Raw genomic sequence first — 72089 nt, forward strand, 5'->3', positions numbered from 1 at the left:
CTTTTTAAATGTTGGACAAACGAGGTAAATCATTATGGTTAAACAGTAGTGCACATAAAACTATATTACCCTTATGTCATCTATTACGGTTATAATATATTTTTAATGCAAGTAACCGAGAAAAAGTTTTGTTGTCAACGAAAACACATTCAAACCACAACAGAATTTCATGTCAGTTTAAAAATACAAACTCAACATCTTTATCGAAAATTATTTAATAATTTAGACTCATACTAAATGAAAACCTTTATCTCACTTTATGCCCTAGTTACATAAAAACAATAAAAAACATTATTAATGGACTTTATTGAGATCTCAATATGTACTGAGTAATATGTAGATTTTGATAATAGAAGGAAAATAGCACTATTTATTTTTATAATTAGTTAATAGTTTATTATTATTCTTTTTATTATACAAAATATCAATTAACTCAAATAATAACGGGATGTTACTCTAGAGTAATTATTTATAATACCTACCAACAGTTACTCTGGGCGCTAGAAATAAACTTTTCTTTTAATTGTAATCATCGGACAAGATACTGGAATGTATGGTCATTTTGACTCAAAAAACTTTATTTTTAAACATTGTTAATAACTCCTGGAATAAAGTCAATAATTAATTATTTATCAACATCATTGTTAATGATGGTTATGTAATATTTAGAGTATGAGGATGTAAAGTTATGGATAATTGTAACAAAATATACTTGGTCTTTTGTTACTTTGCGTAAATATATTTATTTTTAAAGTATTGCTTAGCGCCTTCAAATACATTGACCAGTTTATCCTTACATATCTGTGGATAGTGTTTTGTAACAGAAGGCACAAATACGTTAAAGTATCATGCTATAGCACAACTAGTCGTAGAATTAACGTTTTCTGGATTTATTGGCTATGTTAAACCCATAATTTACGTATAAAGTTTGAATATCATATCATATTTTTCAAAGTGCGATTCTTTGTGATTCCATATTTGTTACGCCAGTACTGTTTATTTGATTTTGTTTAGAGCATTTTTAGTACACAAATTTATATTCCTCCTATAATTATGAATGATAAGAAATTTGCGTAATAAACGTTCCATTCTTATTTACTTGAAGTATTTATTACTGAGAAGAAGGACTTTCGTGCAACTAACTTTCATAATTTTGTGTTAATAATGTTTTTTTTTACAAAATCGTTCCTGATGATTATTGATAAACTGAAATATTTTATTTTATTTAGTTTGTGGTTACTGATTTTTCGTAAAGAAAATTTTAATGCCTATGGAAACTGATAATAGTTATCTAATTAAACTTTTAGCGAATGACGATCACTACTCTGTCTTTTTCAGAATGGTACATTGTCTAATGGACTCTAAAACTCCATGTTAAAAGTGTTAAAGTGCTTTCAAGATTTATAAATTCTGTAGAGTATGAATAGAGTTTTATGTTAGCATATTAATAACTACGTGAATAATTTCAATTTTGAAAGGACATTATTTGATTTTTATTTATTCATTATGGATCTGGTATACCTTTGCTTCATATTTAGGAGTGAAACATTGAAATTTCGACATAAATATACGTAAAAAAACAAAATTGAAATTAATGTTTACAGCTCCTTATTTATCGATTTTTTTTTACATTTTTACACTTTGTGTGTAGTGATGGAGCGTATAATTAAGTAATCACGTCTTATAATTTCTAGGGGCTTAAAATTACGCTTTTCAAAAACATAAAATATATAATAAAATGTATTCGTTCTGCATAATATATTTCTTTATTTTAATGTGACCTTTTAAATATTCAGCTGAAATATATAGCAACATTTTATCCACCAGAAGGTTTACATTAATGTACAAGAATCATATAACACTGTCGTTACGAGGTAAAGATTATTATGACTACTAAAATATTCGAGATATATTTATATATATTCTATAATTAAATCCGCATACTAATTATTTGACCCAAATACTGTTTAAACTAAGTATGTGACTTATATATGTTGATACCCAGCTTTAGCGGCGGTGATAGCTGAAGATGACGCTGAGGAGGCAGATGGGTGTGGAGGGCCCTGTCCAAAGCACAACAAACCATGGTGTGCCTATAGCCGAACACACGGGTACAAGACATTCAAGAATACATGATATCTGAGAAAAGAACTCTTGTGTAAGAATAGAGGCAAGTAAACGTCACAGACCAATACCCCGAAATTAATTTTTTAAATCCAATTTTCCTTTATGGAACTCATTACCGATATACGAGTCTAAAATATGCAAAAAAGGGATTTTCGTATTTTTATACAGAACGTGCGTGGTATTTTTTAGTTAGTCCCTCGCTGCCCGTTCATGTGATAATAGAAATGTCCTATAGACTTTGGTTTCCTGTATTGATTTATAAAGGAAAATATTCAAAGTTAATGAGAACAATGCAATGCAACCGTGAAGGCAAAAGAAATTGATTTTAATCATATAAAATTTTATCATCTCATATAACACATAGGATAAAGTTTATTTGTAAACCATTAAATAAAATTAATTGTAAAGATTTTCGTTACGTTCGTTACGAAACGTTCGGGCAATGCGATACTACGCTGAATTGGATTATTATAATTGTAAATATATTATTTCTTTACCCCAAAAGTATGTGTGAAATGGTTTTCTATATTGGGAATATATTTATTACTATGACACAACTTATATTGAATCTAGCTATCTGAACAAATAACTCCAATTTAAATTGTTCCAGTTTACTGATGAGCAAAGCAAAATTATTATTTTAGTAATTTTCTGATATTTGCAATAAAATTAAAAACTTGATTAAAACGATTGAGGAAATAAAAATGTAATTCGTTAATATTAGGGACTCCAATGTTATAATGTAGTTTTATATTGAAAGCTAAATATTGTAACCGAATTACACTTATATTACTACATCAATAATATGCCGTAATATTTCATTCGTTTTTATTGTTATTATATATATATTATTATAATCTTGTATATTACCTCAGGGAGCGCTATAAATGATTCTTTGCATTGAATGTTTATTGCTACTTTTATTCTTAACACCCGGTTAACATATAATAGCTCAACAATAGTTATACTGTGTAATTTAGCCTAACAAGTGTCAAAAACATATTTTTCTCTTCAGAGAAATTCATCATCACTGCATAGAAATAATTTTACATAATCATGAAAAAAATTGTATATTCCGTAAATTTAACACTCACTAAAAAATATAGGTAATAACATTTTCGCACCGAAAATAGTTTTGACTTAAGAATTTACCCTAAAACTTATCACAACCTTTTTAATATCACTAAGTAATAAAATTACGTAAATAAGTAAAATTTTCAATATTGTATAAAGTAGTAAATTTTACTATTAATTTTATCAATTTAAGGAAAATAAAATCGAAAGCTATAACTTAATTTTCTAACTACAATATATCACTGATTTTTGATGTTCAAGTATATTTATGTGTTCTTTAGAGAGGTACGTGAACGCATACAGAGGCTAATATGTTAAAATAACACCTTGACCGGTGATTATTTACTTAGAAGAGCGACCCACATTCGTAATATCTCGCCGACACATTTATTTTTTGCAAAATGTGTTAGATCCCAAGATGGATCTAAAAGACAAAATACCATCAAATTTAAAATTATAATTAGGAATAAGAAACCGGAACGTCTGGAAGATTCCAGAGTAGTATAAGAGCTTCCATGATTGACATATCGTTATCATTATGTAGATGCAAAAAAATAATGCGGCTATTACCGCAACTATAAAAACCCGAAGACTACAAAAATAAAAGTAACAAGTACCACTATATCAAGCAAATGTTAACAAATTCCTTGAAATCCAAATTGAAATTTATTAGCTTAAGCTTTAACGATGCTTCATAGAGCTGGAAACATTTAATTTCTGTCTTTGTATCTGTCTGCTGTCTGATATCTCGAAAGCGACCTAACATACACAATTGAAAATTCGTATGTATCATATTTTATATATTACCAACATTTAGTTAAATAACTGTGCATGTCACTGAATTGGATTTGGCTGAGCGTTAGCGAATATTTAAAAACTTTCGTCTTATGGATAACCTCGATGGCATTAAGAAAATAGCAGAATACATCTGTAGACAACTAAGTACAATAATTAGAAATTCCTACATTAGATTTTTCTTCATAGAGTAAAAATAAAACTTGGTAATAAGATTCTACTTTACCGCAAACTTACTTTTTAGTGCCTTCTCTACCTTACCGGAAATGTTATTATGTGAACACTGCAGTGAAACTCAATTTGATGACTAAGAATTTATTTTAAATTATTTTGTTACAAGATATTTCAAAAATATTTTACCTGTTCACTTTTAATTTTGTCTGAAACTAAATTTCTAAAGAGTAAAGAATGATTTCTAGCCTTCTTCGATTGATTTTCATTGAAGGCTATGACTCAGAAGGCTGATAAAGTCACTATTATGTCTGGCGAAGGAGATGTAAAAACTTCTCTAGAATATTGCACCTTTCTATCTATCCGAAGGACCAACCGACAATAAAAAGAGCTATATATGTATTAGTTAGGATCTAACCTCACCGAAACCTGTTACGCGACACGCGGAGTGTTAAGGAACCCTGTAGTCCATATACCGTACATGTTAAAAGTATTAACTTTAGGTACAATTTAAAAGAAAACTATCTCAGTTACAGCATTGAAACTTTGTATGCCTTTTTTTAATGCTTTTTAAAGTATAGATAACCTATTTTAAACTTAATTAAAAAAAAAAATATTAGTAATGAATTTTTTTTTAATATTCCAAAAAACACAATTTTTTTTTACAAAAAATATTTTTTTTAAAGGACTTAAAAGCAAATTATCTTAAATAAAATAGGTTAAGTCCTTTTGATAATGCCTTAAATAAAATACACAAAAAAAAATCATGCAGATAGCTTTAAAAGGTTTAGTAGAAAAGTGTACCTTCGTGTCAGAATGTGTGATTTTTTCAGGAGAGCTCAAGAACTGTACGGTACCCCTTGCAGCCACGCTAAAACATTCCAGGATCATACTTTTTACTTTCTTCTTCCTCCTTGTCTTCTCTCTTTTTCTCTTTAGGTTTCTTATCTGCTTTCTTTTCTTCTTAGTAACATCCCAAAAGCTGCTTTGTTGGCATCTAAAACTCGGTTCTTGTCGATTTGCTTCAGGCTACAACGCAGTTGCTTCCGGCATCACCACACAGCTTTTGCAAACACTTCCAATTTGCCAAGAGCACTACTGTTGAATGTTATAATTGAATCCAACACTCCAATTTTTAATGTATTGAGCCCAACAAAAGTATTTTTTGGAATTCTGGTCCAGATTACGTTGTTGAAGGACTCGTTAGGGTTCTGTGTTCGGCCGTGCAGGCATTTTCTGAGTAGGTTAGTGTCCGACAGGTCTTGGTAAATTGATTTTATTTCTAATAAAATAGCCTCAGTACTGAATGCTTATGATGGTTATACCTCACCTGTCACTAAAGACTTTTGGTACTTGCACCAAGATTGTTCACCTTTTGGGCATAGTTCATGGCGAGGTTTCACGTCGGTTGAAAGTAAATGGAAGTAGGATGCCCAAACAGCCTTCCTCATTTTTTCAACGTCATCCACATTTTTCTCGTATAGCTTTGCCATAGTAGGTCTGTACACTGTCTATCAATGCATCTGTCAGCCTACCACGTCCAGAGAGAGGTTTTCCGTCAGGTAACTTATGGCCACGCAACTTAGCCATCAATCTGCGCAGGCCGACTTCCCATTCTCCTTCTGGACGTGTCCCTACACATTCCAACTTCTTAATTTCAACCTCCATCACCATAACGCTTAGCTTGTTGTACTGACAAAAAAGCTGAGCTGTCACCATCTCCTAAATAACTTGTGTATCTTACACCAAGGTTTTGTTCCGAGCGCCTGAATACCTGAATAGCAGCCTCCAAACAGCCGCTCGGCCCGTCATAATTCTTTGAGCACTGTTCTCTGTGTGTAGGGCTGTTTTTAGTTATTTTATTGCATGAACAATATTTTTGTCAGTGAAACAACATCCAAAACTTTCCCTGTATCCATACTCGTGACAGAAAACAAGCCATTCAAAGATGTATGGCCACGTTTCTGCCACGTTCCGTCAAAAAACAGCCGCTATGTCGGTATTACCCTCGTTTTCTACAACTGCTTCATGGGCTACTTGTTTCATTGAAGCAATAGAAACCTCTTCAACAGCACTATGAATAAGTTTGTTATAGGCTTGAAACCTACTTGGTGGCTTTGGAAGATCCAACACACTGAACAAAATACTTCTGCCGCAGCCTTACCTTTACCAATGAACGGAAACCATATACACAACGCACATTTATGTCAAAAAAGTCCTGCTCAGTCTTCTTGCTGGTATAAAAATTTATTTTCTAGTCCACAGTTTATTGCAACTAAGTACAAACTGTACAGCCAGGCCTTTACGGTTAGCAGGAACTTCACTAATTTCTAAAGAAGCACTTCCACAGTTAGCGCACTTTGTGGATGCCAGTAAAATTTGGTTCAAAAGTTCTAAATTAATTATGTAGTTTCCCTTAGTGTTATTTACAGGAAGGTACTCAATATCATCAGCACACAAAGAGATGTATTTACACTTTATTTTAGAAGCAGAGGTATTGGACTCTGGCTCTGGATTAGGCCTAAAACTATCAGGAATGTTCTCCTCTGAAGTAGGGTTTAGAAGAGTTTAGTACATCACTATTATTCTTACTAGTAGTAAACTGATTACCTTTGAATCTATTCTTACCAAACTTCTTGGCCCTAGGCATTTTGTAAGAAACTAAATAATAATACTCACAACAAAATAATTACAAACAATATAATAATAATCAGAAAGTCAACACACAAAACTCACAGTGCAAAACGAAAACAAAGCTCATTTACATAAGTAAACAAACACAACAACTCATGAAAATAAAAACATATGCTTTTAAATTAAAAGCAGATTAGCCAACCTGACAAAACTAATTGTGTAAAATAACCTCTGTGTCACTAGTATTATGTATAAAAGTGCAAAAGTCAAACTCGTTGCGATGCAACTGAAATCAGACATTCGTTACTGTGTTGTTTCTTGTTAATTATTTTAGTTTAATTATTAATAAGTGCCAAACATACATGTGTTATATATCATTTTGTTCAGAATTAAATGAAGAATAAAAAACAATTAAAAACAAAAAAAAATTTTATATTTTTTTACTACAAAGGTTCCCTTAGGTGATGGAATTCTTACACGCAAACCGAACTGTTGAAATATTTTCTGAAGAGAAGATATCATGCTTATATTGTATTTAGGCTGTGAGGATCAATTAACTTGATCTCATATCCTGAACAAAATCCACTCCAAATTTTCCCCGAGAAAGAAATTTTATCCTGCCAATTGGAAATGTTCTCCCTAGAGTAAATATTTTACTTAAATCTGGGCACCACTATGTTCAGATCTGTTTGGAAGCGGTACATCAATAACCGCAAATGTATTGTGTACCGCATATATTGTGGTTTAAGGGTATATCGATAGGCATAGTCTACTCGAAAGACTAAGTTGATGGAGCTCCCTGTGTTTTAAAAGGTGTTGCTAGCCCTTAAATGAGGTAGTGCTGTCAAAAGTCCGCTTTGACTGAAGGGACTGTGACAAATAGTCTAAGTTTACCTATCATCATATAGTCTCTTTGGATCTAGGTCTCAATACTATTGACTACAAATATTGCAGTACTTATTTTCAATTTATACGTTCTAGCCGAATTCTCATAATATCTAATTCCATGGAATGACATATATTATCATTGACATTGATGTTGCTAATATATTATAAATGAATTGTCATTTATAACAACATTTTACAAACTTTAAAGTTGTAGGCTATTTCATTCTCGAGATAATAATATTTTGCTATCCTTACCAGTCAACGCTCAGGCAATACAGGTATATCGTTACATTTTAGGTTTTACTAAATCATTTCTGAGTTCTAAAAATGGAAAGACGACCGTTATAATCCTTTTATGTTTTGAACTATAATCTCTTAACAAATAAAATAATTATTTGTGTTACATTATTCTATATCAAATTGTCACAAGAAATTTTAGCCTATTCGTTCTATTTACTAAGTTCCGTTTTAGGGTAGCGTCAGGATCCTAGTAAATTCCGGCCTCTGGAAGATGTTGGCTTCGGGAGATTGTTTTATACTTATTCAACTTACAATATCTAATTAAATCGATAGCTTATTTTTTGTTTATTTAAAAGATAACATCGGAAAAACATCTTTCTATTTGATGTACGTAGCCTATATTTTTATACAGCCATTCATCCTTTTGATAAATAAATATACATATGCTATATCCCACGTGCTGATATGAATTTGTTATTGATATATATATATATGGCCATATGATTTATTATTACAAATAACCATTATTAATAAATTCCTGTCTAAAATAAAACATGTTTTAAGTGAAAGAAATACGGGAGGTTTTACGACATCGCAAAACAGTTGCGGGATTAATGGAAACGAGTGACAAATAAACAAACAGTTAACACGAACAAAACTCCAGTCCCAGGGTATGCTTTAGGAAACAGTTGTGTTAAAACAACGTTAACGTTAGACGTTATTTTTATTGTTATAGAGGTTTTCTCTAGTCTGGTTTGTTACACCATTCTAAGAAATTTTTTCATTGCAACTCATTAGCCGTAGTCTTTGCTATTTAGGAACACTAGAATTATAAAAATAATATAAAAATATGTAATTCAGTAGAAATATACGGTATGTACGAGTATTAATCCATATTTTGTTAAAATTTACAGTTTATATAGAGTTTTTAAATGTATTTCCAACAGTACACATTTCATACATGAAGTCTCAAAGTTAAAAATAAATTATTAAAGCTTAATAATATAAACCCTGTTTATTTTGGTTTCAGTTGGAATAAACCAACGTTTACAAATCATCAATACAGCTAACTAAGACTTTATAAGATGCATTGTAGATGCTCTTGTCTTCTTGAACATACTTCCAATAATTTCGTATAAGGTTTCCAAATGTCTGGAATAAAACAAATTTGACTTAAGCACAATTTTAGTGCACAATTTATTGCTCTGTTTGAATAGGTTTAGTAAAGTTAACTTATTGTTGAATTTAAACTCTCAAAGTTTTTAAAACATTCATTCCAAAATTTTTATGTTGTTGGTAATTCGAAATTACGAACGAACTGGAGATCAAATTGGATAATACACACAATTTATTGTTTACGTTTAAAATATTAAGAGTTTGTACCGAATGGACGAAACTCATGTGTCCGGAGATCTCTGAGGTCGTAGAAATGGATACTCGGTATTGTATGCGTAGTTATAAGTTCAATTGTGGCTAATAAAATCTAAAAGCACCAATTTTATATGCTAATATAAAAATAATGTCTATCCACGTTGCTACCAAAAAATAGTAATAATTAACTACAATCATATCTTGGTGGGTGAACATGGTGGTTTAAATGTTCTCCGGGATTTTACCTACGAACCTAATCACTTAAGAAAACTTTGAAATGACTTCCCTTCACACGTCAATGATGTCGATTAACACAGTGGCTTGGCTCGACATTCCAGCTTTAGTTGCAAAACGGGAGTTTTAATCTCGGTAGTCTTCAAAAAAGAATCATTCTAGGACTCAAGAAGTGGCACAAGAACTTGAACTCGAAGTTGTACTCAAAGATGAACTTAAGCTGGCATAAAACCAAATCGCTACAGTATTATCTATTTAGCAAGACAACTTATAATCATGTCAACGTGGTCTAGTCAGAAGGACATCACCACATTTATATATGTATTAATCAGGCAACTAAAGAATCATCATAGGTTTATGATAGGGTATCATAGGTTTATGATAGTTTATCATAGGTTTATCATACTTTACTATTTAAAAATGTACTTTATATTGAATTAAAAATAGAAGTTTTGAATGAATGGGCTAATGTATAATTAGGTTTATTAGGTTATTATTCCCCACTGAATTTTGTTCCAAGAACATCGGAGAAAAGTAATACCAACCAGTAATATGTAACAGGATTGCAAAAATACATATAGAGATAAAGGGTTTGAATAGAAACCCCTAGCAAGTGACTTTGACACAGTAACTGGACTGAATATGTATCACATACTAACTGGTAACTAAAGAGATGACATGGCAAAACCAGCTATTAGTATTCCCAGGACTTCCTAATGGGTTTCGGTCAGACCCCAGTGTAATGCCATGTTAATCATGGTTGTTGCGATTATTGTAATAACTTGTTTTATAATTTCTTGTAATAAGTTCTCAAAATAACTAGTGAGTAAATATTTTAAGTAAATTTCAAAGTAACTTCAAATGTAACATAAACTGTAGGAGTCTGAGAAAACATTCAAATTTTAATTGGCCAAATTTGATAGATAAACATTAGTTTGCACCTTTCTACTTCTTTTTATATTACGTTTAAAACGAAATTTAACTTGCTAGAGGTTCCTGTTTAAAAACTTTTACTTACCCCAATAATACCCAATTTGGGTTGGCAGAATCAAAAACTTCCATAACAAAACTCCTTAGTTATTCATATAAACATCCTCCCAAGTAAATCACTCCATCTCTATTCATACGAAAGTTAATAGGAAGAGGGGCTCTTAAGTCTTCTAGTGTGTTTTATATAATGCAACTAAATATCGGTACCAGTTTTATATGTGTATTGTCGATTTTAAACAACTGCATTCTCTGATTTTAAAATTACTGATAGTAGGGAGTCCGGCCAAGACGTCAAAAAAAACAGACACAAGATATAATGTAATTGAGTTAATGTTCAGAGTACATTATTATTTTGTGAATTATGCAGCTTTTTGTATTAAATTCAAACTTATATACTATTCACAATGTATTTTATTTAAAATATGGATGTCTCATGTGAATGTATGCTTTAACACTAAAGTATAACAGTATTGTTAGCAGTAAAACGTAAAAGTACATATAAGTAAATATATAATGTCTTCCTCTTAATTTAGAGTTTCTGAGAACGTTCAATGGTAATTGAACACGTATGACAACCATTGAGCTTTAGTAGTGGTATTAATCCCACGTAGAAGACCGAAGCAAATCTTGTTTATCTTGGATGGAAAGTGACTAGGAGTGGAGACTTGTGGTGCATCACAACTTTCAGCTCATACTTGATGTCTGACAAATTAGTATGTGACGTAACCTGCAGACGGCGCAGGATATGGACCAGGATTGTCTTCATCATGATCATTGCGTACGACTTTCCTGGGGATACACGAATGTCTGTTATAGAGCAATATTACAGGTACAAACAGTGGGACACCTGCAATGACTCGTTAGTGCATTCGTCGAAGTTTTAAACAGTATATTACAGCATTAAAGAAATATGTTTATTACACTTATAGGTGCTACATTCCAACAAAATTAAGTTACTCTTACTATGTAAGAGTAAGTTAACAACTAAAAAGAATTTATAACAACACAAGTTTCCTAGACCAAAAACATGCACATCAATACAATATTTACTAAGTATATTGTATATATTACACCCACGAAGAAACGGCTTTGCTATTGTATCTCAATATTAGGCCTACACCGATCTAACCAAAATTTTGAACAAAAATAAATAGGAACAATTCAATTTTATGTTTTACAGAGGTAATTCGGCCTTATTTCTATCAACTGAGTAGTTTTTATCCGCACTAAATAATATATTTAATAAAGTTAAAACAGTGACATTAAAAAGGATTGACTTTAAATTTTATTTTCAATACGTATTTATTATTTTAATTTTATTTCATGCAGTAATGATTCCCATTAGGAAATGCTTCCTTATTTCTTTCTTACTACCACGGATAGCGTTAAATAATGAATGAGAAACTCATTCAAAATTTTTGAAAGATCGTATTGGTGAAATCATAAACCATTGAAAGAAACACTATTGAATTTGGAATATATCACCACCCCATATACCAGGTGAGTTTTTTTAAGTGATCCAATAGCTAACTTTTTAATCACACGACTTAGCACCACACTTTAAGTTTGGATACACTTTTAAATTTTTTATGGAACACCCTGTATTTTATGTTGTTTTTAGATTCTACTCTACAAAATAAGACATTTTTGCTTTTTGAGAGTTTTTCAATATCTCTAATGGTTCAGGAGCTACGTGGACTGGAAGTTTTCATCATCAGTGGCATGGACTTATAAAGCACGTTTAATCAATGTTAGTTTTATGTGTTGTTAGTGTTTTGTTATGTGTGTAGTTTGTATGTGTTTTGATATTAGACATATTTTACGCTGACCATTAATCATTTTGCTTTGATATTCATTTAACTTTTCGACTAAATGTTTAGTCAAAAAAGATTTGAGATAAAAATTTCAGAAGCAGCGACTTAGATAAATCACAGTTAAACAAACACATTTAAAGAATACATATTTTATTGAACACATTTAAAGATTATTTTTAGAATTATTATTGTAATAGCAATACCAAAACAAAGGACCTTTTCTAATAGCTTAGTAACTTTACGAGTTCAAATCAAATGTTCGAAGTGCCGCCCTTCTGTCTCAATTCACTTTCTGAGTCGTTGCACATACACTCTTTGTACCCTGATTAAAATGTCTTGGCCAATTGAGCTGCACTCGTTGCGTATCCTTTCACGCATGTCTTTGGGAGTTTTAGGGGGCGTGCGGTACACCTTATCCTTTATGGCTCCCCACAGAAAAAATCCAAAGCAGAAAGGTCAGGTGATCGAGGAAGGCCACACTACCTAATGGTTCGGATTTTTTCGGACTGATGATGAAAACTTCCAGTCCACGTAGCTCCTGAACCATTAGAGATATTTAAAAACTCTCAAGTGCAAACATGTCTTATTTTGTAGAGTAGAATCTAAAAACAACATAAAATACAGGGTTTTCTATAAAATATTTTAAAGTTGGCCATCATATTGGAAAATGGCGGCCTTCTTCAAAACATTTGAAAGTGTATTCCTGAGTGAATTTGGAACTTGCTGAAAATGCGCAAGTTCCAAATTTAAAGTGTGGTGCTAAATTGTGTAATTAAAAAGTTAGCTATTGGATCACTTTAAAAAACTCACCCGGTAACTTATATATAATCTATGAACCTTTTTATTTTCAGATTTTATACTTAACTCTTATTGCCTCTATAAAGATTAATAAGAACATTGCTGTATTCAGCTAACTAGAAATACCACTTTCCATGACATTTTGCTACTCGTACATTCTACCTTATAAATATAATTCATTTAGTAAATGACTAGTTCAAGTTTGTGTTAGAAGTCCTAAATGTTATAATGCCAAAACAATTTCTTACTAAATTTAATTAAAGGCCGCGGATTTTGCTGAATTTTAATAAACCTTTGTAAAATCATCCTATATAGCTAATAAATACATAGAATACTCTCTGAGCAGCTTTCGTGTTAAATTACTGAACTTTCAATGTCTATAAACATTCTACACAACAATTACAGATATATTAGTGATCCTAGGGCTTCACCATAATTGACATGATTATTTAACTAGTGAATTTCTACGACACTAGAATACCTGGCTCTATTAACATCACCTTATATTAACAATATAATACATTTAAAATTAAACAGTAAAATAATTAATAAAAGCATACCTATACAGTTCCGAGGACCAGCGCTGAACGGCAGGAAAGAGTAGTTGTGTCGTTCCTTTTGCTTCTCTGGGGAGAACCGTTCAGGCAGAAACTGTCTCGGATTTGGGAAGTGTTCTTTATCGTAACCCATTGTTTGGAGCGCTATTACTATGCGACTTCCGGCCGGCAGTGTGCATCCAGCTATAAAGTGTAATACTGGTTATTGAATGCATTCTTAATTTGTATCGTATTGTTATGGGTTTGCTTAAGTGAAACACACGGAGAGTATTGAATCAATAAAATATTTATAAGCTTAAAACTAGGCAGTCCTTAAATATAATGTAGTTTACAAAACTGTCACTTTTTATACTGTTAAAATACTATACAATACAATATTATATTGTCTATATATTTACACACGAGTGGATTTAAAAATGACACAGTTAATAACTATGAATACAATTCCGGTTGTCACGAGTATTACCACTAGTTGTAACTTAACAAGTAAACCTCTGGCTCATCTCCTTCGCTGCGTTGCAACAACTCCTTATACGGTTTAAGGTTATTGGTTCTTCCTTATAATAATATAAATTAGAATTTAATAGACTAAGGAGAAAGGTCACTGTGGCCACCCACTGCTCATGTATGGAGTGTAGGCGAAAATGGGCTCTCTCTCTCTCTCTCTCTCTCCCTCCCTCTCTCTCCAACGATGCTATTCTCCTATAATTCCTTATGTTACTGTCAGGGTCTAAATTTGGTGAGTTATTGAATGATAAATTGTACACATTTCTCATTTAAACTACTCTTATTGTGATTTACGCATTTTTTCGTATACTAAGTTTCATTTGTGCTTCTTATGTCAAATTCTTAACCTACATGTCAATCAATACTTAGAAAGCTATCTCCATTCTTCAGTGTTGATTTTGAAATGGATTTTTCTCAAATTTAGCTACCATAATCAACTTATCTCCTCTCGCTAATGTCGAATACTGTCTAAATACAAACAATACAAAAAGGGAGTAGAGTAATTTTACTTCGATCCTGCTGTAGTGGAAGTGTTTAACTACATTTAAAAACATTACAGTGAACATTACTAAATGAAAATAGACAAAATTAAATGTTTTAACACTCTTACTCACGCAATTTTGTATCCTTTGTTGCCTTTCTCATAATTGCTGAGATGCTTCCATGGAGTCTGATGCTCTCTAGGATGACCTGGTTCAGGTACGTCATGGCGTTAACGTCAGCAACAGTGACGTCACGGTCAAGGTCACCCATAACTCTCTGTATCTCCTCAAAGATATTGTCCTAAACACAAAAAAACAGGCCTGTGGAATCACAATTGGTGACTGGTACTCCGATATATTTGCAATATATAAGAAGCAAACTATATAACAATATGGCGTTAACCCTTATGGCCCATAGATTCTCCTGCTCATATAAATTATACCACTAAAGTTAGCAGTAATTGTATTACTATTAAGGTTTCCTATTGTTACTTCACGTTGCCTATTGATAAATTGCGTATAGAGAGGAAACGAATAGAAAAGACAATGTTGTCTCACCTGTATGTACCACGCCAACTTGAAGACTTCTCGTACGCAATAATGACCCTGGTACATGCCTATATGGTCGGTAGGTATAATTAAAGAATAGTTTATTGTGTCACCCACAACCATATACAATTTTACCAGTTACATTATTAGTTTTTGAAAGATGACGGCTGCTCAATATGTCAAAAAGAGGATAGTTACAGCTGAGCTACTAAAATAAAGGGGCAGGTCTGAATAGGAGTTTATCATTCTCATTTCGCTTATCATTGCTTTTGTTCGTTCACATTTACCGATATCTGATAGGATTTCAATATGGCGGCCATAAAAGTATTTGTTACGTTTACGATACACAGCAGATACACGTGTAAACGCATTATAAAACTTTGCATGATTATTTAATATGAATGAAACTATGTTTTAAGCCATATACAATCCATTCCATTTCATTCAACGCGTTATGTTAATTTATCATTAATTTTTATCATTTAACACTATGGAACAATATTGAACTATATATATACTGGAGGAATTTCACGATTAAAGCATAATTTGTATTATTCAAAAGTTTTTTTGTAATTATTAATTTTTAGATTTGTATAGTGCTTGGTACCAAATATTCTTTCAAATTCATGTACAAATACTGTATCAAGTGTGTGGAATTGACTATTACCCTAAAAACTAAACTGTGTTTTCAATTTTCTATTTTAAAGTGACATCCACACACTAGTCCACTTCCCTGCTAATGTGCTGGAAGGTATTTTTTATCAATTTTTTATATTCGTGTATCAAGACACCCTACACAATGATAAGATAAAAACAACTGAGAAATTGCTTATTAATCCCCTGATCAATATAAACCTCTCGTAATCATTCCCTAAATAGCTTCACTCTCTGGTTAGTTTATCCCACTGGTTAGCTAACCCAAACAAGCGCCAAACACCCATTAGTATGATCTGTGGTTAAGTCCCCATTAAACCATTATCAAGTAGTGGCAATATTAGAGGTAATGCCGTCCCGGTCTACGTTCTCAATATGGTTTTATATATTACATAAATTAAGAAAGAGCACATTGTGTTAGCTATGCATACAGATTTAAGATTTATGTCACATTATAATAAGATTTCCAGTGAATAATTTTCCGTTTTATACTAAAATATAACCGTGTATTTTCTATGAAAAACGGGACAATTTTCTAAGTAACATTTATGTTTTCTGTCCCATAGCACATGGAACCATTGTCTCCACAATAATAATTGTACTCTTGAAATACAGGTATTTCGGTCCACAACTAAGCTCCATTTTCGGCCAACAAAAACCATGACACCCGCTGCGTATGGCTAAGAGCTAATAAGGTAATTAGTAAGATAATTTGTTTATGTAACAGGATACGAGCCATACACCAAACATTTAGCATGTTTTTGCTGTTTTTAACAAATATTGATGCGGAGAGACTAGGCTTACAAGATTTTGTACTTCTATAAATCTGTATAAAAGACAAAATAACAAAATAGGGTATTGTTACCTGGACTTCTGGATGGTGCCCTAATGTCACCAGCAGAAAACACAAGGACTCATGAGCAGTGTCGGTTCCCTAGAACACACAATAAAAAGCAGTTCAATATTTTATGGGAAATTTGTATGCGTTTATTAAAAATCTCTATAGCCATTCCTTAGAGACAAAAATATGTTGGGGTAACGACCCCTAACCAATATGAACTGTAGTTCCAGTAATTTTTATAATTTTATTAATTCAAACTTACTTATAATTTATACAGAAATTATTGTTTATTGGTTTTATAAATATTTCATGGTTCTCTTATCGAGCTCTAAATATTTGAGAAACGACATAATAACTATTAAGTATAAATGTGTGTCAAAGTAAAGGATTAGGGCAGCAAGAAGGCAGTCTGATCAGGCTATAGACTCGGTGACACGTGATTCTTCGAAATGCGTTTAGTAATTTGTATTTTACTAATATTAGGTAATTCTAAATGTATTCAATAATTCATGATATATTGTGTTTGATATAAAAGTAGTGAGTACACTGTAATTATTGTTTTCGAGTATTGTATTCAGTAATTAATTGTAAAATATACTAGAATTTATGTAAGATTTTTAACAGTATAATTTATTAAATTGCTGCTCATTATGTTTTAGTTCACAAGAAAGGTTTGTTGCTTTAACCTTGCTCTATAAATGTTCATTAAATTCTTGTTTTATTACGTTAGAAGATGATTATAAAATAATAGAAAACTCAAACAGCCAATGTCTTGCATTAATTTTCTAGAACAATCACTTTTAACTGCAGTTGCTAGAATATTGCTTTTCAGAGCCACCAATTGTATTACAGTATTTATATATAATAGTATTCTCAATATTCCTCATCACGCAACCATAATTCAGCAAAAAATTAAAATCTATACTCTACTAGTTACTATAAACGAATTGAAATCTTCATTGCTATAAATTTTTTATACATTTAACCCATTCCGTAGTAACACTTCTTTTTAAATGCATTAACGGCAGTAAAATTGAAATATACGTTCTTTTCTTTTCAGGCCTAAATTTTTGGGTACTGCTACGGCGAAATAACTGATGATTTGGAAATTATCTAATCATTTTTTATGTTTTCAGATTGAGTTACTCTAATTAACAAAGACATAATTTGAAGTATTCAAATTTAGTATACAATTATTATAAAATATTCACTACTAGTAAACACAACTAGACCAAACTAAACAGCTTTAAAATAAAGAGAGGTTCTTTTAAAATAAAACGAATAGCCAAAGTGATTATTTGAAAAAAATTTAATAGGAATTCGATTTAAGTTTGGATTTCCAAAATCCCGTTTTGCTATTGAAGATTGAAAATATTGTTGCATTGCTTTTTTAGTTGTGTGGGAGTTTGAAGACTTGCTAGATACTATTTAAATAGTATACGGGTAGAGTTGATTCGACGTAAACGCTGATTTTAGCTCTAGTTCACCTTCATTTTCTTAGTGCAGCATCTGATATCTAGTGCTGTCATAGACTTGAATCCTGGAACTGGAGTTGAATTTCACATTCACATTGAATCAACCTTTCATACCATAGATAAGTTAAGTGTAGATAACTCGGTTACTCTACCTGGAGATCTCGTCTAAAACCTTGTAGTGCTCTCAATTGTGCACCTGATACCAATGAGAATAACCCTTCACCTAGTGTTATATTTTTATGCTAGATGGCCCTGGTATTGACACGATGTAAAAAGTTTATTTTGAGATTTTTCATCGACAACATTCTTGGATTTCTTCAGGCGAACAAGCCTGTGACAGCGTCATAATCCATACGCTGCGGTAAGAGGAAGGTTAAATAGAAATCGTTGATAATGACAAAGCTCTGACATAATAATATCCTTATGTGTTTGTGTTGGAGAAGGTGATTAGTGTCTCTATTTCAATGGTTTATCGTAAAGGCCGCCTAGAGTGAAACAGGGAATATCGCAAGGCTGCATATTGGAGTCTACTTGTCTAAGAAAATCTTCACATGGCAGCCTAGTATTAACAGAATATATAGGTTAATAACTTCCTTGTAACCGTGGTCTAAAGAAATACCATACTTCTACTAAAAGTAAGTATGTATATTTTGTGCCATCTTAAATATTATTAATTTATTTTTATAAGACTTGCATTTACCCATTACCCAAAATCCACACGAGATACAAAAACATTGTTTATAACAAACTGTTGAAGAATTGTTATATTCCAAAACGTTCAAATTTTTGTCCCTGACCTCATATATAACAGAGGAAGTTGTGATATTTATTTCAAAATTTAAAATGACCGCAGTAACGAAACGAATTAGTTTACACATCTGTTTAACGAATTCGTATAAGATCGATTTTCGTAGTAATATTTAACTTGTTTAGGCTTTTTGCTTAAAGCCGCGCTATATAGAATAAGCATGTAACCCAGGGATGCTCAGAATATCAAGAAAGACTTAATATAACACTTTAAATATCTATCCAAAATTTAATTAAAACTAAAAAAATTTTAGCTTTTCATGGTAATAATATTATCAGCTCAATATGTTTACCTTTTTCAGTAAAATTTAAATACAAAGCTAATTTATTTTAAAGAATTTTTAAAGCATTGTTTTATTTTAACGCTTGTTATGGTTTTGTTTACATTGCTGGTTGAATGTTTTCTTCAATAATGGTACGAAGACTATAAATTTAATTTAAAAGTTTCATAGTTACTAACATTCTAACATTACTACGATAAACAAACCACTTTTATTTTAACACAACGAAGAAGGCCTTGTTGTCGGAAAACCTTGACCATAAAAAACAAACTGTAAGAACTAGTCAGAAGAGCCCTTAGTTATCAATCGGTAAATAAACTTTTAATATGTACATTTCTCGTAACTAACAAAACATTTATATATTTTTTAACGTCATTTATATATATATATTACTCTTAGATATTTCGTTTGTATGCAACTCTCACGGATCAATGTTAAAATATTTATGTATATTAATTAAAGTGTAAATTAGTTCTTTAATTATCTTGGTGGTCAGAGGGTTATGAATAACGAAGGCTACTCCTCCATACCCATCTTCTATTTCTAGTCGCAATATTTTGAAATCGTTATCTCTGAGTGTATCTTGTGGATTAAGCCATGTTTCTTATAGGATTGCAATATGAGTCTTGTCTTTTGTCATATAATGAATAAGTTTTGGCCACTTTTACGTGATAAATCTTAAGCTCAATTCAATCATATTTAATTGAGTATTTTCTTCTCTGTTCATTGCCGAAGTTTTATGGATTATGACTAAGGCACACCTCAGTTTGGAGACTATTTGTTCGTTTCCAGTTTTATTGAATGTGTTTTATGAAATGTCTGGATTGTATTTCGATATTTGTGAGACCCCAAAGATCTTGAAGAAGTTGTTTTTAGTAAGTCATCTTCATTTTACTTATAATATCTTCTCGCCTTAAATTTTGGTTTGCAGGTTGGTAGATTGTATTGTTGGAGATCATAATAATAACGTGTAGTTAATTTTCATATATATATATATATATATATATATATATATATATATATGTATTTATATATATGTATATATATATATATATATATACATATATATATGTATATATATATAATACATATAATGTATATATGTATATATATGTATTTATATATATATGTATGTACGTATATATATATATATATATATATATATATATAACAATTCGGTATAACTTCCTTTAATGTTTCGGCATTTACCGTTTTCGAAAAGGTATAATAAAAAATAACACAGCAGACAAACAAAATTAGCATAAGTGAATTAAGCTGTATACCAACACTGGCGTAAATTAAAATGGCCTTTACTACACACTATTGGTCATATTTTCTTGATCTTGGCAATAAGGAAAACTCAACATTGGGACCTAAATATAGTTTACTCGAACCAGAAGCGTTCATATTCATTAAACATTTTATTCCTAAATTCATTTATACATACACGGGCGAAGACTTCATACATACACTTGCGTGTGAAGCTGCGGGTAACTAACTGCTATAACTTATACTGCTATAAATAATAACACTTTTATATTTTATATTAGTATTTTTAGGTTTCAGTTATTGGTTTTGTCATTACAAAAATCTATAATCTAATTCTTTTTATTCTTTAATTTCATTGAATACCCTTTCTAAGCAATCATTATCACCAACGTCTTTATTTCATTCAGATGGATCCTTCACAACATAAATAACACTCGATGTACACTAATTTAAATAAACTGCATTGCCTATTGTGAAGGCGCAAAATAAAGTGCTTGAAGTAGTAGTCAGGTAATTTATGGGAATTGATAAATGTACCCACCTCGTAGTTTTAGTTAAATATTTAGCTCATAATTTTTAAGATTTATAAAAATATAAAAAAAATTATTGAGAATGGATAAACTGCCATTAAGTATTTCGTCTATATCTCTCCATGAAATATCCTTGACGTTATACCCTAATAAAAAACAAACAAAATATTTATAGCATATTTTAATACTTTAAAAGTTCCTATATTTGGTAACCCTATTACAAAAGTTTATAAGTAAGTAATATACGATTGGGTTATGGATATCAAGTTATCATTCTAAAGTAGATCTCACGTCAAAAATAATTCAACCCCAATTTACAAAAAAAAAAAAAAAAAAAACTGTTTGAAACAAATGATTCTAACATGCCAGGCAAGAGTATAGTAGGATTTCGTATATTTACCATCGTTGTACATTACAAAAATATAGCACTACGTTCTAACGATTGAAATCTACAATCTCCTTCAGGTTTCAGAAAACCCTATTACGTAAAAAAAACTTACAATAGAAAACAGTTGTAGCAATTAACCACTAGCCAAATGTTTAAGTGGTACATGATTGGTACAGGATCGGCATGAAGTCCACACTTGATAGAATGAATCCAAGCGATATTACTGCACATGATCCAATTATTAAAAAAGTGGTTTTTTTTATTTGAATTTTTCTTTAATCGTGACAAAAAAAATATGTCTCCTGAAGCAGCCAAACTGATACAATGAATCAAAGTCTTCATAATAAAGGTAATTCTAGGCGGAATACGATTAATTTAAATTTTGGTGGAAATAGCACTTATGAAACCCATAGATTTAAAAGAAAAAAAACATTAGATGCTCCTCTTATTTGCAATACAGCTCACTTATTTTACGTGCAAAAGACTTTTATTAGTGCTCATTTTAAAGCTTATTTCAAGCACTACAAAACCCTTTTTTATTAGAATGCCTAAAATGCATCTGCTCGCCGCTAGATAGCATTGACCACATCGATTAAATTTCAGACAAAATAAAAAACGGCTTTGATCTTTAATATCTAGCTTAATATTGCACTTAGAATACTTTATAAAAAAAACCAAATCGTTCATTTTTCTACCTGCTACAATTTTTTTTTTTATAAAATTTTTGATAAAACGTATATTTCTGGAGATATTTGCAAAAGACAGATGAAAAACGTGACAAAATTGCGAATTGTCAATTGCCAATAACTTGAAAATTATTGGATATTTCGAAAAACTTTACAGATGATTTTTTGCTTAAAATTAGGCATTCTATCGATATCCGAGGTTATCTTGAAAAAATAAAAATTCACCCCCGAGAAGGGGTGGCAACCACCCCCAGGGTGGTTGCGGAATTCAAATCATTTTCACTTTTGAAGTTAAGGGTAAGATGAACCTAATTCCAAAATTGCATGCAATTCGGTTCACAGTAAAAAAATTCGGAACAATAATGCTTCAATGACTGCACTAAATACTACAATCAGTAAGTCACACAAGCCATTGAGATTTTGTAAACTTAACACACAGAAATTAATTTAATAATGATTGGTATATCTTTAAAAAAAGGTTAGCTATAGTACGATGTTACAGTTAGGAATGTACTAAGGTAACAACTATTGCATATTTTATTTGAAATTATTATTGAAACATACTGTATTTATTGTAACTATCCGTGTTAATTGTTCCTTGCAGGACTCAACTAGGATTTAAGACAAAGAAATGACGACAGTGTGTTTGGTAGTATGCGACCATCAATTAAATGTAAAATACTACACATCACTATGGACCAAATAAGACCAATGTACAAGAAGTGAGGGAAATGTTAAAAATACTCGTATAATGCTGATACTGGTTAGTAGCCTTCGTGTTATTCGATTTATATATCCCAGTAAGCATACTCCTCAGGAGGGTTCATTTCTGGGTAATTTGTACTTCTCGTTAAATCTAAAATGGGTACAGAAAAATCCGATGTGTCACTTATCTGGGCAACCTTATGGATTTCCAGGAGCTGCACAATGTCGAGATTCTAGGTAGATCGATAGGTCTAGCCTACTGTGGGAGATGACTGTTGGAGTTGGTGGAGCCCCCCTGCTTTGACTGGAAAGGCTGGTTCATCGCTGACGAACGCGGCAGCGGCAGTACAACTGAACGTTACGTCGTATGGAACGTACGAAAGCATCTGTTGTTTACATTGCTTTCCTACCTTAGAATGATAATATTTTGGCAGGATGTGACTAGAATCAAACAATAAATAATGTATCCTAAATTTAATGTTATAAATTAAAACTTCTATTAACTAATTACATAAAAATACGATTGGTATGTTTACAACGTAAGAAAAAGGATGATGCAATCAAATGTTTGGCTACAGTCAAACAGAGGGAAACCGAAGCGCCATTTCATTCTAAATAACTCAATTATGGATAAAACTGTATATTTCCTCTTTTACACAGTTAGTGTCTGTGAGCAGCTTTATCACACACAAAAACCCAGTTGGATAGTTACTGCCTAAATCATATTATATAAGAACTGAAAGAGTTGATTTGTTTTAAAGTGATAGAATTATTTTGAAAACTCAATACTTTACTGAAAGCATTTACAAACCCAATAAAATCTGTATTAACACAAAGGGCGATATCAATTTTCATCCAGACCCATTACTTCATTTCAGGATATAGTAGTACATAATTATTACAAGACGTGGTTTTATGGGTGGATTTCAAACGAATACTGTATATTTTAAACTCATAATTTGAATATGAAGCATGGCATTACACATTTCAGGTAGGAATGAGTTTTAATAAATGAATGTGATTAATGGGAAAAGCAATGTTTCCACACGATGGACAGAAGCGTGAATAGGGCTAAGAAAATTAAAACAATAACTTTTAGGTGGTATTATACGTGCAAATTATGCAGTTTCAACTAGAATTTTACTGAAATCGATTCAGAAACTAATAAATGATCGAATAGTGTAGTAATTTAAAATGAGTAGGGCAACAATGTTCACCAATAGTTACCAATATAAAATGGATAGCTATGGATGAAGGTATAAATAAATGAAGCTATGGGAGCCATAAATAGGAAGTAGGCTTCATTCACATCCGGTGTGTGGTTAGAATTCGAGGCAACCTAGTTTGTGTTTGCAAGAGTATGCACGGGATTGTAACGTGCATCGTAAACATGTAAACGTTATTAGCATGTAGCTGCAATAGGGAATACATAGGCGAGACAAAAAGACCACTAAACGTAAGGATAAAAGAACACAAAGAAAACACGAGAAAGGGTTTCACAGAAAAGTCAAAAATTGCACACCATTGTTGGTCCGAAGACCATCATATGAATTGGGATGAAGCCCACATAATACATCGGGAACCACATTTCTTCAAAAGGAAATTAATTGAGGCAACATACATTAAATTGGCAGACCAACCAATCAGTCAACCATCAGTCGAGATTAGGCCGCTTTGGTTGCCAATTCTAAAAAATGAACTAAAGAGAAAACCAAAAGTATCAAACGGATCGGATATTTGTAATAAACCAATGCGGAGTCACAATATGGTTTTAAGAAGTTCATCTCGCATGAACCAATAATAACGAAAGGGCCCATTCCTGTTCCCCTTACCTTGTATTTCCGCCATCTTGTTTTAGCCAGCCGTCACGATTGCCATTGGCTAGTCCCTCTGGTCAGTCGTAGGTGGTTAGTAGACGAGTGAAGACGTATTGTGACCTGTATTCCGTAGTTTAGTTTTAATGATTAGTGTTTTGTATAGTTTTGTATTGAGTGCATGTCTTTAGTGTTAGTGAAGTTGACAACAACATGTACGTTGTGATTCCTGACTTAGGCGTGCACCACGCTTTAGCAAGATTTGTTTATTTTAACCTAGTTTGTAATTATGTATTAGGTTAGTTCTCTACCTGAAGAAGAGATCAGATTGCAGATCTCGAAACGTAGTGTTACTGTTTTTTTGTTTCACTGAACGATGGCAAATGTCCGGAAAAATCCTGTTTCCTTAGCATGTTTAGTTTGACGGGAACATCGGCATAATGTAAGCCATAATGACTTGTTTTAGCCTTGAGGTTACATGCAGATTAGGATTGTCTTTAAGATTTATCTATAAACTCCTCCCACTTTCTATCTTTTTAAAACTAAATTTTTACACTGATACTGTACCGTGCCGCAGTTCTCTGGTATCCACCCGGTAGCATCTTCTGGTATACCGAGGTTCCGAACCACGTTTTTTATTGAACCTAGAAACGAATAATAAGGATTCAGCAAAATCTGTGGATTAGTAACAAGACTAATACTCTGCTGAGTTCTAAGCTACTCTCTGTGACAATAATGGCTAAAACAAACGCAACTTAAAAACAGATAACCAATGCTGTTTTACATTAGTAACCTCCTGGTAATCTCCTGAAATAGAATATAAAACAACGCTTCTATGAATACGCTTGTTGAGACACTCTGTCATATTTACGAAACAATAAATCAAGAATCTTTATTTCCAAAAGACATTACAATCATTTGTTAACACAAAAACATACCACAAAATTATATAAAATTGCAATGGATAGACAACTCTGAGCTAATAGATGAGTTGAGGTTGCCATCTTTAATTAATTAAACGCAGATGAGCTTGGCAGCTCCTCTTTCGGATTAAAATATATACAATTAGAATAATTAATAAACCATACCAATATTTAAAAAAAGCACGAAGAATTAAGTTGTATTTCGTAATACAAATCTGAGTGCGGCCCTGGTGCCAAATAAAGGCTAATAATCCAACATAGCTTTACTTTCTCACTCAGGACGTTTTCGCACTGCTGTTGGCGGTGACAAAACCCTGCTTCTGAAGTTTTCAGTTTGTCGTTTGTTCGTGTTTGTAACGCTTAGGTCAGTTATGACTTTTTTTAAGAACTTTAATTCTCAGTACTATGTATTTAATGATTAGTGTAGTGTCCACAATTAATTTGTTGGAAAAACAACTTTGTATTTTATTTGTAAATGAAATACTCTCAAATCACAGGTCACTTCTGAAAAAACGTTGCAACATTTCAAAAATCTATGCAATCTTAATGTGAAATGTTATTTAGATTAAAAATCCGAATGAGGCTGCTGTTCTATCAACTTTCAATTAATGCTACACATTACTTAGGGCAGTTACTTAAACTGTCATTAAAGGAGATTTCTCCAAAATCACGAGGACATTTGTCTCTCCATTTCTCACGTAGTACAGTCCCAAACGAAATGTTTTAAATATCTATCGATTATTCAAATGAATAAATGATTTATGTCCATCAGCATCATACAACAGAAATTACAAATACATAACCTGGAAATTGACTGGCCACGTAACCAGTAGTGTGGCCAGTTTTTATAAGGCAAAGATACAATAATATTTTTTTTCAGACTAGCACATAAAGTTTAAATATTCAAGAAAGACACTCTCTGCAATGCTTGTGATTTTAAACTTTGAAATAGACTACTTAAATATTGTAATAACTATTTAATAATTTGAATTGTGAAAAAAATTTCCAAATATGAGTTAACATTAATTTATGACATACTGTATGTTATGGAAATAGTTTAACTATATTAACTAATTACCTGATTCAAAAACTCTACATCATGTTTAGTCATTAGCCAACTTTTCAACAGTGAACAAAATTTCTTAAGTCTAATGCTCTGTCTTAATAATAAGGGACTTGATTAAAATATTTAGTTGCAAGGTAACTATAGGAATGCCTAAAAATGGATTTGTTTTCTTTACTTGGTCTAAAATTACCTGCAGAACAGCTCCTAGGTTATAGTGATATATTAAATTATTTTATTTATTGTCACTTCTCCTGTAGAACAGACTTAAAACTTTAAACACAAAAATATAACGGAAATGGTGTGCGTTGTACAGTGACCTTCTACTGTAGAGTCGTTTCTACACGTAAAAAGGGAATGTGTCCCTATTTTCGCCCCTTTTCTCATATATAAGTAAATAAATTTCTCATATATAAATTATTCATCCATTCATTCATTTATACATTTCCATTGCTAATCACACTTAAAAATACAACTTAGTGTTTGTGCTTCCACATATCAGCGACTAATGTATTGTAGCTCTAGCAAATATCTTGAAAGTGGAAATGTCTGATGGACTTTAGGTTTTTTTTTAGGAAACAGAGGATTTTCTTAAAAATGCTCTCCATGTAAATAATAATTACAGTCTTACATAAAACTCCATTTAAAATAATTTGTATAAAAGTAAGAGTACATGACAGACATTTATTTATAAACTATATTATTTATTTCGAGAGGCGGCCAGTGAAAAAGTTACGTACTAATGCAGAAGGAACGATGTGTATAAATAATTAGGGTTCATAATGTAGTTTTGTTACTATACAAAGTATAGTGTTCCTTAGATAGGAGAATTAGTTTATAGTTTTGAAATTTAGCGCGCTTTAACGTAAGATTCAAACCAGAATACATTTCAAAAATTTTGAAAAACATAAAATATAAATGAAAATGATTTTAAACATCTTATCACGCATCTTATCACTGAAAACCACCGATTAAAAATTTAACCCGGATGCTTTTAGTTACTTTTAGGACTAGATATGAAGACTTTACCAAGAAAAAAGATTTATATATATATATATATATATATATATATATATAAAATCATCCTCATAGGCCCCAAGAGTACTCCGGCAAACAAGGTATCCTTCTACACAATTAACCTAATCAATCTCAGCATAGAATTATTTTAATTTATTGATATATGATTAAATACTAACACCAAGCACCTAAATCAGCTTATCTTGGTGTGAATAAAGCGATTTCTTGCATTCAAATATACACTCATAATATCTCCACTATCTTTGCAGACATAGTAAAAAATGTAATTTTTTTCCGAGATCAAAACAAGCAAGCAACACCAAAGTTGGTTTTATTTCTTCAGAAATAGTCACTAAAGTGTGGGAAAAGGTTTTTATAGACTATAAACGTTTCTTACCAAGATCCACAAAAGATCATTAATATATTCTGATAGTAATTGATGCGTTTACTAAGTATTCAACTTTTCTACCAGTTAGAGATGTAACAGCCAACTTAAACGTATCGTCGCTGTTAACTAAACATTCCATCTCTCATTTCTCAAGTTTCTTGAGTCAGACAATGCCCCTCAATTCAGATAAAGAATTATAGCAGACATGTGTTTGAACTATGGCGTTCGGCTCTTTTATACCGTGCCAAATTATCCGAATCCATCTCACACAGAAAGATTCAACAAGGCGTTAAAGGTAGCGATTAGGATTTTCTACAAACAAGTCTCTGGGGCCTAAATATTCAGTTTTTCAATTAGCTTACAATTGGGCTTCTGACTAAAACCCTAGACCTCTCCCGCCAGCAGTGCATGATATCAATTATAAATTAAGGTAATTACGGTATAATTCTTTACTTCTGCAGCCAAAGCGAAACTAATTAATCCAACTACTGGAAGATTTATCTACTCGGCCCTTGTATCAAAATAAAAATATTTTATTTACCACGGAATAAATGCCCAGAGGGAATCTGTGTTTGAGTTCCTTCCTTTGATGATATTAGTATTAATTTTTCGCTTTACTCTTTTCTTTTTTCACATATTATCATTGAGACTCATTTTCCGATCTGTCTCAGATATCCACCGCTTGGTCTAACGTTCTATGTATTCATCTTTAGTGGTCAGCATTCCGTGTTCGGACAGTGTCCGAAACTTTATGTTGTGTATCACCGGGATCTATATGAGTGGAAGGAGTTTTATTTCGGAATGTTATCACCAAAATTTGTTAGTTCACATATTTTGTATTCTCATTTAGTGCTTTTTTCTATAATTTATTTTGTTTTTTTTTTCCATAGACGAGGGCACCTTCCACTCTAATGAACCTTTGGCAGCTGCCTGTTTCTAGACCAGACGTAGGAATGTACAAACAAATTCATCAACAAATCACACAAAAGTAATGGATTCTCACCTGTTCTAACTCTATCACTTTTTTATTCTTCTTCAAGGATAAATTATTATTGTATGGATAAAGAGGTTTATAATATTTTCTAGTTGAAATTTTATAGTAATGTTATGTTTGAGGGTTTATAATGTTTGTTAGTTAGTTATTGTCATGGCTATTAATCGTTCATAAAATAGCTAAGTGATGGCCTAAAGGAATACCCGTAAAATAGGTCATTCATCAATAAATATACGTGTGCGTTTCAAAAACTAGTTTAAAACGGGTAGTAAGCTAGGTTTCTTAATAATAAAGTTAATTCTTTGCCACATAAACGAGTGACTGACCATACCCAATTCTTTACCCCTTCTCTACCAACTATTTTTTTCACAGTTAGGTTAAGGTTGTTTGGTATTGCATGTGTGTTCATTTATTTGGTTGCTTTTTATTGTAACATATTAAAATGTAACATGACAGGTGCTGAAGGTGAGTAGGCTTAGAGATTATGAATGAAGTCCGAATTGCACCTAAAGGATTACCAGCGTGCACAAGTCTAATACATGCCAAGTCTAATGCACTCAATTAGTTTTTCATTAGAATTTGGAGCAGGTGGGTGTGCACTTTCAGTAAGCCCTAACGTTTCCTAGTGCAAATTCTTACAAATATATACAGTTTGATAGGAAAATTGATTAAATTGATGTTTTTAGAAGTACTAATAGCAATTAGTAAAAGACCGTAAACAATACCTAGTATTTAAGAATTGTCTGTATACAATTGCCTTATCCCGTTAATAATGGAAGCCTGCCATTTGTGCTCCATAACATACCTTTTAGTACCCCTAAATAAAATGCATCCTGATATCATGTGCCTAAAAATCTTTTTTTTCTGATAATATACATATATATCTAAGAGTAAAAACGTAGTACACCAACCAGGGGTTATCTGCTCCTCACTACCAAAATTCCAAATTGTGCGGCATAGGCATTTGATTGAGTTATTATGTTTTGTTGCCTGGTTATATGTACTGGTTTCTTAATCTATCATTAACCAAGTTGCCACTACTGTTCAGGAGGACGTGGACAAGTAGAAGACGAGGACGATGCCTGGAAACCCGTGGCAGCAGTATTGGTTTGTATTGTATTGTGTGTTTATGGTTAAATGGTATGCATATTTTTCCTAACTAATTATACAAATGTATTATAATCTTTCACGAAGTATTTCATAATTTAAATATGTACTAATTAAGTAAACATAGGGGTTACGGAGTTTAGAGTTTTTAAACATGTTTGTTCATTAGATTCGTTCAACCAGTGCGTAATATATTAGATAGTTCCATATTTTATTCATATTATTATTATAAGAGTAAAATATAATTTATTATATAAGTTATTAATAATAACATAAATTAATTACATTTAAACATTTCACAAAAATGATGTGTCAGACCAAGGTAGCCTTGTTTTCGAAAGGCCTCACAAAAATAAAAATTTGTTAAATATTGGTTTATGTGTTAAAATGTAATTAAGTTAACAGTAGCCAATACAAACTCCTCAACAATAATAACCTACTATAATCTGTTCATCAAAACGGGAGAGAGAATTTGAACTAATTACTAATTCTGGTCACATTACCGGTTTTATTTGGTTAAATGCGCCTCATGACCGGCTATAACAAAATATATAAAAATAACAGTTTTCACATTTCATCTCTGCTAACTCGCAAAACGTGTTTAGATTTAATATAAAAACGTATTTATTCTATCACAATTTAAATCTACGTTACAATATATAATAAACAGTCTATATTTTATTATGAGTAATTATATATGATTAATTTTTCGTAATACCAATTGATAAAAACCATGCCCTAGTTGATTCATTATTACATACTATGATTTTTATTCCATTTGTGATATGTGTGGTTTGGCGTCGGAGTTATAAATAAATAAATAAAAATGCCTTTTATTTAGAGCGTCTCTCAGTACAAACTGCTTTACAGAGCAACTCAAGTCCAACTTAACACTAAGAACTTATACTAAGGTTGGATATTCTAATTAAATCCATAAATAATCTATAGCTAAATGGGTGGAGTTAACATACGCAAAAGTCACTTACAACTAGTTAACATAAAATCCATTAATTTAGACGTAAATCTAGACAGTGATTGTGTGATTTTCAAGCTACCGGGTACAATTTGGGGCCAAAGTAGGAAAAGCTCCTCCCACCGACTTAAAACCTTACTCGGAAAGTGAAGCTGGTTGTCCTGGCGACTGGTACGTTGGGAGACCTCCTGTCTTTGCTCAAGTTTTTCACAGAGATAAAGAGGTTCCCCGAATGTTAGGGCCTTGTGGATCATGCAGACTGTAATTATTCTGCATATCTTTTCCATACGAAAAATATTGGCCACATTTCGATGAGAGGACACATGATCAAACCTTTTTAGACAGAATACAAAACGGACGGCTGAGTTTAACACTCTCTACAAACTTATTGTCACAATTGTTGTTCTATAATAATCTCGTAATTTTGATGTCTGGTAGGGTTTAATAATTTTACAAAAAAGCAATAAATGTGTAGTAAAATAATATACATTATTTCACAAATAACCAACAAACCCACACAAAAGGTGAGAAAGCGGAACCTCAAACGGAACGGAACCTGTAACGCAAGTCATAAAATGTTTACTACTCAGCGGACAACTGGAAAAATAGTAGCCGGTGGTGGGAACTTAAACTGGTATATATCAAAAAATAAATTTGCTTGGAATCCAAAGGACACCAGTATGCCATTTGAAGGTGAATGCTCACTGAAAGGTTAGTGAAGTGAAAGGTGTCACAGCTAAGATGGATACTCTGCACATCGTTATAAAATTCAATATAGAAATATTATTGTTAATATGTTATGTGTGTTAATATGTTAAGGCTGCTTGGCTTCATTGAAAAACCCCCGTTCAAACATTGTGAATTTATGAATCTACACGCTCTAGCTAAAAACAGTTAAAGTGTTTTACAGCACTTTTCAAAGGAAAATTAAGTGTTAAAAGCAATTTTGAATTTTTTTGAAGTTTTATTCCCTACGAATATAGCTAAAATGCTAAACCAGTTAATTATATAAATTAATACTTGGTGTGAAACTTCTGAATCAATTTGCAAACATTGTTGATTGCGCACGTGGATCTAACGACAGTGAAATTATTTGAGTTATAAATATGCAATAGAGTACATGAATAAAACATGTACTTTTAATGCCAGAGGTGGTGATTATTTATTATTCACAAGACGGATCCATTAAATTATTATAGATTTGAATTATATCTTTGTTAAAAGTGGCAGCATATTTCCACAGATATGCAATCAAACTTGTTATCAACTTCTGTAATAGTTCGGCAATAAAATCCTAATAATATTATCAATGCGGAAGTAGTTTTGTTTGTTATTTGTATTTCACGCATAAGCGAGTATAGGTATGCTTTCACAAGCCGGGAGCAATTAAGATTTTGTATTTTGATAAGGTTTAGCTGTTTTAAAAAGGTTAATAAATGGTAAAAGTGCGAAATACGTTAAAATTGTTATGCCAATTTCAACGAAATCCGTCAACTCATAAGCGAGCACAACCAATTTAAAAATACGATTGCACAATCAGGAAGCACCAAAAATTTTCCCAGTTGATAGATATCTGTTGTTTTCAGTTTTATTTTCCTATAATTAAACTTCAATAATAAATTCCATAATCAACTAAGTTGTTACCTTTAATATATTGCGTTAATTGAGAAAAGTAACTAATCCTTTTTATTATAATCTACACAGTTCCACTTCCCCATTCAAAATAGCGAAGAGACCTTGATATGTACAGAACCTTGATCATGCAAAGAACCTGCGTTGTACGAATTAGTATGTTAGCGACGACACGACTGAGCTGACCTACTCGTATATCGGTATGTACTTAATTAAACAATCATCCTCCTTATATGTACTAAATGTTGTAAACTTTTTCGTATACTAATTGTAATATGACTCAAGAAAAATACATTGGCAGGTTATTTTATGCTTCATTTACAGAAAGCTAAATATGTTATAAAACATGCAAAATGAACCAAATATTGGTCATTATATTACCAAATCCAACGGTACCTTTTTTAAAAATATCCGTCAACGCATAAGCGAGCACAATCACTGTATATTTCATTAATTCAAATGTCATTCAATAATCTCTGTAAATTAAAAAAAAATTATCAGAATAAATTAATTATGTTTATGACTAATCTATAGTAATCTATTATTTTTATGCAGGCAGATAATACATTAACGTCATAACTTTGATGCTTTCCAAAGTCTTATTACAGTTTCCTATCATATTGTATTTTATAAGTTTCTAAAATTAAATGTTATCATTACTAAAGCTAATAACAATCATAATAACATGGCAACTTACGTAATGCTGTTGACTACATAGTCTAGTGGTTGTGTAATCTTGGTTGATATGTCGTCATACTTATGGCATATAAAATACTAAATTTACTCACACCACATAAACAATATAAAACACATTATATAAAGTATGGAAATAAATGTAATGCTCCATTTCACATTTACAATTTCATAAACTTCCAGAGCATTTTAAATTATGTTACATTAGAACTAAATATGAATTGATGAAGTACTTTCATCATCGTACAATTATACTACGGACACAATTATAAAAGTAGGAAATAATACTAACGATGTACGAGTACTATTACTTGTATAACCAATGTGAATACAGTAATATTATCCACAAATACAATATTGAAACACAGTAACGAAATGAACTCTGCAACATTAGTTGCTATTGAATTAAATTAGATACATAACAGTTATATGACAGCATTGTAAAAGATCTAAAATAAAATTTTATATGAAACAAAAAGAATAATTTTTTAGGAATTAGTACAGTAGGATAATAATTAAAATGTGGAATGAAAACATAAATGAAAGGATTAACAGGTTCACGAGCAAACGTCAACTTAGGGGCTAAATTAATATTGTATTACACATACTATTTCGATATGATGAATAACAAAGAATGTAATGTAGATGTTTAATTACTTTACAGTATTTTATAAGATTTTATATTTTTTTTCCTCTTGCTAGCGACACCAGTACAGTCTCGGCAATGTCAGTTCTCCTGGTTCTACTGTACGCTGTCTGTCTGAAACTCCTGTTGACAATGTACTTGCGGTTCAGATGGGAGTACAGACATGTTCTCGCCACCGCTACCAAACTACCGTGTCCTCACACCCTGCCCATCATCGGCAACGCACTCCTCTTCTTTGGTGACATCACTGGTAAGTTTATTAAATGTTATATATCATACGGGAACTATAATTAATCTATTATTGTTTGGGTTTTTGGTGAGAGTAGGAGGCTGTAGCATCAGATTCATTTAGTGGTTTAGTCGTAAAAGATATATTTATTGTAATGAACTGCAGACTTCCAGATACAATATGATGCTCTAATAAAACATCATAGTTGGTGATGTACCTGAAGACTACTCCTAGGATCTGAATGAAGTAGAACTGGGTGAAATAGTGAAAGATAATTCAAGAATCGGCCAGAAAAGATCCAGATGCTTGACATACTTTCATCTTAGGAAAAGTACCTTCTTTTTTCAGATACTGTGTCATTCATAAGAAATAACATTTTAAAATCCTAGATTCAATTTCATTATACATAAAAAGAGCAGGAAAATTGTGATGCAAACGGTTATTTGATTATGATTAATCACTTGGCAAAAAAACAAATGATAAAAAAGTATAATGCAGTATTACTCTTTAAAAAAAATAAGTATTTTATTTTTTTAAAGATATTTTAAAAAATTTAAATTGTTCTTTACGCACCTTTATAACGTGTTGTTTATTTCACCATGATGAAAATCGATAAATTATTTGTGAAGGGTAGCAACAACAATTTGTGTTTGAAATTTTCCAACATTTATTTTGAATCTGGTCGGATATGCACCTTCATCAAATAATTAGAATCCATGCCTCAATTGCTTAATACCTAGGGTTTTAGTAGAGTTGTCGTTAAAAAACTGCTCTGCAGTCGATTGATAGTTGGAATTTATTAATACAGCATTACTCTTCTTCAGACAAGCAGATCTTTTGCAGGAAATTGCCAACAACCTACAGCTCATAACAACCACCACCATAACAATAGAACAGCCTTGTTCCATTACATGAATTAGCAAACACCAAAGGATTCGATAATCATAAAAACACTCCAATCCAGTAAAATAATACGAGACAACTACATCATTACCTACAATTGTACCCACTGGTTTTAATCATATACGATTCCAAAGAAGAAAAGCAAATTCACGAGATTATAAATCAAATTAACTTCTTTTAAGGAGGCATAATTTTTTTTTTTACAGACATTTCTGCCAAAGGTTTATTGTTACAAAACATCACGAAAAACTTTAAGTAGGCATTATGAGATTAAAGTATTTACAGGGGGAGATCCGGTTTCAGGAGGATTTGGACCACCACTATTTGGACTCAGACCCAGCCTAATGTCTCAGATTTTACCGGCTCTCTAGTGACTCCTAATTAGTCTGCAGCGACTAATAACTACAGCGATTTTGGTACTCAACTAAGAAAAGTATCCTATTACAGTTATTTATATATATATATATATATATATATATATATATATATATATATATATATATATATATATATATATATATTGTTCTGTTGTTGTTCAACAAAACAACAAACAAGAATATAACAATTCTTCAACAGTATGTTATAAACAATGTTTTTGTATCTCGTGTGGATTTTGGGTAATGGGTAAATGCAAGTCTTATAAGAATAAATTAATAATATTTTAAGTTGGCATACATACATACTTACTTTTAGTAGAAGTATGGTATTTCTTTAGACCATGGTTACAAGGAAGTTATTAACCTATATATTCTGTTAATGCTAGGCTGCCATGTAAAGGTTTTCTTAGACAAAGTAGACTCCAATATGCAGCCTTGCGATATTCCCTGTTTCACTCTAGGCGGCCTTTACAATAAACCATTGAAATAGAGACACTAATCACCTTCTCCAACACAAACACATAAGGATATTATTATGTCAGAGCTTTGTCATTATCAACGGTATCTATTTAACCTTCCTCTTACCGCAGCGTATGGATTATGACGCTGTCACAGGCTTGTTCGCCTGAAGAGATCCAAGAATGTCGTCGATGAAAAATCTCAAAATAAACTCTTTACATCGTGTCAATACCAGGGCCATCTAGACTAAAAATATAACACTAGGTGAAGGGTTATTCTCATTGGCATCAGGTGCACAATTGAGAGCACTACAAGGTTTTAGACGAGATCTCCAGGTAGAGTAACCGAGTTATCTACACTTAACTTATCTATGGTATGAAAGGTTGATTCAATGTGAATGTCCAATTCAACTCCAGTTCCAGGATTCAAGTCTATGACAGCACTAGATACCAGATGCTGCACTAAGAAAATGAAGGTGAACTAGAGCTAAAATCAGCGTTTACGTACGTCGAATCAACTCTACCCGTATACCATGTAAATAGTATCTAGCAATTCTTCAAACTCTCACACAACTACAAAAGCAATGCAACAATATTTTCAATCTTCAATAGCAAAACGGGATTTTGGAAATCCAAACTTAAATCAAATTCCTATTAAAATTGTTTTCAAATAATCACTTTGGCTATTCGTTTTATTTTAAAAGAACCTCTCTTTATTTTAAAGCTGTTTAGTTTGGTCTAGTTGTGTTTACTAGTAGTGAATATTTTATAATAATTGTATACTAAATTTGAATACTTCAAATTATGTCTTTGTTAATTAGAGTAACTCAATCTGAAAACATAAAAAATGATTAGATAATTTTCAAATCATCAGTTATTCCGCCATAGCAGTACCCTACAATTTAGGCCTGAAAAGAAAAGAACGTATGTTTCAAGTTTACTGCCGTTAATGCATTTAAAAATAAGTGTTACTACGGAATAGGTTAAATGTACAAAAAGTCTATAGCAATGAAGATTTCATTTCGTTTATAGTAACTAGTAGAGTATAAATTTTAATTTTTTTGCTGAAAATATGGTTGCGTGATGTGGAATATTGAGAGTACTATTATTGACAATAGGAGAAGACCAATTCATATGTGGTATTTTAATAATATACTTTTAGCCACAAATATTCTTGATAACCCAGTAACGTTTGAGTAATCCTTTAATAGTACTTTTGGTAACCTTTGCGATTCTCGCCAGATCAATAAATACTTTGAAGCTTCTTTTATTTTTTTTATAAAATAATAGTTTATTGTAAAGAAATAATAGGTTTAAAAACACAGATTCTACTAAGGGAAAAAAATAAAAAGGAAACTTTTATACTATTGATTGTAAAAAAGTAATCATAAATCAATAATAAAATGGTAATGAACATAAGACTACCAAATCTGCAGCTTCAAGGTTTCAACTCCATTTTTACCCAATTTAAAAAATATGATAATATGATAAGTTTCGTAAGTTTTATTGCAAACGTCTAATGAACTAATATAATATTATGATCACTAAGGGTCATGTAGGACGTTCATAAGTATATGTACATGTCTGACCGTCTGTACGATAACTATTGATGGAAAGATTTTAGAGATTTAAACACTTGTAAATAGATTCCCTTTGATTCTACAAGGAACTATATTGATTTTGAGGTAAAAACTGATAAATATATTATATACATTTACCAGTGATGGCAACAATACAACTACAGTGTAAAGTAACTTGTGGATAACTTTAACACATTTTATCATATGATATATATGGCAAAGTTATTTTCTTGGATCAGTGGTAGGTTTTGGGTTAGGTACTGTCGGACCCTTCGATTCTCTATTGTATTGGGTTATTTAATTAAAGTCGAATAAGATTTTTATAAGAATTTTTGAGTTTTAAACAGAATTGGCGTTCTTTTTCATGCTTCCTATGCGGTGGTTTCTAAGGAAATATATAAGTAAAAAAGTTGGAACCTACTACTATTTTAGTATTAAAAACCTCTAAAACAATGATTTTTATATTATTTAATATAGGTAACAGCGTGTCAGTTTTATAACATGTTCTTAAATTTATATGTGACTATAAGTGTGTGTAATAAGCACGCGTAGATTTTATTACATCATCTAATTTTAATTCCTCCCGAATAAAGCAACTAATTATAAATAGGTTTTTCTTATAAGGTAAAATTTATTTAATTTTTGCATGCCAGACCTTGAAACTTGCGAAACCTTAATTACGCAAATGGATTAGACATGGTACAAGGAGCAACTTATTATCATAACAACTTATAACCACTTTTTTCAAAAACAAAATATGAATTATAAAATGTATCACTTGTTATCCTATATTTATAAAATATGGAATGTCAGGTTCTTATATGACCAGGTGCCAGGTGAGTGGGGGGTATTAAGGTATTTGTATTATACCCTTTTAAACATTTAACGATGTTATACCCTATTATCGTTTCAAATATTCCAGCGACACAACAACAAAATACTCAAATTGTGTAACACTTACTATATACTTACTCTACTAGATTAGTATTTCATTGTTCTTGCTATGATGGTAATATTAAAAGATCATTTTATAAGTGGAAAGTGCTAAGTGGTTCTATAGGAAGCAATTATACTTAATGAACTAAATGTGTGTGTGTGTGTGTGTGTGTGTGTGTGTGTGTAAATAAAAATAATTACAATATAAATAATTCTCAACATAATTACATACTACAGATGTTGATAAATTTATATTAAATACAGTCAATCCTAACTATAAATATAACATAGTCAAATAATTATTATCGGTGGTTTTTTTTGTTAACTGACCCGTTTTATTTTCTAACTATTTTCGTTAGTATTTCATTCAAAAATTTTCAATTTTGGGAACCGCCGCAATTGTATATAACTGAGTGAATATGTAACTATGGTCGTCCATAACAGGGAAAGTTATATAGACAATAATTTGGAAAATGTAACATTTTATCGAAAAAATTTCGGATCATTAAAATTCTTTTCTAAATATAAAGAAATAATAAATAAATAAACATGCCTTTTATTTCAAGCGATTATCAGATACATCTGTTTTTCATAATAACTCACGTAAACATGATACAATATATTTTAGACACTAAACTTATTTAAAACAGTTAAAATTACAAAGTTAAAAGTATAAAACGTTCACTCCAGTGAAAAGAGGTGCTTCTTTAGCTGAAGTTTAAAATGGCGACCTTTAAGCAATTTAAGGTCACAAGGGAGACCGTTGTACAACTTTGGACCAAAATGGGAAAACCCCCTTCGACCAATCTCCAACCTCACTTTGTTAAAGTGAAGTTGGTTACTCTGCCGAGTGTTGCGGCAAACGATCTCAGCACGACTGCACAGCCTTTCTGCCAGGTACCGTGGCTCCCGCTGGAACAGTACATTGTTTATAAAGCAGCACGTCTGTATCCTACACACGGCATCCATGGTCATGAGTCCTGCAGCATCTCGAAAGGGTGACACGTGATCTCTTCGACAGAGCCCGTATACAAATCGAATTGCAGTGTTTTGCATTCTTTGAATTCGTTCTGCGTCTTCCTTTGAGATGCTATTGCCGTATGCAGGAAAACGGTAATAAAAAATTGGCAACACGACGGACAGGACAAGACGCAGCTTAACTGACTCTGGAAGGATAGATCTCAGCGTATACATGCCTCGCAGTCTCCCCAGTGATCTCTGAGAAACAAACGACACATTGTCAGAAAACCCCAGCCCACTGTCCAGCACAATGCCAAGCGTCTTTACAGTGTCATTGACACTCAAGTTTTCATTTCCAATCCTGATTTGCACGTTGCTCTCTTTGATATACTGCTCCTGAGCCGCTGATGCTATGTAGAGAACCGTGCATTTTTTAGCGTTCAGCGACCATGACTCCCCGACCACACTCGCATGTACTCCAAATCTGAATTTACGTTAGCAATAGCCTCCTCCAACCCATTTAACCCAAATGGCATATGCAACTGGCAATCATCGGCATACAGATGGACTTTGCAGTGGCGCACACAGTTGTCCAGATCTGACGTGTACAATGTTAAGAGTACCGGGCCTAGACAACTTCCTACAGAATATCAAACGGTCTAAGAAATGTTCCATATAATACTGTTACTACCGTTTTTGTAACTGCATCTTCATAAAAACTACTCACTAACGCAATTACATATTGAATCATTCTTCAAATCTGAAGAATTACGAGTTACTAATGTACTATATAGTATAGTACAGTATAGCTATACATGGTGTAAATTAAGACCTGGTACCTCTGGATAAATTCCAAACGGATTGAGATATCGATGTACTACTTTCACCATACTTATTAAAATAGTTCTTTGGATTTTGTCTGATAACAAAATCCCCCCTCTTTTTTTAAAGAAGGGTCCTGTGGGTGTAACTTTAAATTTTCAAGTTTCGACCCCTATCTTGTGACATTTAGTTTTAATTTTCTATTTAATAGAAACACAATGACACGAAAAATACATCTCTACGACGTTCCAACCCAATTTTATGGGAAAATACAACTTTTCGTAAAATAAAATTATATACAGGGTGTTCAGTAAAAGTGTTCCATTACTTTGGGATTTTGTTTTACACATAAAAATGAGGAAAAAAATTTAATGTGAAGGGATTTCCTACAACCTCTAATTTCCTGTCTATGTGTTTTTTATAAAACGTTTACATAGTTTGAACCAGTTAAGATAAGTTTATGAAACGAGAATTGTATTAACCTATGGTAGGTTCTGTAGGAAATAAAATATTAACAATATTATTCATTTTACCCGTTTCAAAATAGGAGGTGTTTAAATCATTCTATAAAAATAACTAAAAACTGATTAATTTTACCAAAAATTGGAGGAATAATTCTTTTAGATTTTGTTATAAGTTCGACAATGTTTTAAAGTTAAACTTTATAAAGTCAAATAACAAAAAACCGGTGAAGTTATATAAAATGAATAAGATACCAACTATTTAGTCATTTTCATACCTATTCCTACAGTACTTTTTTTCAAAGAAATCCGTCAACGCATAAGCGAGCACAGCCACTTTAAAGATACGCTTGCACAAGCCGAAAGCATTATACATGCCCCCTTCCCGAGTTTAATGATCAATTAAGCTGTTACCTTTAATATATTACATTGCTTCAGAAAAGTAAGTACACTTTATTATTATCTACACGTGTTCACCTTCCAATTTAAACAGCGAAGAGACCTTGATATGTAAAGAACCTTGATCATGCAAAGAAACTATGTAAGAACTAGTCTGTAAATGACTTCACAACAGAGCTGACCTACTCGTACATCGGTATGTACTCCATATTAAACAATCGTCCTCTTTATATGTACAAAATGTTGTAATTTTTTCGTATATTCATTTTAATATATCTCAATAATATTACATTGGCAGGTCTTTTACGCTTCAATTACAGACAACTAAATACAATGTACATCTTTGTCATTACTAAAAAGTAGCACAATAATTTCTTGACTGAGCTATCGATTATTTTTATGCAGGCAGATAAAGCATTAACGCCGTGAAGTTTTATTTTTTGTAAAGTGTCAAGCAGTATTACACTTTTCTACCATATTGTATTTTGGACGTTTCTAAAATTGAATGCTATCAAGACTAAGGCTATTAATAATAATAAAAACATGGCAACTTCTGTAATATGGTTGACTAAGTAATGTTGTGGTTAAATAGTATTGGTTGGTAAGTCGTTATACCATACAAAATAGTAACTTTGACCGCACCACCTAAACGTTTAAAAAACACATTCAAACAAGTATGGGAATGAATGTAATGTTCCATTTCACATTTACAGTTTCATATCTCTTGAGCATTGGTAATTCCATTACATTGGAACTCAATATAAATTAATGAAATTACTTCCATCATCGTACAATTACACTACGAACTCAATTATAAAATTAGTACATAATATTGACGATGTACCAGGATTATTACTTGTTAACCAATGTGAGTTCGTTAATACTATTAGCAAATAAAATCTTGAAACACAATAACAAAATTAGCTCTGCAGCATTATCTCGCTACTGAATTAAATTAGCTCATAATAATAATTATATAAAATCATGGGTAAAAATGCTAAAATAACACATAAATATTTTATATAACAAATAAAATAATTTTTGTACGGGATTATTACAATAGGCAAGTAATTAAAATGTGGAATGAAAAACATGAAGAAAACAATTCACTAGCAACTTTATCTTAGGGGCTAAATTAATTTATGGTTAAAAAACTATTGCTTCATCATGAATTACAAAAAATTTAATGTAGAGGTTTTCATTAATTTACAGTATTTCATAAGATTTGCTAAATTAAAGAAATATTTAGAACTATTGTAATAATGATCTCGCTTAACTTTAGGACGAACTCGATGAACTCGATTTTTAAGAATTCTAAAAGTAATTTATGTGAATTTATAGTTTTGCTAAAGAGATCTTTAGTGGTTTTATTCCCACTTCTCGTATAAAAATGCCTTAGTACTTATGTTAAAAAAGCCTTACCTCTTATATACTACCTCCTTTTCATTTAGCCATGATGACTCGTAAATACTTCGTATTTTTGTGTAAGTCTTACCTTCTCTATTTGGTACTTAAATCATTTTCCTCACAAATTATCCCACATTGAAGCCGAAAAATATATTGGCAAAGTGAAGTGTACGCATCAGGAAAATTTCACAAAAACTATTCTATTGTGGAATTATATTATATTTAGGGAAATTTCCTTGTGTAATCTGATAATACGTTTTATTATAATTACTAACAACACGCATAGTTATTATTTAGTAACTCATATTTTTACAATAATGTAGGAAAAACTGTACTGTAATGGTATATTGACATTTGAGCGGACAGATGATAAGAAGCCGTAAAATGTCTGTTTATTACATAGCACTAAAAACTCCTCACGCGTAGATTGTTGCAGGGTTCACTTTAACTTGTCAAGGTCACAAACAGTTTATACTTTGATAAGTCTTTCCGTCTGCCTCCTCTTAAATAATTTTCTGTCCCGGCGTTAGCATATTTGTATCCTGTATATTTAGACAAGCGGAACTTGTTATCACGATAGATATGCTCGTTGACGTATCCTGGATTAATATCCCATGTGACGATATTATTGTTTCCCTATTTTTTACTTGGAAATAAAAAAGTTCGTAATCACATCGTTTTGGAACTGGTTCACTTGGTGGCACCATCTCGCCTAACAAATGGTTAAATTCTGTGTTGTACCACCACCTGGTTCTCTTCCAGTGACAGTCCAAGTCCCACTACGACAACCTTAACTATCCTAATGATATCCCCTTTTTTCAGGCATCAAGTATATTTTAATGTTAGTTCTTCGTAAATATTGTCATACGGTCTTAAATGACCGTATAAGCCCATAACCACAATTCTGTAGAGAAGTGCACGGATGACGACTTTATGATTATGACGTCATAGAAGTGTCATGGCGGTGGCTACAGCGTTTGACCAAATATAGGGATGTTCTTAACTATGCGATTTCTTTTGTGAAACTATAAAAAGAGACGGGGTATTCGATTCTATATTTGAAAAAGGGCATAAGGATGTTTGCCGGATACATCAAAGGGTGCGAAGGTTGGAGAAAGATTTTAGTTAAGACCTAAGACGAGAAATGCAGAAGTTAAACGGAGGATTATTCCTTCATATATATTTCACCACTACCACTGTTGCTTACATTATTACAGAAAACTGCAATTTAATTATATATTTTTACAAACAGGGATGAATAGCATATATTGTTTAACACAATATAAACAAGCCAAGATATATTTGGAGGCAGACACTCACGGTACAGTGCGACTACATTGAACCACGGTGTGTTGGTGAGAGACCTTCTATTGCCTCGGTCATCTGTCAGGGGGGTGGAGGGTTAGTATATATTGTTTCAGTTAGGCCTGTGTTACGGTTTACTTAGTAATTAAATATATTTTGTTCATACTCCTAGGAGCCCGACACCAGTACAGCCTCGGCAATGTCAGTTTTTCCTGGTTCTACTGTACGCTGTCTGTCTACTCCTGTTGACAATGTACTTGCGGTTCAGATGGCAGTACAGACATGTTCTCGCCATCGCTACCAAACTACCGTGTCCTCCCACCCTGCCCATCATCGGCAACGCACTCCTCTTCTTTGGTGACATCACTGGCAAGTTTATTAAATGTTATATTTCATACGGGAACTATAATTAATCTATTATTGTTTGGGTTTGTGGTGATAAACGGGAATTTTCTGAGGGTCTAGACCAGATGTAGAATGCTCTAACATCAGATTAATTTAGTGGTTTGGTCGTAAAAGATATATTTATTGCGATGAACTGAAGACTTTCAGATGGCATCTGCTGCGTAAAATAAAACATTACAGTTTGTGACGTACCTGAAGACTACTCCTGGGATCTGGGTAAAGTAGAAACCGGATGAAACGTTTAAAAGATAATATCCAGGTGCAAACCATAACTTTCATCTTAGGAAAAGTAACGTCTTTTTGAACATATTGTGTCATTCATAAGAAATAAAATTTTAAAATATTAAAGCTATGTCATTATAGATAAAAAGAGCCAAAAAATCCAAAAAGCCAAATTATGTCTAATCACTTGGCAAAAACTCAAAATAAAAGAAAATATAAAATACAGAATTAAACAAGACAAAAAATTAAAAGATTTATGATCAGAAATTTTAAATTGCAGTGTACGCACCTTTAGAACGTGTTGTTTATTCATCATGGTGTAAATGGACAAATTATGTATAAAGCGTATCAAAAGCAATATGCATTTACCCTCTTTAACTCTTTAACTTTTTTTTTGATCGTGTCTTATATGCAACTCCGTCAAATAGTTAGAACCCCTATCTCAATTATTTAACACCTATTGTTTTAATAGAGGTGTCGTCCAGAAAAACTGTTCTATGTCGATTGATAATTGGAATGTATTATTATTGGATTACTCTTCTTCAAAGAAGCAGATCTTTTGCAGGAGAATGCCAGCAACCTACAGTCCACCTCCTCAACCAAGACAATAGAACAGCCTTGTTCCATTACAGACATAAAAAATACAGGGTTTTTGGTCAACATTTAAGAAAAACATCCTTTTAGAGTTATTTATGTATTCTTAATTTTTGATGATGAAGAACTACTGTATATGATACAAAGGCTATCTGCTTTCAGATGTGACTAAAAATCTACTAAAATTAAGTTCGGATTCCAATGGCATATTCTGCTTTTGGATTGGCCCCAATTCCTATTTTCGTAGTAGTAGACCCAGCGGATATCCAAGTAAGTATAACCTAATCATAATGATTAAGTTTTTAGGTGTAATAATTTATTGATATTTAGTCACTGTTCACTATTTCTATACGGCAACTAATAATTAGAATGAAAACAGATGTATCTACATGTACTACAGACCTAGAGTTTTATTACGGTCCACCCTATTGACATTTTGAGAAGACAACTCAATACATTGTTTACTATTATATTTTTGCAAAGGAGTTAAATATTTGGTTATAGTAATACGGAAAAAATAATTTTTAGCATTACATTTAAAATCTAACATACAAAACGTTATAAAATTAAATGTAAGAATATCCTTAATTATATGTCATTAGAAATCGATCCCTTATTGAGTAAAATCAAATGCTCTAAAACCATGCTTATAAAATGATCACGTGAAACCAAATTCTGTCCACCCTTTTGCGGGTTTTTCCCTATTATATATAGACACACGTTTAAATAATACGACTATTAACTAAATCACTTGTTTTCAGGTTATTTTGAACAGCTCTAGTATGCTAGAGAAAGATAATATCTACTCCCTGCTCAAAGTGTGTTTGGGCAATAATATTCTTTCATCTCCAGGTGAGCATATTTTATTACTAACAAAACGTTACTTATATAATCTTACTATCTATAAATATATATTTAAATGAATACAGCAAAAAATTTAATATTTTAAAGTACCATACTCATGATATGAACTCAGTCACTATTTTCAGTTGTAAAGCAAAGCTACCGAGTTATACATTTTTATTTTACAAAATATTTACTACAATACCAGATAAATAATGGTCATTAGACCTGTTTTCTAAGAAATGTTACTGTTTAAAATTAAGTATGTGATTCCATTCTTCAAGCGCCGTATTAATTTTTATGTTTGAAATAGTAGTTCAGATATCTTTAAAAGGAAGAATAAACAGTGAAATGTATTGCTATTTTAGGCTACTAAAATTACATTTAAAATACATTTGTGCTACAGTTCACATCTGGAGGAAGTACCGGAGGCTGATGAACCCCGTGATGCATCCTTCTAATGTAGAGAACTTCCTTCCGGTCTTCAACGAAGTCGGTAGGAAGTTAACAGAACAGTTATCGGTCAGCTCCCCACCTTCAGATCGTACTGATGAGATTTTTGAAATGGCTGTGACTGCTAGCACAAGTAAGTATGTTAATTTTCGCAATGGAGATTGTATAGAAAATTAAATTATATTAAAAAAATAATTCAAACCAGCGTTAAAATACATTGCATTTGAAGAAATTATATTATTTTTTGAATACTTGTTGTTTATCCTATGCAAAATTGAAAGCCTAAGGGGCATAAAAGCAGTGTAAAAGTAATTAATCCTTTAATTTTAGATTATTTATAGTTTAATTATATTATTATGTAGATGATCATTGACCATTATAAAGATATTACCTTGTATATGCTGTAATATGACTAAGTGTTTAACAGAATAAGTATTAGCTGCAAATTCGTCAACAATGTTTATCCATAATTTTCTACACTTAACCCAGGCTCTGTTCAATGTCAAAAACCTGTCTAGAGTACAAACAGGAGCTTGTTAGTTTCGAGTAACGTTTATATTATCGGTCTATAAATAATAATTTACTATCGAATTTTTTTTACTTTGCACTTAATATAATTGACAATCACAACTTATCGGCACCGTAGATTACGAGATGTAAAGAGTTTCAAAGAAAACAATGAATTTCACCCAAAGAATCTTATCTCTAACTAAAAAAAAACCAACTTCATGTCCGGCTAAAAGATTATACCAATGAAAGAAACCTCCAACAACCAAATTCGTACATAAACCTTGACAATTTTAGGAGCAAAATATAGGGCCAAAAGCGGCTTGCCTTTAACCCTTCCTACTTCTGACAATCGTCTTCCTGTTCTATTGTTTCAAATAACATGATGCGGTGCCAAAGAAAGAGCCGACATCGTTTTTAGTGTTAGTATTCCACTTTCAACTGTGCCGGTGTGATGTCTGATCGTGTTTCTCGTGCTTATGACTTTTGCATGGGACATGCCTGGAGAAGAGTCCAAGCAGTTTTTGGGAATGTTTGAACCCTTTTTCTTTCCCTTCTTTTTCTTTTTATGTTCTTTATTTTTATATGGACTATTACCTCCTCCACCAGACGAAGATACAGATTAGAATCCTCGAAACGTTGTGTTACATCTGTTGTAGCCAAGGATGGCAAATGACCGAAATCAAGTTATCCTGATTCCTCTTGGTGAAAGAAAAATTTATAGAAGTCAAGAGCCGACGCACTTTTGAGTAAAACCCAGGCACGATAGTGAAATGTGTTGGGCCATACTCCTATACATTTCTATTAATATCTGGAGTGCTCCAAGGCTCAAATGTTTTACCGTTTTTATTAATCTTCTTTGTAAATTACATATATAATATAATTCTTACTAAATGCCTCGTGTTCGCTGATGAAGTTAAGATATTCCTCGAAGCAATCGATAGTTGACACTGTGTGTAATAATACTGTGAAGCCTTGCAGGATGCCTTATGTTCTATTGCAGCCTTAATTAATTTGAATGCAATGGAATACTATTTTAGAAGATGTACGATTCAGAATTATGTAAAACTTAGCACGCCCATTGACTTATACAAATCCATGTAGGACAAAATTGATAAATTTAAAGACCTTGGAGTACTAATGTCTTCAAGACCTTGGAATCATATTGCTTATGTGAGCAGAAGTGCCAATACACAGATGTGATTGTTATGCAAAGTGATTAAAAACTTCCTTCTTCTATCAATCCTGGTTAAACTTTGCAAAATCATAGTCCTACCGATTCTGGAGTACTGTTAAGTGACATAGTGTTACATATCAACGATATTCATGTTGCTATTCTTGATTTCTTCAATATTAGACTTTTGTTCTATTTGGGTTGGGTTTTTTAGTTATGTTTAACCTTGAAATGCCTGTAAATGTTTCAGTACCTCCCAAAGTCTACCACTGTTAGCAACGAGCAAAAGGATAGCGAGAGTGAAATAGAGATATTATATCCGTTATAATCTCCAATAATTGCTTTATATCGCTGCCACAAATTACATAGTTATTAATGCTTAGTTGATATAGTCGTAGAAATTATGTTATTTCTAAATAGGTTTTTACTATTATTTAATGCTTATATTTTTTATATTGTTATTAGTTATTTTATAAATGGTAATGTTTGGTTGGCTTAGATTTGTTACTATATATTTTATATATATACCTACAGCACTCTTTTAACAATACATTATTATATTAATATTTATGACACATATGATATAAATTACAGATGTTTATGTCAGCACGCCATCTAATGCTGAAAATGTTCATGTACAATGAGTTTGCCGTTGGAATAAATAAATGCGTCCCTCTGTCTGTCTATGCGATATCTACTACTTTCATTTCGTCGGTCCCTGAATGTGAAGTCTATAAGAGTAGTGGACTGTATCAAACAATAGAAGTGGAGGAGGGTGCACCCTTTCTCTGTAGAGGAGGTTGATTTGGCGATGACTAAAAACACTTGTGTTGTCATTAATTGTTTAAAAAGTTCAATATAAAATGAAATAATACTGACACTTTGGGTAAGTATGTCCGCGGTAAATAAGTGTACTATGTAGATGGATAGCGGAAAGGGAATCACCTATTTGATTTGATAATTAGAAGGCATTAGTTAGGCCGGGGCTGTGAAGATTGATTTGAAATTTATGAATGACTAGCTGTTTCCCGCGGCTTCGCACGCGTCTCTTAAGCTTTGCCCGTATATTTCTTTGCCTTCAAATAGTGTTTGGATATTTTAATATACGTAACTACTGTGTTGTAATTGCAGTTTATAATGTGCAGGCGCTTTGATAACTTTTATATCTTGCAGTACAGCCTGGTGGTTAGTTACATCAATGGGCATCGCGTATAAACCTTCTACATAGAAAAATACAAATTTTTCATAGTGATCGGTCCAATAGTTTCTGAGTCTATAAAGGACAAACACACAAACATTCATTTTTATATATTATGATTGCAGAAACAGTTTAAACAAAATTTGTCGTTTCTCTTAAGCTTACTCTATGCTTTAAAACTATAAGTGTAAAGAAATTTATATATAAATATATTTTTGTCGCATTATATATGTTTACAAAGAACAGCTGATTAAAAATTTGAAAAGACTCTTTCACTTAATAACATATGTTTGCTGCAATGCATTTCTTACGGGTATTTCTGTAACCAGTGGGGCGGAATCCTGAATCGGGAAAGGGATAAAAAGTATCCTATAACCTTCTACAGATCAAGACGAACAAATTAAAAAAAAAATTAGGCGAATCCGTCCAGCCGTTTGTGAGTGATGCTGTTACACACGAACAGTTTCATTTTTATATATATAGATATGATGTGGATAAAGTTGTTAAGAAAAATTGTAGGATTAGAGAAAATACTCGCCTTTGTTCCTCTTTCAGTCAGAACTGGTATAATCTCGTACTAAAACAGTAACTGCTGTTTTATATATATATATATATATATATATATATATATATATAATATTATATATATATATAATATATATATATAAAGGAAAAGAGCTGAAACCATTGAGTTGTATTCTAGTTAATTTCATTGTTTCCGCATTGTTTCAGAATCATTACTTTCAAGAAACCTCAAGATTGATAATTTAATGGATGGCAAATTTGCAATTCATAAGTAAGTTGGCTTTATAGTTTTTACTTTGCAACATGCAGTTTTAAAAGGAAACATTGTTTGTTTCAATTATTCTTAAACACGTACAAACTGTAACTAAATGACACACATTTCCTTCTGTTCTTAGTATTGGCAAGCTACTCATCTTACGGATATTCAAGTTTTGGTTACATATTGACTGGCTGTTTAAAGTGTTCTATGGGAAGGAGCTGAAAGAATCTTTAAAAAATTCGGGACCAATGTATGGACGTTATCAGTCAGGTATGTTGATTACAGGTGCTTAAAACTTAATTATAGGATACGGGGAAGAAAGCTTTCCACAATGGTCCCCAGAAATTCACTTCAATAAAAAAATCTTCATTTTAAACAATCGCTAAGTAAAAGTATAAGTAATGCACGATATTTCTTAATGATATACTTTTAAATAATGTCTTCTCATAATTAAATTTAATATATCAAAAATTGCGTATAAATACAGTAGAATTATTCAGTGTTAAGTGTCAGTTATGGCATCTATATAAATTATATATTGACACTAACTTTAAACGTATGTTTTATATATTTAAGCTTGTACCTTTCATCATTTTGAAACATTTTTTTTGGTCTCAAAAAGGAATCCATAGCAAAAAGTAGCTTATATAATACGCCTATACGTATATTGATTTGCATAATTATTTACAATGTTATATACATGTACATATTTTCGTCAAAATATGAACAAAAATTCACGTCAAGGAAACCAGTACACTGCCTTACCTACACTACAAGAGTTGACATCATGTTTCACATAAAACATTCTTACGATAATTATGCAGTACTTCCCGGGGCTAGATGAAACTAACAGTATATTAAATACGGTCGACAACATTTTGGAATCATCCCCCTTGACACACAATTTGTTTACAAAACACCGTAGAATTGTTTTAGTACAGACTCTAATCTGAAGAACCTTTTTAAGACCTAAATTATTCTCTAACCAATTTCCAAATTCAAATGCTAATAAAAGGCTTATAGTCTGCCATTCTTGAGAAGACAAGCATTGTGCTACACGCAACATTCTAAATCCATCTAAAACTTTAACAAATAGCGCAACTAGTAAAACATATCCAATTGAAATTACGTTAACTGTAAATCAAATAATGTGATTTATCAGTTGTCATTAAAATTTTTGTCCCTAAGACTATATTTGGTTTTAAGGACAAATCCCTTACATATTAGGAATTAATAACAAACTTTTTTCATCCAACAGACACGACAACGAATTAGTTTCACAACACGTATTGGCTCATACGAAAATATTTAATAACTGTTATTAATTAGGAGGGATTTGTAAAGTACCAGAAGATTCTACCAAAATCGAATTCGAAAATTTCAAACAAGCGTATCAATTACTCTAAGTAAAAAATTTCATTTTTGGTTTAAAAAAGAAATAATATTTTTTTAACAGTCAAATTAGTTTTAAACCAAAATTTACAGTCAAAGTTCTTTTAAGAATTTTCAATAAAAAAGCCAACAAAATTGTTTATATATTTTTCAGTTTTAAGGTGTTATAACGCACTTGATGTCATTTATAATGTCAATGTTAATATAAGACCACTTTCCTAAATTTTTTTATAACATACGAAGGAGTTAACAAAATTTAAAAGAAGATTAGATCATTTCAGCTGTCACTAAAAATTAATTGTATGTTTGCATTTATCCTTGGTTTTTATACACAATTTTACATCCTTTTTGAGAACGACATTATGTTAGAATTATTTAACGATTGTACGTAGTGATCTTTTAATTCTTGTGTGTACGTGTGTGTGTGTGTGTGTGTGTGTGTGTGTGTGTGTGTGTGTGTGTGTGTGTGTGTGTTTGTGTGTAATGTGTGTTTTCAGCATTATAAAACGTAAATGATTCTTATAGGAATGGAAAGAAGGAGCGACTATTAAAAAGGAAGTGATTCCAGGCGCAAATCAGGACATCGAACGTAAGTACATATTTTCCTGTTATTATACATATTTAGTAACAATATAAAAAAATGTATTACTATTTTGTTCCTTTGTAAGAAACAATTGTTCCTTTTGTTGATGACACCGTCCTGGTTTCTACTTATTGTATGTAAGAAGAGGCATACTGTCGCCGAACTTTGGATCTAGTTAGCACAATTCTCTAACTGTCAATAACACAAAGATGATAGGGTAAATATTATTGTACTTTTTTATACAAAATTCTAAATGGTCCAGGTCCAATACTCTTCATATTTCATTCCTGCAGCGATCCTCGGCCAACTGCCTTCAGCTGCGGCGTAGATGAACAATATATAAGTACATTGGTGTAATAACAGATAAAAGATTACCTTGGTTTCACACGTTCAATACATCAAAACTTTTTTTTATCCTATGCTCTATGCTTTCATGCAGTTTTCTCAGATATTGTGCGTGGATCACTTTAAGGATGTTTACTTGGCCTACGTCACGTGAGTGTAGCAGTACCACATCGTGACGTGGTAAGGTGTTTCTTCTGAGCTGTAGCCCAAGGAAACACTACGACATTATATGTTAAGGTTTTCATGTTCTCATCATTAAGCAAAAGTGTTATAAGATATACAGTCACATATTACAGAACAGTCAGTTTGTTAAAAGAAATGATATCAATGCAATTTAACAGAGTATGTGATGGAAGAATTGAACGTCCCAGAGATTTTCACCCAATCTGGGGGGTAAAGTATGACATAAATGGTAGCTTAAGATAATCAGGCAGTTCCCATAGAATCTTTTAGAAAGACCTTAAAAGATACACAAGTTTTCTTTACGTCTACCCTGACATTTCTATATATGGGTGTATTGGAACCAAAATTAAGTTGTAGGATATAAAACAAGGTACCAACCATGTGGTGCGTAACGTGCTTTTCTAAAGTTCTGTGCAACATATCAACCTTGCTGTTCTTAAAACAGATTTAAAATTTTTTCCAGCTCTTCACGTGATAAGCTTCGTGAAATCTCAGCTAATAACACGATCGTTCAACAAAACAGTGAATTTAATCAAACTGTAGTTTGGTGCTTAAAATGACAGAGCAGCATGGCCAAAGAAGCTACTACCAATTTTCACAGTAAGCCTTAATATGTGTTAGGTTTAGTCAATAATGACTAAATTTTACATGGATAAATTGTTAACTAACAGATTTTTCTTTGAGCACTTTCAAAATAAAGGAGATGAACATTCAGGATCAAAATTACACAGCAAAGCTCAGGCAGTAAAACCCGTCAATTACTTATCAGTAAATGTAAAATCGGAATGTATTGACCCTAAGGGATAGATTTTTTGCCCATTTTCGTTTTCTATAACATACATGAAGTAGTCACGTTGTTTCAGCACGAAAAAGTTGTGCAGTATGCGTGGACACGACTTTTCTTAAATACGCCTTTTTAAAGACCTTTGCGTCTGCATTGTGAGTGAATGGTACACGCTTTACGTCCGTTGGATAGCCGCATTGCCTACAATTGTAAATGTATTATATAAAGCTGGAAAATTACAAAATGTATTTCAAAACAGCTTGATAACATATTAAAGGTGCATAAGGTTTAACTAAAAAATTTAGTAAATAAAACTAAAGTGTCTTTATTAAATAAATTTTAATCATAATGTGTATGTATGTTTTATAAATTAACGGATTAACAATGGATTGGAGCTCCCAAGAGGCTGGAAATTAGCCATATGCTGAAAGCGTCTCGAAACTAGATGATGAATAATGAAGAAATCTTAGAAACTGGAACTTCCCAGATTCTAGACGCAACCATGTAACCGTGTGAAATCCTGTACAGTGAGAAGCATTAAAATCTAATTCAAAATTACTTAGCTCTACGATATAGTACACAACGTAGTGTAAAGATTTCTAAATGGCGAATGGCAAACATTAGGTGGGGCAATTTAGTATTAGAGTCCGTTGCACATAAAGAGTATATTCATATAATATGATTATTTACTCTAAAGAAGTTGTCTCTTTTTTTCCTAAAAAATAACAAATATACTAACATTTATGCACTTTAATTAACAAGAAATAACATATTTTTTACCAAATGTAGCGTTCTATGAAAATAATGTAATGATAGGTTAATACGTTTAATACGTTTAATTAATAAAGACTTGTTCACACAATCTCAACATAATAATACTTAGTAACTTATATGTAGATTTTATAATAACATACTTTTTATTAAATGATATAAATTTATATGTTAAGTCTAGGTATTAAAGTTGAGTTTACGTAGCAGCTATTTTTTTGATAAAGTATAACCTTAGTCAAATGGCAGGAGGTAACTTTTATGAATAATTTACTTATATAATGTAGTTTTCTACTACTGCCATGAATGCTTATTTAAAATGCCCACATAACTTTCAAAGCAAAATTATTATTATTATTTAATGGAATCATGATCTACCTATTTGTTGAAAGAAAGTTTGGTAGTAATAAAATTTGATATATTTTGATAATAGTAAAAAAATCAATTTTAGATCAAATTAATTAGTTTTCTAAAATTTAGATTTAAATATGTAGATTTAATCCATATCTGATGTTTGATTTTTAGGCTTGTCATAGCGTAAACTTGGTGGATGTAATGTTTGAAAAATCTGCCAATAATATCTGATGACCATGATTGGAAAGATGAATTTTTTAACTATGATAGTAACTGTAAGTATAAGCGTTACAATTTGTAGTCCAGTAAAGTAATTTAACTGATTTGTAACTTACTGATAAATGCGTATATTGTTTTCAGAATTATAAGCTTTATTTAACGATATAACTAGCTATGATGATACTATGCAAATTAGCCTTGTGAAATGATTATATTCTGGATTCTAGAAACCTCTTCTTGACTATGTACGAACACCTAGAATACATTAGTCATTTTTAAATGATCGGGAAATATTTATTCTGTTTTAGGCATCTGACACAATTTGTTTCTGCTCTGTCTTTTCTGCTTCTTACAATAGGACACCATCCTGAAGTACAGGTAACGCAAGGTGTTTATCATACATTATTATCAGCTTCACACATCTGATTTTATTATATATATATATTTCACTGATTTATTGTTATTGTTCACAGTTTTTGTTGAAGCACAACATTTTGAAGCTACAACAATTGTTTTTTAAATTATAATTTATTGTACCTATTAATATTCCATTTATTTTACATAGATATATAATATTTATATAATATATATAATATATTCACAGATTTATTTAAAATATATTTTACTAACATGGATGCAACCCCATTATGAGTGTGCGTTTTTTTTATTAATTAGATACATCTGTACATTTAAAATCTCAAATAATAATTTCTCTATAAGAAACGGGAGAATTTTGTCACATGCAAAAAGAAAGAATTTAACCTGTAGGGCAGCTTTAGTATCCATGGGGAAGATTATGTACACACACACGCGCGCACACACAGACATCTCCATATATATATATATATCAGAGTAGTAGTTGTTATCACAGACGGTAATTACCGTATTGACGAAGATACTAGAATTCGCCTCTTAGTTATTCAGAAGCCCATTTTGTTATAATTGATATCAACTTCAACATGTATCCATTACAAATTTATCCTTTCCAATTCCTCCAAATACAAAAAAAAACACTTTATTGAGCATAGAAAAATTGAAGAAGCTTTGAAGCTTCAAAAATTGTTTTAAATTAGAAGTTATTGTACCTATTAATATTCCATTTATTTTACATAGATATATAATATTTATTTTACTTAAATTAAATACTTATTGTACTGTTATTTTATTTTATTTCTCTTATAGAATGATACTTTCCTGAAGTTGTGTTTTCTTGATTTAGTTCGTCTGACCGTGTAGTAGTATATTTCTAGTTCAGCAGATGCCTTACGAGTCAATTTACCGAGACTGGCTATGAAAGTTTTGAGCAACTTTCTGCAGGTTTTCTTCGTTGCGAATTGATCGTTGACGATCACACTTCGGGCCATTAAAAACGCTTCCGGTGTTTTCAAATTTCATAATTTACCTCCGCATATACTGCCGTGTGGTATCGCGACACCTGGATATTTACCACTAAATTCTTCGTTATTATAGCAGTATTTTACGGTATATTAGCCTTCCACCACAACTGAAGGATATAAACTCGTTGTTGGGTTTTAAACATTTTACAAACAGACAAAACCAAATAACAAATGCAAAGAGCGTCATTTTACACTACCCACTGGAACAGACAACAATGAACTACTCTGTGTTCCTGCCACAGTAACATTGTAACCAATCTATATAAACAAAATATCCCAATTTATAGGGAAACTGCTATATGCGCCACCCTGTATATATGTAACATAAATTAACCACGAGTTTACTATATTAGATTACACTGTAGTCCTCATGTTTAGAACGTGGTATTAAAGAAGACCCCGAGAAGTAATTAGGGAAGTGCACCATGATAAAGCAGCCTTAATATATCAAATTACATTCTAGCTCTCATGTTTAGGATAGGATGTTCATGGAGATCGAGGAAGTAATGGGAGACCTGGACCGTGACGTTACCGCTGCCGACGTTAACGCCATGAAGTACCTGGACCAGGTCATTCAAGAAAGTATTAGGCTACATGGGTAACGTTGTTTTAATCATGAGAAGAGCCACAAATGATACTAAGATACGTAAGTCGATAATCTGTTCGTCAAAATAATTAAGTACTTTCTCATTTGTTGGTGGCCTGGGAAACCGAGTAAAAACACCTGTGGTTATAGTTCTGACTTATTAAATCATTAAGTGTTTTATTATTATAAATCCATATAACTATTTAAGAGTATATTAATCTTATTTATTGGAAAAGGCTCAAAAATTATCAGTTTGCTTTCCTAAAAATTGAATTATAGTATTTTGGACGTGTTATTCACAGTTCTGTAATTCTTTAGAGGTTAGTCAAACAACGTGTAGTATGAAGAGAAACACAAGCTAAATTCTGTTTCTCTTGATAATATCAACCGCATACTTCCACCGCGCATCTAACGTGCGTAGTCAGTAGTAGTACCAGCGACATGGAACTACGGCTGCATGTAGCGGGTCAGCCGAGTCGATCTTACTAAAGATTGACTCGGTGTGAAAAGTTCCACAGTTGGTGTGGAAACTTCCAGTGAAGTTCTCCACACCAACTGTGCCGTCAACGTGAACTGATAATGCTACTGTAATAACCGATTAAAATAATCTGGTAGTGCCTTAATTAACTGCACAGCAATCTAAATACTCCCCTGTCTAATGCTTCTTGACGTCTTTTGTCTTTATAGTGGGTTATTTCCTCCACGGCTATTGAAGGATGGTGGTAAAACCCGAAATTGTTTGTTTTACGGAGCATTTTCAATTCTAGGAAAACTGAACGTTTTTTGTAACTTGTTATAGTTTATGAAGTTGCTATTGTAGAATTTAAAAAAAGTGCCGTGGGTCACCTATGTTAATGAAGACCATCTTGAAATATAACTTCCTTATACCGGTTTTTTCATCTTTCAGCGCAGGAAATTTGGATGTTTCAAGTTTCGGTTGTTTTGATGAATAAGATTAGGCTTACTGTTTTGGAGGAAGAAAACAGGATTTCTCAGGACATTTGCCATTGTTCAGTGATACAATAAAGTTACACTACGTTTCGGGATCTGTAATCTGATCTCTTCTTCATTTATGTAACTAACATACCACAATAATTATTGGTTAAAATAACAAAATTATTTAACTGTTTTGTGCTTGACAGGCCCTCGGATCGTTTTTTATTCACAGTAATAACTTTAGCTTCAGGCCAGGCCGAAGTAACAATGCCACAACAGCTTCGGTTACCAAAACATATATTCGGTTTTCAGTCAAGGCAGTATGCTTCAGGCAGGGTTATTTTCTGATCTTAGTTGAGCATTCAATGTTGTGGACCATCACATTTACTTAAGCAAACTTTATTGAAAATGTTTTTAATTTGTTTCTGTTTGGGAGAGTTTAATTGTCCTCTACTAAAATCCTCCTCATACTAAAAGACATCTACGATAAAGGTTAGGATATAAAATTGTAACGGCTACTTTTAGTGACATGATTACGTTGTAAACGTAGACACAAAATTGAATTGTTTATAATTGTGGCGTTTGCCACTTTATTTTGTTGGCCGTTGGACGGGCCGGGAGCTGTTTCACTACAGCTGGTCGAGTCGTCTGTTTTTCCTGATGGTTTATCTCTTTCTAGATGTTTCTGTGGAATTCTGCCTATTTGATTGGTTTCTAGTTTTTTCAGGTTTTCTAGATATCTGGAATTAGGTTTCTTGCTCTCTTCTCTTCTGGCTTCCGTAGGGCGAAGACATCTTAGAGTTCCTGTGGTCGGAGTCTTTGATCAAAGCTGGCTGCCCGCTCCCTCGACGAACCGGCACGGTGTTTTTGGTGTTAATATCGTATGCCTACCTTCCAATCAACGTTTTCACGACCTCGTTTTTAATATTTAGGACCCCAGTCATTCCAAATTCAGTGTACGAAACTTTTCGTCGCATAATTCTGCCAATCATTGATTGATTTAATAATAATATTTATCTATTAACACTATGCTACAAATTTAAAAAACCGATTGTCAAGTTTTTAAAAATGTATTTTGTGTGGTTTCTATGTATTATCCATAGATAACTTTCTATGGCTTTACATTTACTAATATTACATAAAATTAATGAGCTTTCCGAAGTACTATCACACCACCACAGGTCACCAATAAATGAATAGGTAACATATGCTCATAAAACTAACATACATTATATATAGTATAATCATTTACTTTCTTAGTTATGCAATAACCCTGTATAAGCACAACTGTTACTATATAAATACTGTTTTTATTGTAGATAGCTGTACACTGCCAGCTGGTAGTCGGGTGTTGATCATGCTCCACGCTTTGGGTTGGAACAAAGAACGGTTCCCAAATCCCTGAACAGTTTCAGCCTGAACGGTTCTCTCCAGAACAGAAAAAACTGCGACATAACTACTCTTTTATTTCATTCAGCGCTGGCCCCCGCAACTGTATAGGTGAGCATCATCGTCATGACAAAGTTTTAATACACGTAAGGTTACATACATTCTTGTGTGGGAATATATTAGCACTCCTAATTCTGGTACGGTAATAGTTACGTGTAATTTTATAAATTTTAAAAAATGAACAATTGCAAAATGACAACTTGGTTGATATTGCAAAATATCAGTTTAAAATTTGAAATCTACGTATGCTATTTTAACATTTGCTAATGTAGTGTTGACTAGGAATAAACATTTGACCAATGGACCAGTGTTATTATGTGATGACCAGGCCGCTTCTTAACTTGAACAGATTTTTACTTGAAGGCAGACATTGATTTCCAGTCTTTATCCGTTCTAGCTAGATGTAATTCAGTATATCTCAGTTGGTTTCTGGAACGTTCCCGGATTTAGGGGCAACGGACTCGCTGCTGACTATTTGGTGATCAACGACTCAAAAAATCACATTATTGAGCCTGAACTGGCTTGTGGTATAAGCAAGTCATCTGCTTACCAAACCATTTGAAAATAGATCAACGATAAGCACTGTCATCGGTGCAGAGTTTCTGGTGGCCATCATTTGGCATGAAAACTCAAATATAGCCATTACAATAACATTCCTAAATGCCTAGTGAAGTTAAACAAAGGCCCTTTCCACGTGTCATTTCTACTGTTATTAGACGAACGTTTCGGGAAACAATTTCACAACTTAGGATTGCACACTAATCAAGATTTAAGCTTTAGACTATACAATAAACCGGAGGTGGTGGCCACCCAATGCATTATTTTGTACATGAGAGGCTTGTCGTTAAGAAAACCTATTTTTAATCTAACCCACAAAAAATGTTCATGAATTGCACGTTTAGCATTGGGCAGAATGTTATGGACCTCCTTGAAATGTACAGGGGGTAGGCAGGCCTACTAGTAAAAATTTGAGTGTGCCATATACACTCGTTGCGTTGAGAACTTAGAGTCTTTTATAACTTTTTAAACTAATCTATAATCTAATATTATCTAAGACCCTGAATACACAGAAATCTATGAAAATACCGACCACTTTTTCCACCATTGATCCACTATAATGACTCATGAAATTCAGAAAAGGATCTTTGGAGTTTTTTACCATCTACATAGACGTTAATGTCCTGAATGTGTTTACAGGGAAGGCATACGCGATGGTGATCCTGAAGACAACCCTGGTTCATATCGTGAGACGCCTGCGAGTGAAATCGCACACTAAAATGTCAGACATAGAGTACGGAGCTGAGGGTTGTAATGTACAGCAAGACTCCACTTCTGGTCACCTTCCAACCACGATAGTGACCGTTTTTATTTTAGTCCTCCTGTAGATTATACGAGTTTTTAAATAGGTTTATTTATTACTAACCTTAGCAGGAGCCCTCATGAATATTATTTTGTGCGTAAAACCTAAATATTAAATGTAGTGAGTAGTGTTCGCTGTTAGGTATTTAAAGAAAAATTTTAACTGCAAAAGTAATTTTTCAAACTTGAAGGCCATACATTAATAAGTAAATAAATTTATGATGTAATATGATGAAGCCCTACAAGTTTGTTAAACATAAGTAGGACTTATTAGGTACATATTAATTCATAAACAATAGCTGAGAGATTTAAAAAGTTAATAGGTTTTTAATAGGTTTATTTTAGGTTTTGCTGTATGAATAACATAAATAAATAAATATATAAATATATAATATATATAATATATAATATATATATATAAAACCTACGTCTCAAAAACCTCATTTGGTCAAAAAGTGTGAACGATCCTCTGTTTTAGATTTAACTTCTACATAAGATATTTTCAAGTGTCATTTTTTATATCGTGCCCCAAGAATATATAACCTCCAAGAAAATATATACAAACAAAAAAACTAACTTCGATTAAAAAGGCGTCTACTTTCGGCTCTTGTAATTTACTTTCTGTCTGAGATTTGTCGAGTGCTATAGACATAGTTTAAAATTTTTCCCCGTTAAAAGAAAATATCTAACCTACGCACGATTGAAAAGGTTCCAAAAGAGTGAGATTACGACAGATTAAATTTCACTCAGCTCTAATTTATTTACGATTTTCACAGATGAGTGTATGTTATTGCACTGTCCAAGAAAATAAACACATATGTGGGTTTTTCAGAATCAAACTTAGATTTTAAATTTCGTTTATATGAGGTCTGGTGCTTTATGTTATATGGATTTTTTACCCCTACAAAGAAAATATGTGCATAGGTAAGCTTAATAAGACTAACTTTAATCCAAATACATCTTACTTCCGTCCCTTGTATTCTGCTTCTGATATGAAAGGAAAACATTCATTTACTTTTCCTTTAACTTCAGTAAAACTGTAACAGAAACAACCAATTTTGATAATCTAATGTGCAAAATTATTCATAACTTTTTATCAAGGTGGGTTTTAGAACACCGTTTAAATGTTATTTTCAATGCATTATATGGTTTATTATTACTAGTCAAATTTTTAATTAAAAATTATATATTTACCTTGTCTTTGCAATCTGCAAAAACGAAACTGGTTCAATTACGGCATAAAACCTATAATATATATAAATGTGAAAAGCATAATAATATAATAAATGAATAAAAATGCCTTTATTACACGAGCGTATTTCCATTTTCAAATTGCTTTTCAAATTAACTCAGATCAATAAATACATAAATATACAAACACACAATAAATTACTACTGAAATATCACAACACAACCATAAAGCATTACACAAACAATCCTATTGCTAACTACCTATGGCTACAATGTTCCTTAAGTTTTAAGTTTGAAATTAGGAACAGATCTAATTTGTTTGAGGTTAATAGGGAGACCGTTGAACATGGTCGGACCGAAATAGTAAAAACCTTTTCCCCCAACGGGAAGTGGAGCAATCTACGTTGCCGTGTGCTGCGCTCAGACGTATCCTCCCGACGAAGGAGTCTCTCGCTGAGATACTCGGACTCCCCCGGTTGTTAGTGCCTTGTGGACCATGCAGCAGGTCCATCATTCTGCACACGTCCTGCATTGCGATGATATTAGAATCTTTTCGAGAAGGGGGCACGTGATCAAATTGACTGAGGCTAAAGATAAATCTTATGGGAGAATTTTGCAGCCGTTGAATTCTGCTAGCGTCCTCCTTTGTAATACTATTTCGGTATGCAGGATATCAGTAGTTAAATACAGATACAGTAAGTCCATTGACTGCATGATCTGCATCTTGGCGCAACTCTGGCAGTAGTGTTCGGTATCTGTGCAGCCCTTTCAAACGACCTACAACAACCCGCTGAACACTAAATGTTACGTGCTCATGAGAAGGTGAGATTTGCTGTCACTATTTTTCACTGCCAACCTCCCGCCGCCGAGCTCAACACTCACACCACGTTCACTGAGGGTCTGCATCAGAGCTTCTGGATCTGTGTGTGAAAGCACGTTACATTTGCATATGTTTAACTTTAGGCCATTTTTTTCTGAGACCAGTCAGAGATATTCAGCAGACCGGAATTTATTTGTAGGATAGCTGTGTTTGCAGCTTCATTATCATAGGACAAATGTAAACTGGCAGTCGTCTGCGTAAAGGTGATCTGTGCAGTGTCTTTACACACATCGGTAGATCAGACGTGTACAGGTTAAACAATATTGGACCCAAGCAACTACCTTGAGGCACGCCCCTTCGCATTGTGAAAAGGGGACTGGAAAACTCATTTCCCCAATTTTGTAACCTGCAGTCGTTCTTGGAGATAAGATTTCAACCAATTTCGAACGCCTTGATCAAACCCAATATTAATTCAATTTTTCAATCAATAATTCGTGGTTTATAGAGTCGAAGGCTTGTGAATAATCCAAAAGAAAACCAAAGAACTATATTATTCCTCTGTCCTTTAGCTCTAAAATAAAATCCTCAAACAAATTCACCAAAGCTGTAGGTGCTGTGATTTTGGCGAAACCAGACTGAAGTTTTGGCATAATATTCTCTGATATTATTAACTGACTCATCTGTTTCATAACAATGTTTTCAATTATTTTAGACATTGCAAGGCAAAACAGAAATTGGTTCTTACATTCTGCACAGTAGATGGGGGTGTGACTTTCGGTAAAGGGTGTACAGTACTCATCTTCCAATTGGTATGGAAGCTTTGAGTGTCCAAACTCCAATTTACTAAATGGGTTACTTTTTAGGGCATAGAAGCTAGCTGTTTTTATCATTTTGAATTATATTTGGTCGCAGCCTACTGCATCTGATTTTATGCTATTCATAGTAAGCATAACCTCGTCTTTCGGACACCCTACTAAACCTAAATTTGTCATTATTTTCTTTGAAAGAGTTTGATTTGTAAAACCTCAATAATTCATCATCAACCATTCCATTGTCCCCATATCAGCAAAATAATGTATTAGCTTCTTTAATTTCAATGTTAGATGGAATGTTTGATGATTTTCCTTTCTTAATAACATTGCCTCTTTTAAGGCAATTTCAAAACTCTTTTGGTAGAGGTATTTTTCAAAAATATTCTGTGCAATGAAATTTTTTTCGCCTTCCTTATCAAACCGTTTAGAGTCTGTTTTCTTACATGTCAATAGTTTTTCTAGTCTGTACGGTCAACCACTTGCACTTTAAATCTTCTTTAAAATTTTTTTTTATTGGTTAGTTGCTTTATTTGGTCAGTTCGCACACGGAGCTCTTTGCTTTGTCACCCCTTTACATACTACTGGGGCCAGTTCATCATATACAGACTTGATATGGCTTGTGATGAATTTCTCCACCTCATCCACCATCTTTAATTGAATAAGCTTAATCCCAGTTAATTTCTGACATACGAAGTAACTGCTAAATCAGGGCCAAACCTAGAAAAAATTCCTGTAAAGTAATGAATTTTGGAGTATTCATCTTAGACCATCTGGTTTGTTTGTTTTATTTTCACTGAACTACTCAATCAACTGTTCTGATATTTTACGGTGGCCATTTTTATGGCTCCTGGGATGAATATAAGCTTGTTTTCATTTAAAAAATACCTCCGGGATACACCCGCCGGCCTTTAAATTAGCAAAAAATCCCATAATTTGTCTCTTAATTGTGTAATATGAAATAAATGATCCTGGTCAAATATAACCAACTTTTCTCTGTAAGCTTTGTTTATTATTTTAAATTTTCTTTAAATTTTATAGTGAGTGAGAACGTATAAGGAATAACCACTCTTTTCAACCATTAGGTAAGTACTTATGTACCTTACAAAATGTCCTAGAACATAAGATGGTCAGAATTTAGACTTCGAAGACTCAGTTTTGTAGCCATCGGCAAGAACTATGTTAGATGAAAGTTTGCTGGACTGTGGTCTTAAACCAATGTAACAATTCCAGTTTTAATAAATCTGAAATATTAAAAATATTTTTCAGTTTAAAAACGAAACAAAAACTAGTGTCGTTGTTGGTGGACTTTTTTTTATAAAATATGAAGTATTAGATTCTAAAAGACAGTTTTCCCCGCGACATCTCCACAAGACTGGAACAAAACTACAACCAAAAAAGAAAGACGTGTAGCAGATCTTTTATATAATATAAAGTGATTATTAGAAAGAATAAACAACAGTTATAAAAAATGTATATAAACATAACAATTTTATGGACTAAAATCATAAATAATTTTTCTAAAAATGTTATAAACAAATATATTTAAGTAATTGAAAATTTTATCAATATAGAGATTCATTAAAACCTTTAATCACCCAAGATATCGAATCCCACAATAGGAATTTATATATTCTAGTTTTAACATATAATATATATATATACATACACACATATATATATATATATATATATAATATTATATATACATACATATATATAATATATATACTTAACTAAAACTATATTAAATAAAAATGGCCTTTACTATACACTCGGTGGTCATATTTTCTTAATCGTGCCAATAACGCATAACCAACATTGGTGACGTAAATATAGTTACATAAAACCAAAAGTGCTCATACTTCATACATACAAGTGCGAAGCTTCGGAAATTCCGTGTGAAACTGTGGATAACTAACTGCTACTACTCTTTTTAAATACTTTTATATTTCATATTAGTATTTTGAGGTTTCAAATTGATTTTGTCAAATACATGAAAACACAGGTACGATAATAGAAATAAATTACATTGCCAAATATGAAGGCGTAAATACGTGCTTGAAGTAAGAGTTGCAGCCAGGTAATTTATGGGACTTGATAAGGTTACCCACCTTCGTAATTGTTTGTTTAAAATATTTAGATTCATTCATAAACATATTGAAAACGAAAATTAATGAGAATTTAGAAAACTGTCATTAATTATTTCGTCTATATAATCTCCGTGAAATATATTTGACGTTATACCCGAATAAGAAATAAGCAACCCCTTTTGCTAGGAAGAACCCTTAACACTTGGGGGAACTTAGCATCCTACAGTCATCTCCCACAGAGTAGACCTATCTATCTACTGTTGCACCCCCAGAATCTCGCCGTTTGCTGTTAGTAATGTGCAGCTCCTTAGGCATCCATATAGTTTTCCAGATTTAATTGACACAACGGATTTTGCTGTATCGTTCTTAATCACGTCATATGATAAAAATTTCTCTCAGAAACAACAAAAAACATAACAAATCACATTTGCAACAGCATTTTGAAAATCCATATTGATAATTATGTTGGGTTTTCTTGAACCAGAAAATATCTGTCAAACTCTTTGTTGTATCAATGACATTCATGGGTCTATTTGATATAATAATTCTTTTGGGATTGTAATACGTTTCCATATTTTTGTAGTAAACTTACTTAAAATCTTGATACATCTGATACATCATTCTGAAAAGACCTCCGGAAATTTTTTAAAATTTTGGAATTCATCTGGATAATAAGAACCATTCAATTTTACTTTAATAGTTTTTACATTAAAACTATCAAACTTTGAAAGAATTGTTTTCTTGATTATTCTGTCTATCTGTTTGAAAACCAACAATAATGATTTTGGGATTGAAAATATTTGTACAAATATTTGCGATATTGTGTGGCCGGTTGCCCTCAGTGGGGGTTAGACTCAATTTGTTTCCTCTCAAACAGGTTGAGAAAGTTTCAAAGTGTATCAAAAACCTAACAAAACACCTTTCACATACCTTAAAAATTAAGAGAGGGAAACAAAAGTAAACAAAAAATTAATTAAAAGCAAGAGCAACTAGTACCGTAGAAGTGCAAAAAAAATATTTGGTCCAAGGCGTATAGCAGTCGCTACAGGTTACTACAGAAAACTCAACAAGGCCCAAGTGAAAAAGACACAAGTCTATAAGGTAAACTATCCCTTTAAACTGGTATAAAATTTAGAACACCCCAAAAAAAATCTCTTTTGAGACCATGACTCCAAAAAAAAACCCAGTGACAGTTTATAAATTTAGAAGCAAAGACCAAAGGAAAAAAAATTTAACCACTTAAGGCTTAAAATAGGCTAAACTGAAAATTAGGTAAGTTATAAACTACCCGAAGTTGAAGCTGACAATCAATAAATCCAAAGAGTCCACTAGGATTTGGTATTTTTTTAATAAAGTTTTTCTTTTTTTTTTTAACCTAATAATTTTTTAACTAACAGTTAACCCTCAAGGTGGCAAACTATAGTTTTAAAAGTTTTTGCAAAATGAAGGATGTTTTAAAACATTTTTGAAAGAAAAGTTTAACTTTGTAAGTAAGTAAACCAATATAGTATGTCAGCACGATCAAATCCAACCCCAAGGTGCAACTTGCCCTGAACATTCAAATAGCATAGGCCTACATAAAGTTTGACATATTTCTAAGTCAGAAAAATTATCAGATAAAATTTTTAACAGTAACACTTCACTTACCTTGTGTGTAGACTAACGTTTAACTAACAATACTTTGTAAGACTTGAACAAATTCAACACAGTAGACAAAAAATCATCATTATAGTGCTATTAAAAATTTAAAACTCTCTATTAACTTATTACAAGTACAAAATGGTGTAACCGTTGGAGAGAATAAAATAAATAACTAAAAAAATCAGGTATGAATAACATCAATATAATTGCATTTGGGAAACTAAGGGGTTTGGTGTGGAGAGGTTTGGAAATTGTAATTACTCAGAAGAGGTGAAAGGCTTTAAAAGGGAAAATGCAATTTATTAATAAAAAAAAACAAGGAAACTATTAAATAGTAACCAAAAGCTAAAAAAAACTTTAAAAAACAAAAGGTAGGCTATTCATACGCGGCAGTACAATAAGTGGAGCCTACCAACTGCATCTGCCCTTCGCTTCGACTAATCTGAGCCAATGCTAATTTAATAACACCAAAAGGTGCTAGCTAAGTTTAAAAGTACAAATAATTAAAGTACAAGGTTTGGTTAAAGCAAGAGGCTACACTGTAGGTGGTATTAAAAGATAGGTTAATGAAGTAAACTTTGGTCAGAAAAAAAAAATTATTAATTTGGTTTTAAAGTAAATTTTACGCTTGGAAAATATCAACCAATTACCTATGCTGATTATTTAGTGAGAACAAAAATTACCAAAGTTTATGAAATGACTGCAACTCAACATTTTGAATTATTATATAACTAGGCTTAGGTAGCAGTTGGTTGCAAGAACTGCTTGGGGCCTCAGACCTGCACATTAGAAAACATGCTACTGCGAAAAAGTTTTACATTTTGTAGTAAAAAAGACAGTTTCTTAAAAGGGAAAAATTTTAGAAAACTAAAAAAAATTTAGAAAACGTCTACCCCCTTAAAAAAACTTAAAACTAGGACTTAGCTCTCATAGTTTGTGTAGAATTTCTTCCTGCTCCCACCGGCAAGCCTAGCCTTCCATTTCAAACCACGATCTGTCTACCCAATTTGCAACTAAAATTCGTACACTGAATTTGGAACGTCTGGGTCCTAAATATTAAACGAGGTCGTGAAACGTTGATATGGAAGGTAGGCATACGATATTAACACCAAAACAACCAGGTGGGCCGGGTTTCGGCGAGGGAGCGGGCAACCAGCTTTTGATGTAAAGGGACTTCCGACCAAAGGGAACTCTAAGACGTCCTCCGCCCTCGCCCTACGGAAGCCTGAAGAGAAGAGGCAAAGAAACCTACATCCAGATTTCTAGAAGCTCTGATGAACACCATGAAACCAAACAAAAACAGGCAGAAATACCCACAGAAAACGTGTAGAAATAGAGATATAACCAACTGGAAAAAACAGACAGACTCGACCATGCTGGTAGAGAAACTGCATGCCGGCCCTACCAAATGGCCAACACAAAATAAAGTGGCAAAAACGCCACAATTGAATGAATTAATTTGTTCCAGGTATACCTTTTTTTGCTCAACTACATTTGCCAATCTAGAAATGTTACAAATAATTAATCTTTTGACTTTATCAATCATCGGAACACTAAATGAAAAAGACACCGTTAATTGTAATTTTTTTCCATCAACTGGCATATCATATTCCAGTTTTTTGATTTTTAAATATACGCTGTCATCGTTTCTTGAGCTCTTATGAAACTAACTTGTAAAAATCCAACTTTTACAGATTGGAAAATTTACATTCTTCAAAGAAACCTAGGCCGAAATTGGTGCTAAATCATCCGTCCCGCATTCAAATTGTCCAAAATTTTAATGAAATGACTTGATATCAAAAACTCTTTGGTGAATAATACATCACTTTTGTGAATAAAAGAGATTTGTTTCTTTAATAGTACCATTAATTGGCCTACGTAATTTTTCAATTTCTTGTATAACATTTCTTGTGTTTATTTACTGCAAACTTTAGATTAATAAATAACGGCACGAAATTATCAATCAATCTGGACATCATTTGGTTCCAAGATAATGCTTTGACCATCTTGTTTTTTGTTAAAGAGTTTCCAGAAATATAAAACTGGAAGTTAGACGCGAGCAAAAAATTATCTCTAAAATCAGATAATAAAACTCAGTTTCTTTTATTCGTTTCATTTCAAATGTTGTTTACTAAGTTGGATAGAAACTTTTTAAAACTCTCCTCAATATCGCCCTGAATACTTTTTGTAGTCCCGCCATTTACTAAAGAAAACTATTATAAAATTTTCTTTAACGAAATTTTTACAATATCATGGTATAAGAAAAAATACTTTTTTTCATTTGTTTTAAAAGTGCCGTTTTTAATAAGAAATTGTCATTCAATTTTAGTCATTTATTATTGATCTACCTTCTGTCATATTCGGGAAATTTTTCCTGCCTTTAAAATGTTGGAATTTCGTCGGCCACAAATATTTCAATAACATTTTGCACAGGTATAATAACCGCTTTTCTATAATATGTGTTTGTCCAGATCAACTGAATCTTTATAATTCTTCCAAAAACCCTGTGTTCAAATGCTGATTAAAGGCAATATAAAATCAGACCATGGTGTTCTTTTGAATTGATAATTTTATCATTTTCTCTACTGGAATTACACTGAGGAACAAATCTTGATAATTTTTTGTAACGATGTATACCAAATTTAACTTTTTCAGTGTACCAATCGCATCATATCTTCAGATATTTCATACTATTTGGAGAAATATTATCCCAAATTGTTCTTTTTTCAAATCTCTTTCGTGTTGCATTATAAAAAAGATCTAAAGCTTGTGTAATGTCCATGCCATTTCTCAATTTATTAGGATAAAACCTAAGTTTTTATAAACGTGGGCTCTTTTTAGTGATACCTTCAGCACATTTTCCACGAAATTCTCGTTAACTCCATTGATGTTTTGGCATAAAGTTGTTTTATATCCAATTTGTTGCTGTTTTTGCCTTACACTTACCTCATCTCAATATATGAAGTGCCATTTATAGTAAGGAAATTTAGCTCATCTTTAAACCATCTAATCCATTAAATCTGTTTATCAATATTTCAATAGTTTTATTAACATTCCTGTTTAAATTTATTGAAAATTATCGGTTATATTTCTCAAAATGATTATTTGATGAGTAGGCACGTATTCTAATTAAGAAGTTCGTTATTTCTTTGAAAGGGTTTTCATGAAATTATCATCTTGCGAAACGTATAGAGAATCATGCTCAATTTTTATAACATTTTTCGTTAATTTCAATTACAATTTTCTATAGATCTTTTAATTTTCGGGCGGCTTCTAATGTTTTCCAATAGGAATTCAGTTGTTGTAAAATCTTTAATATGTCGTTTTATATGATTCCCCATACATTTATTTGGTTTCATAAGTTACATCAAAAAACATTTTAATATGATCTATACTAATTGCTCTTTTACGATACACTTCAAAACCACGGGGAAGAATATCCTTACTAACAACCGATAATTCGTCATCTCTTAAAATATAAATGCATTTTTAACATTCGGAACTCAGTTAAACTCAACCAATATCAAAGTTCTTTCTGATGATTATTAGAGTTTTCAATAATATTGTTCTTTAATAACAACATCAAGGTTTTAATCAATACTAGGTCGGACACCAACAATTATTATTTTATTAACCATAACTAAACTAATTCTTTGTTCAACTTTTGATCGCAACAGTATCGACGTTTTTTGATATGAGATATTAAATTATTAAAAAAGGTTTCGTTTGCATTCCAGTATCAAAATCTTTTTCCATCTTATACAATATTTCTTTTCAACTCACACCTTTTAAATCCTCTATTTTCAATCATTAAAAACACCTGAATCTGGAATGAAAGGTTTTGTAATAAATCTTTAATCTTTATTATCCTAACTCATGTTCACGAAACTATCAAAAATTTAAATTATTAATTTTAACTTCGAATAAACTTCAATCTCATATTTTGAATATTTTCAGAGATAATCTGTTGATCCCAAACACAAATCACAAATATTTTGCTAATCCATATTTATTTAAGTTATTAATTTGTTCACGAACTTCTTTGTTTTTAAAATCTTTACCATATATTCAATTAACATACAAAACAAAAAACAAGTACAGTAGAATGCCACATCATTTCATTTTAGTAGACGCTTGATTTTTTTTCTAATATTTGATCCAATTCTAATAGGCGGTTTGTCCTCAATATCCTGTCTATATGAATACCAAAATAAAATGCATTTTTATAATAAACAAATGCAAATGCGTTCCACGTTCCCATAATCTACGTTTTAAATTCAAAAATTCCACATTTAAAATTTCCCTTAATGTTTTCAGAGTATATGTATCACGCATAAAATATTTTCCCTCTAAAATGTTTAATGTTATTTTAATGATTTATCTCTGCACTCTCCGAATGTTAATGGGCTTGATTTTAAATTTATTTTAAGGTTTTGATTTCACGTAACTTGAAAGTTATTTCGTCTAATATCCACCCTGTAACCCTGTAACATATTCTAACGCTTTATCTAACCAATTTAAAAATGTTTTTCTAGACAATAGGAATCACGTCTTTTTTTAGCAATTGTGAAGCAGCTTTTTTCTAAACATATGGAACAACATTTTTAAAACTAACGTGGACTGATTTTCTCTCCAAAATCTAATAAATCTTTGAAAAGGCCACTATTTTTAAGTTCTTTTAACTGATTTATACAAAAATTCACACATCCATTTAATCGTTTTTCTTGCGTGTTTTCCTGAGTTTATTGTATTGTCTATTCGTTAAAAATAATTTTATTCTTCACCATTTTTTTATTTTGATACTAATTTTAAATTGAATACCCAACAGTTATATTTTCTTTTTAAAGGCAGAATTTATTATTTTTTTCTTTTCTGGTTAGTACTAAAACTTTACGTTCACAGAGATTATTTCTCCATTTGGGTAGTTAAAATTTTCAAGTTCTCTCTCTCCATCCTAGTATTTCTCTTAGAAAAATTGTGCTTGTTGGAATTGGCGCTCAAAATCTCTTACCCTATACACTAGCAGCATCTTGCTGATAAAAATCG

The 72089-nt window shown here is 32.0% G+C and overlaps 2 protein-coding genes across 2 annotated transcripts; one reads left to right on the top strand and one right to left on the bottom strand.

Moving 5' to 3' along the window:
- Positions 1-11155: 11155 nt before the first annotated feature.
- LOC124366762 (cytochrome P450 4c21-like) lies at positions 11156-31400 on the bottom strand. The gene is made up of 6 exons (XM_046823363.1): positions 31286-31400; positions 25249-25325; positions 16751-16819; positions 14815-14983; positions 13697-13876; positions 11156-11313 (listed from the first exon to the last, which is right to left on the bottom strand). The coding sequence occupies exons 1-6, from the start codon at positions 31398-31400 to the stop codon at positions 11156-11158; spliced, it is 768 nt and encodes a 255-aa protein (XP_046679319.1).
- Positions 31401-34195: 2795 nt separating this feature from the next.
- On the top strand, positions 34196-50427 carry LOC124366763. The gene is made up of 6 exons (XM_046823364.1): positions 34196-34367; positions 38494-38500; positions 44127-44323; positions 46425-46604; positions 50083-50146; positions 50271-50427. Exons 1-6 carry the CDS (start codon positions 34196-34198, stop codon positions 50425-50427), a joined length of 777 nt encoding a protein of 258 aa, XP_046679320.1.
- Positions 50428-72089: the final 21662 nt, after the last annotated feature.

Source organism: Homalodisca vitripennis, chromosome 7 (assembly GCF_021130785.1).
Source record: "Homalodisca vitripennis isolate AUS2020 chromosome 7, UT_GWSS_2.1, whole genome shotgun sequence".
Lineage (NCBI taxonomy): Eukaryota > Metazoa > Arthropoda > Insecta > Hemiptera > Cicadellidae > Homalodisca > Homalodisca vitripennis.

Excerpts from the sequence above, each read along its gene's own strand:
- LOC124366763 (XM_046823364.1), top strand. The coding sequence starts at position 34,196 with ATGTCAGTTCTCCTGGTTCTACTGTACGCTGTCTGTCTGAAACTCCTG. Across the intron at positions 46,605-50,082 it reads GGCTGTGACTGCTAGCACAA|AATCATTACTTTCAAGAAAC; the intron begins GTAAGTATGTTA and ends GCATTGTTTCAG. Across the intron at positions 50,147-50,270 it reads GGCAAATTTGCAATTCATAA|TATTGGCAAGCTACTCATCT; the intron begins GTAAGTTGGCTT and ends TTCTGTTCTTAG.
- LOC124366762 (XM_046823363.1), bottom strand. The coding sequence starts at position 31,400 with ATGATCCACAAGGCCCTAACATTCGGGGAACCTCTTTATCTCTGTGAA. Across the intron at positions 14,984-16,750 it reads GGCACCATCCAGAAGTCCAG|GACAATATCTTTGAGGAGAT; the intron begins GTAACAATACCC and ends TTTTGTGTTTAG. Across the intron at positions 11,314-13,696 it reads TGGTCCTCGGAACTGTATAG|GAAAGTCGTACGCAATGATC; the intron begins GTATGCTTTTAT and ends GTGTATCCCCAG.